Genomic DNA, 65,533 nt, shown 5'->3' with positions numbered 1-65,533 from the left:
CGACGGGTTGGGCCTTGAACATGCAGGCCGTGACACTAGGCTATATATATAATCATCAAATAACTTGGCTTTGGCAGTGAGTTCTAATTTTGGTGCTGTGAGACTAGGATTAGGATAATTTTTACACAATTCTTCCTTATGTGATTTGGGTGTAACTAATTACATTATGACTCACAATAAGGAAATGGCTAAATGACATAAATCATTCTTGTATGGTGGATCATAAATCAGTGGTACTATAATGATACCCATGTGGTTAGGCTCGCTACTGAATCTCAATCCAAATCAAACTTTTCATACTGAAATTTGGTCGAAAGTTATTATACTATCGTATTCATGATTAGGAGGGAACTGCTAATTTCTAGCCAGGATATGTTTCATAACCAATATTATCTTCAACATCTTCATGAACATTTTCCTCTATAATCTCATGAACCACACCGTGTTAATTAGTTTGAAACAAACTCAAGTAATCTCATGAATTCATCGATCAGATGCTGAAGACGAAAATGTGCAACACATGGATGGCTGGTGGTATTTGCCCATACGGACGTGCATACCAATTTGCTCATGGACCACTGGAGTTGCGTACTGTGATCCGGCACCCTCTCTACAAGACGAAACCATGTTTCTATTTCACAAGTGGAGGAGGATGCATGTATGGCAGTAGGTGTCAGTTCCACCATGATCGAGGCCAGTAAATCATGGTTGTGTTTGACCACTATGTTGATAGCAAGGTTCCCATAGTTGACTGCTGAGAAAAATGTTTCAACATAGTATCAACATAACGCTCAAACATTTTTCTCAGCAGTCAACTATGGAAACCTTGCTATCAACATAGTATCAACATAATGGTCAAACATTTTTCTCAGCAGTCAACTATGGGAACCTTGATATCAACATAGTGGTCAAACACAACCATGATTCACTGGCCTCGATCATGGCGGAACTGACACCTACTGCCATACATGCATCCTCCTCCACTTGTGAAATAGAAACATGGTTTCGTCTTGTAGAGAGGGTGTCGGATCACAGTACGCAACTCCAGTGGTCCATAAGCAAATTGGCATGCACGTCCGTAGGGGCAAATACCACCAGCCATCCATGTGTTGCACATTTCCGTCTTCGGCATTCCTTGTGTGCAGTACGGGAAAACCTGCAGCTGTTGATATGTAGAAGTTGGTTATTTGTACCAAATATCCATCTAGTGAATTAGCTTATTTCAAGATAAACTGATCAATGGGAAGAAAGGTTAGAAAAAAAGACAAAAAATGCACCTGTGGAAGGTGAGGGCGCAATGGAAGCTGAGGTGGAAGCTGAGGGCGCACTGGAAGCTGAGGGCGCAATGGAGCCACCTCAAGTGGAGCCATAGGCTGGCCAAGATTCACATCATGAGATCTCTGTCCAAAAATTCAGAAAACTTGGTTAGGTTATTTTAAACTGCGTCAAAATGTCAGGTACAACACTTATGTCATAGATGATGGATTTTCCTATTTTCAGGTACCCAAATGGCCCCCCAATCAAACACCCCACCCTCCAAGCAACCCTCTTAAGTTTTAACAACTGTTTCTGCCTCTGCAACATTCAATGCAAAAAAGGACTGGGATTGTCCAGAAACACCATTAAGGTGCTTTTTAACATGCATACACAACACTAAACTACATTATATTGTTGAGCTCTGATTTTATATTGTTCTGATTTATGTCCTTTGTGCTGCTAGACTACATTATATTTGCTGTTTCTTGGATGTTATATGTTTGACAGGCCAAGGCATTGGGATGATATTGTCTAGGAGCTTATTACTAGGTAATCACTCTCAACTTTGTCTTAACTAAACTCATTGGTTTCTTCAAAGCTAAAAAAAAAAAAGGAAGCTGTAATCTTCAAAGCTAAAAAAAGGATGTTGAAGTTTCTATTACACCTATTAAAAAAGGGCACTAAGAAACAAAATTTTATATCCAGTACTTACCATGTTGGCAGTATACTCAGCTATAAGGTATCTTGAATTTGAGACTGAATCTCTCAGCCTGTCATTTGGTACTCCATTACTTCCCTTTCACCCTTTGTAAGACTGACCGTAAATAAGAAATTTGCCTGACTTCTTGATTTGAGACTTAAAAGAAAATGGAGAAACAAGCAACAATAGAAGGATTTTTGATGATGGGCACGAAGAGGGTTACGACGCAGTTGTTGTGGGGTCTGGCTATGATGGTTCTATTGCTGCTTGTCGGTTGTCTATGGCAGGCATAAAGGTATGTCTAATTGAGAAAGGCCGGAGATGGGAATCTAAGGACTTTCCAACTGATAGCTCCAAAATCTTGTCTGCTATGAGGATGGAGAACCAGAACCTAGGCATTAGCTTTGGACTAAAAGATGCTTTGTTCCAAGTTATTCTCTCTTCCTCTGTTTCTTTTTCATGTTGTTATCTCATTGTGTTAGAGAGTGCAGTTCGGGCAATATCTCCACGCTATATTGTCCTTCCTTTTTTCAATTTAAATCCCACTAGTCATGGGGTCTTTATTTCCTTTAATTTCTGATGTTACTTGCTTACAATTGTGTATATACAGATGTTTTTACTACAACTTAGAAACATATACAGTTTTCCCAAAACCTTGCACCTTGCAACTCATATATTAAACGTAAAGACAACGTGACTATAGTGTTTTGTTTTGGGATTTGGGAGCTGTCAAACACCATGAACAACTCATATTCAGTGATTACTAGATCTTATAAGGGAATAATCATTTTATATGACCTTAGGCAGGTCATCTGGAAAAGATTCTAACTTTGTCACATGGAAGTTAAAACCTATGTGATTACTTAGAATGCATCTATTATGATGGAAGTGTAGGTATATGAGCAAAATGATTTTCTAGCAGCAGTTGCCTGTGGGCTTGGTGGAGGTTCACTAGTGAATGCAGGAGTTATGGTTCCAACACCAGTTCGTGCTAGACGGCATCCAAAGTGGCCAAAGGAATGGGAAAAAAATTGGGATAACTGTGAAGCTTCTGCTGCAGCCATGCTGAAAGCACAGAGTATTCCTGTCAAATTTCCTATTGCGAAAGTTATGGAAGAAGTTTCTAATGGAGACATTGGAGAAACTTTTGATACTTCAGTGAAGCTAAGTGTGAATTTTGACCTTGAAGAACCACTAGCCGATGCAATGGGTACCTGCTTAGCCTATGGAAGCTGTCTTTCTGGATGTCCTTATAATGCCAAAAGTTCTACCGATAAAAATTATCTACGTTCCGCAATCCAGGAATGTCTTATCTTATACTATATGTGGAGAAAATAATAATATCCACTAGGATGTAAGAGACGTTTTTGTTTAAGTTTTTTGGTCACCCTCTCCACTAAAACCAGTGTTTCTTGTGAAGCAGGCAAGATGCGTTGTTAAAACAGAATGCCAAGTGAAGTGTGTGGTTAGAAACCTACGTGAAAGCTTCCAATATGAAGGAAAAGTTGGAAGAAAAAATAGAAGATGGCTTGTTTACTTCAATGAGATTGACTATATTACCTCTGATTTCGTAATCCTATCAGGTAAGAAACAGTCAAAGTATGTATTTCTAGAAATTTTGATCACAGAGATTCTAACAATTTCCAGACTTGGTTTGATCAGCTGGATTTTTTGGCACAACTAAGATACTCTTCAAGTCACAAAGAGGACTAAAACTTTCAGAAGCACTCGAATCTGGATTCAGCTGTAACAGAAATACCGTGGCTTATCTTGCTGGGAGCCCAACACCACTGAATGGCTACGGATTAGACAAAAAGAAAGTGTTTAAGATGCCATTTCAAGAAAGGCCAGGGCCATCTATCTCTTCATCTTACAGGTTTTACAATCAAGGTTCCCTAAACTACAAGATTTTGCTAAATTTCTGATAAATTGGAAAAGAATTTCAAAAAGGATCTTGAAATTCTAGGTTTCATACAAGATTTTCAGCTTATATTTCCAAGTCCTATTTCTAGGTTTCATACAATAAAAACAAATCATCATAAATCTTTAATAATCTTGAAATCTGGAAGGTTAAGGAAAAGGTACTAGCGTTGCAATGCCTGATGACAGCATTTGCTGGAGCAATTCATTAGCGATTTCTTCCTCTGGATTCATCTTCTATGAGTTTCCTTGAGTTTCCTTGAGTTGTAGAGAAAGAGAGAACGTGTATTGCAGAGAGAGAGAGAGAGAGAATGAGTATGAGGAAGAAGAGGAAGAAGACTATAACAGTGAAGGAAGGAAATAACTGATTTTCCCTCCCAAATGTCAAGAGTCTTTAAATACAACGACAAGTCGTTTTTTACATCCCAAAAAAAATGACATTGCTTTTGACCCCCGGAATCAGATACGCCGGATACGATACACATCGCTCCGATACGCGTTGTATACGTATTGGAGTCCATGGAGCTAGAAGCCAAAGAGAGAGAAGGAAAGATTGAAGAGAGAGAAGAGAGGAGAGGAGAGGAGGAAGAAGAAGAAAATATAGGACGCGTGTGAGGAGGGAGGTAGAGAGAGAGATGAAGAAGAGAAGAGAGAAGGTGGAAAAAGAAAAACGAGCGGCGCCACATGAGGAAGAAGAAGACCTAAAATTCTAAAATGAACGAGGTCGTTGTTGTAAAAAACAGATATGTTGACCACACAGGTCAACCTGCAGCCCTTTCACAATAAAAAAGGTCCATGAGACTCCCTCCAAACAAAACCGAAGCAGACCAATCGTTAGTTTACATTTGTCAAAAAATTTGTGTTTTCTGAGCGGCCCAAATTTAACAACTATTATAGGTTATCTTTGTCGATTTTGAAATTTTATTTTAGGGTTAATTACTGTAGACGTCCGTGAACTATGGCCCCAGTTGCAATTCGGTCTGTGAACTAAATTTTGTGGCAATTTCGTACTTTAATTTGACAATAGGGTGCAATTAGGTCCTGCCGTCCAACTCTGTCAATTTGTCCGTCAAAATGAGGGGTAAAAACGTCCTTTCGAGTCTGAAGACTCTCCTTCGAATCTGAACACTCGCCTTAAACCCTTGGCTTCGACCCCCAAATGAAGACTGAAGAACTGAAGAACTAAGAAGGGGCTGTGAGGGAAGGAAAAATGTCGGAGAGTTCGACAGATTCAAATTGCAGGCGTCGTTACTGCGAGTGTGGGTCGGAAATCAAACGGCGGACTTCATGGACAGATCTGAATCCCGGAAGAAGATTTGAGGTATGTGGCAATAATCGGGTAAGTTTTTGTTTGAATTGCATAAGGGTTAATTGGTGTTTCGTTTTTTCGCATGGTTGGAGAATGAAATTGGTGGTTTTTTGGGTCTGAAATTGGTGTTTCGTTTTGTTTAAATTGCATAACAGTAAGAAGGGGTGGCATTTTTTCGAATGGGTGGAGAAAGAAACATGCGCACGAGGAAAGGAAATCTTGCCTGGGTTACTTAGAAGAGTAAGAGGAATGGAGGACGAATTGAGAGCAACGGCGGAGAATTTCAGAAAGATGGAAGAAGAGAAGAATATGTTGGCACTAAAACTGAACAGATAGAGATGAGTGCAACTTACAAGCGAGATGGACGATCGAGAGATCGATTGAGCGTTGGATGCCGATTCTTCCTGTCCTTGGATGCTGATCCTGAATAGAAAGAAGTCGAGACTCGTAAGGTCTATGGAACCGGTGTGGAACCAGCCTAAGACCCTCCGATGCCGAAGTAAGTTTGTTTTTTAAGAGCTCTTGCTGTTGATCATATAGAAGTATAAAAGTCAAGCTGAAAAGTCTTACCCCTGTATTGTAGTGGAGGGGCCTATTTATAGAGGGCATTTAGTATGCTCTTAGTGCTCATTTTCGATGTGGGACTCGTGGGAGGGCCTTCTGAGGTCGACACGAGTCCTTAGATATTTTGGGCGGGTACTTCGAGGTTGATTCTCTACAATCGGTAAGGGATGCCGATTGTAGACGAGTTGGGCTCGTAATGGCTGTTCGCAGCTTTGAGACAATGCCATCGGTGGCCGATGCCGATTGTCCGAGGCCTTGGGTACTTGGGCGAGTTTATGAGATCCACGTGTCGTTGTACGAGTGGAGGGTCAGATATGGTACAAACAGTAGTCCCCCAAGTTGCCGATTGAGAAGCTTCTCGGTTGGGGACTTGAATGTGTATTCGGCATTCTGACCCGGACACAATGGTCCCATAGTTGCCGATGGTGGTATGTAGTCCCCCAAGTGCCCAAGGGAGTGAGCTTCTCAATCGGCAACTTGGGGGACTACTGTTTGTACCATATCTGACCCTCCACTCGTACAACGACACGTGGATCTCATAAACTCGCCCAAGTACCCAAGGCCTCGGACAATCGGCATCGGCCACCGATGGCATTGTCTCAAAGCTGCGAACAGCCATTACGAGCCCAACTCGTCTACAATCGGCATCCCTTACCGATTGTAGAGAATCAACCTCGAAGTACCCGCCCAAAATATCTAAGGACTCGTGTCGACCTCAGAAGGCCCTCCCACGAGTCCCACATCGAAAATGAGCACTAAGAGCATACTAAATGCCCTCTATAAATAGGCCCCTCCACTACAATACAGGGGTAAGACTTTTCAGCTTGACTTTTATACTTCTATATGGTCAACAGCAAGAGCTCTTAAAACAACAAACTTACTTCGGCATCGGAGGGTCTTAGGCTGGTTCCACACCGGTTCCATAGACCTTACGAGTCTCGACTTCTTTCTATTCAGGATCAGCATCCAAGGACAGGAAGAATAGGCTGGTTCCCACAGACGGCGCCAATCTGTTGGCACTAAAACTGAACAGATAGAGATGAGTGCAACTTACAAGCGAGATGGACGATCGAGAGATCGATTGAGCGTTGGATGCCGATTCTTCCTGTCCTTGGATGCTGATCCTGAATAGAAATAAGTCGAGACTCGTAAGGTCTATGGAACCGGTGTGGAACCAGCCTAAGACCCTCCGATGCCGAAGTAAGTTTGTTGTTTTAAGAGCTCTTGCTGTTGACCATATAGAAGTATAAAAGTCAAGCTGAAAAGTCTTACCCCTGTATTGTAGTGGAGGGGCCTATTTATAGAGGGCATTTAGTATGCTCTTAGTGCTCATTTTCGATGTGGGACTCGTGGGAGGGCCTTCTGAGGTCGACACGAGTCCTTAGATATTTTGGGCGGGTACTTCGAGGTTGATTCTCTACAATCGGTAAGGGATGCCGATTGTAGACGAGTTGGGCTCGTAATGGCTGTTCGCAGCTTTGAGACAATGTCATCGGTGGCCGATGCCGATTGTCCGAGGCCTTGGGTACTTGGGCAAGTTTATGAGATCCACGTGTCGTTGTACGAGTGGAGGGTCAGATATGGTACAAACAGAATAAATTAGAGCAAAAACTGAGAGAAGAGGAAGAAGAACTCAAGATTTTGAAAAAACAGAATCTGGGAATGGGTCAACAAGTTGTTGTACTAGAAGGGGAAATTTTGAGTTATCGACAAAGACAAAGGTGGTTCTGGGTTGTTGTTCTGTTTTGTTTAATAATTGTGATATTGTTCATCAATATGGATGATTTGGTAGTGTAGAAATGGCAGAAAATGGGCATAATGTTGTATATACTCTTGAACAGCTTTTGATGGCATGGGCATAGTGTAGAAATGGGCAGGAATTGGTAGTGCAGAAATGGGCAGAAACCTGGGCTAAGGTTATTTTGTGCCTATTTGGCAATGTATCAGATTTTTGCTATATAAGATGATTTTGTGCTGAATTGGCAGTGTATACCAAATAAACAGGGGCACATTACATACAATCCAAAAGGCTTCAATTACCAATTAACATTAACCAACTGCACATTACATATAATCCAAAATACACCTGAACATTACATAGAATAGGCAAAAGAGCCTTCAAAATAACATTACCAAATAGCATACTTGAGTCTATAATTGTTCACCCAAAATACACATCCACATAGTAAGTACATAAGAGTCCAAAAATAGGTCTTAAAAGTCCACAAAATACGTCTTGACAGTCTATACTTGTCCTCCTCTTTTGACACTGTGCTTGAATCTTCCTCTATGGGTTGTGGAGTGTATACCAAGTGAAGAGGATGATGGTTGCAAGGGCACTTGTTGTGAGTATGTCATTGGCAGATTGGCCCTTCCTTGATTGATATCCCTTACCACCTAAGATAAAAACCACAAACAAAATATATTATTATATAGGCAAACATAAAAAATCTGAGTTGGGCAAGAATAATAGGCCACTAACTGGTTGTGAATATGACATCCTTGCAGCTGGATTCCATAAGCCTCTTCCTCTTCCTCCTCCTCTTCCTATGCGCCTAATAACTTCAATTTGGGCTGGGGCAGTGTCAGTTTGAGTTGGGGCAGCATTAGTTTCAGTTTGGGTTGGGGCAGTCTCAGTTTGGGCTGGGGCAATATCATTTTGGCCTGCATTTCCATTGTCAGCTGCTTGAACTTCATTTTGGCCAACATTCCCATTTTGGGCTGCCTCAGCCTGCACAACATACAAGCACAACTATACAAAATCACAACCACAGTGGACCACAGTACAAATAATTAAAATGCATAACAAAACCTTTTTTTATTAAACAACCTGTCTTCCACATCCTCTTCGATTGTGGCCTTCTTTTCCACATGCTCCACATCTAATTTTAATGAAGAGTCTTCTAAGTTTTGCTGCTGGAGCAGTGTAACCTGGAGGCAAAGGGTTTAGTGGATTTGGGGCTAGTAATTGAACCTCAGCAGCCTCATTTGTCCTCACTCTCTTGGGTCTTCCTGGTTGACGCTTATGAAATGGAGGTCCAATTGGAGGCAAGCCACCCTTAACCCACTGATCCATAGAAGGGATGGGGTGAACTATTGGTTGATATGACCTCATGTATGTCTCTGGCTTATAACACTCATGTACATATTCAACAGGGTTTTCATCTCTGTGGAATATAGCTGAAATCGCATGTGCACAGGGTATGCCACATAAATCCCATCTCCTACAACTACAAGACATTGCTGCAAGATCTATAACAAACTCCCCACCATACATGTGACTGACTTGATACATTTTATCCCCAGCCAATCTAGGAATGCATTGAGAAGCTCCCATCTTGTTCTTCTCAATTATTTTGAATATCCTTGGGCTAACAGGGTGTTTCCATTTACCACAAGCAGCCCTTCGAATAGTCATCCTAAGCATCACATACATTCGAATACTTTCCAAACATGTCAAAATGGAATTATCTCTGGCATCAATTATAGCTACATTAAAGCTCTCACAAAGGTTGTTCAGTAGAAGATCACACTTATACCTTGTATGAAAATGAGATCTGGTCCAATTATTGGGTGGTCTCTGCACCAACCATTTCCAAGCTTCCAACTCCTCTTCCTTCATCTTGTCCATTTCTGCTTCCCACCAAGGAATAGTAGTGGCTCTGGCAGCTGCCACAACATGTGTTTAAGAGTGAGACCAAGATGTGTTGCTCTAAAATTATTGTACAAGTGTCGGACGCACATCCTATGCTCTGCAGTTGGTAGTACATGTGCAATGGCAGGTATGAGCCCCTTTTGCTTATTACTTATGAAAGCCCAAGATAAACCATTTCTAATACCTAAATCTTCAATCAACAAAGACAGAAACCAAATCCAAGAGTCTTTGTTTTCAATCTTAGCCACAGCATATGCAATTGGGAAAAGACCATTATTACCATCAACTCCTACAGCAGTCAATATTTGGCCAGGATAAGGACCTTTCAAAGGGCAAGCATCAACCCCAATTACAGGCCTGCACCCTTCTAAAAACCCTTTTTTACAAGCAGCCAAACACACATAAATCCTTTGAAATATTGCTTCACCCCCAACCATATCACACTTAATTTTCACTTTACTACCTTTGTTGGTTTTCTTCAACTGCTCTGCATAGTCCCACAACCGTGCATATTGCTGTATGTAGTTTCCTTCAATTTGTGCTTTAGCCAATTTCTTTGCCCTATACACTTGAGTTTTGGACACCCTCACATGATAGGACTCCAAAACTTCTCCTTGAAAAGCTTTGAGATTCCAATATGTGTTTCTCTTAATCTTGCTAGAAAATATTTCACAAATCCATTTGGGATTAGCAGACTTCAGTTTCTCCACCCTTCCACATGTGTGTTCTAAGCTCAACTTCTTAATTACAAATGTTTGCACATTCTTTCCAATCTGTGAAGCATAAACCACAAATGGATATTTTAATCCTCCGTTGCAAATTGCCTTTACTCTCGTCTTGTCATTTTTTTCAAAGAACAGTTTCCTTCCATGAATAATGGAATATTCCCTGAGTGCCTCCTTAAGAACCTGTCTATTTTCAAATTGCATCCCAAGCCGAAACTCAGGATTCTTTAAGTCCACCGCCCTTCTATACTGCTTAAACCGAGGCAGTTTTTTTTTCCTTCTCACCTTACTTGTCCCTTCATTATCCCCTTCCATATCATCCCCATCACCCTCACTTTCAGTATCAAAATATGAGGTGTGCTCACCATCTGATGACACCTCTCCAGGAGCTTCAAAACCAGGCCTCCTATTGCTATCCCCTCCTTTGTCCTCTGCCCCTTCATGAACAAGCACTTCAACTGTCTTAAACCCAAATTCTTCTTCACTGAACTCGTAATCACTATCAACAAATTCTCCATCATCTTCTTCACTGTCTACAACCTCAGCTTCATCTTTATCTTCAACATCAACATTATCTTCCACCCCAGTTTCATCTTCCACCTGAACATTGTGTTGCACCTCTGCATAATTGTCTGCACCATCCAAACCTTGACTCCAAACTATATTAGAATTGCCCACTTCAGTATAGTACAACCCCACAATCCTATTACATGGCATTTGGCCCAGCATGTCAACCAGTTTAGCATCAGAGCTGATAAGTTCAAGCCCACCTACACCATGGGTTCCACCCTTCCTATACCATATTTCCATATTTGGTTTGGGGTTGGAAATGTCTACATTGTAACCAAGCCCTTTCCCTACCTTTCTTAAGTCCACCAATGACAGAAAATCCTGTATAACATTATCCAAGTAACAAACTTTTCCATTTTTATACTCCCCACTTTGCAACACACCCCCATGGTGAAGTTCTAAACTACAGTTTTCATGGTTACCTGTACAGTAAACAAAGGTCAAAACAATGCTAAAACACACACACACACCTGTTTTGGAATCATAAAATCTGACAAAACCATGTTTTAATTCAATGTTCTGCACCAAAACCAAAATATACAGTACACATTTCGTTCAGTTTTTAAATTGCTATGGAATAACTTCAGTCCATTTGGTGTGAGGCATAGATAGAAGACAAGAAGGGATAAAAAAAAAACCTTAAGTGTTGCAGTCAACGACAGTATAAAGCAACAAAGCGTGTAAGGAATCTTTAAAATCTATGGACCACACATATGAAAACAAAACCAACTCATACGTATTCAAACAGGCAGAATCACTTACTGTATTTAGGCGCAACACCACTCCAACGGAAGTCAAACTCTTCCATCACTATCAGCCAAAAGGACCAAAAACCCAACTACCCCCAAAATGAAACCCTAACCTTTAACTGTACCCCCGATGAACCCCAAATTTCGAAGCTTACACAGAAAATTTCTCACTCACTCAGTCACTGCTGCAGGAAATTTAACTCCAATGGCTGCCTCAGAAGGGATAGTTCAGGTCCTTTCCCCTTTCTTCAGCGCTATATTCGATTTGTTTCATTCGAAACGACGAAAAGTCACTTATACCCCGACCAACAAGACCACGTGACACTCACATGGTCAATTTTGACGGATTCAGTTACGGCAGGACCTAATTGCACCCTATTGTCAAATTAAAGTACGAAATTGCCACAAAATTTAGTTCACGGACCCAATTGCAACTGGGGCCATAGTTCAAGGACGTCTACAGTAATTAACCATTTTATTTTATTTTTTGGTAAAGAGGGGGGGCCAAACCCCAAAACAACAAAACCTTAGCCAGAAGCTAAACTAACCCAACGAGTTCTAGGAACTCCTAATAAGTCATCAACTAAAACAGAACCAAGCCAGCTTGGAGCAGCATCAAGCACACACAACCCAAGATCAAGGTTATGGCTCCATTTAGCTAAACAATCCGCCACAGCATTCCTTTCCCTGTATATGTGGCTCACAGAACAAACACCAATTTGTCTCACCATTGCACAACAGCTAGCAATCAAGGAAGCTAGAGGATGGGAGCCAAGCCTAGAATGCTGCTGAACTAGGAGGACAGCCGTAGCAGCATCCATTTCCACAGAAAGCCTACGAATGCCTTTAGCAATAGCAATTTGCAAGCCAAAAAACAAGCCCCAAACTTCAGCTTCCAGAATCTGCCCCTTACCAAGGTTCACAGCAAACCCACTGACCCAATCCCCTAAGGAATTACGAATCACTCCTCCAGCACCAATAGAGCCTGAAGCACACCTTCTAGACCCGTCCACATTAAGCTTAAACTGACCCAGCTCAGGAGGTTCCCAAATAAGCAAAAGTGGCATTTTTAACGTAGCTTAAACCTAGCCCAGGGAGCTGATCTAAGCATAGAAAACATGTCTAGACCTGAGGCATCACTTTAGTATAATTCACTATCATTCTTTATAAAACATGTGAAGCCTTGCTTATCCATTGCCAGCTTATCCATTTTTACCAAGTAATAAATTTCATGTGAAATTTTTGTGCAAAGTTTGTGGAAAGCATCTACTTATTGCAAAGTGTGTTGTGATTACGTGCAAGCATTTGTGTTCCATATGCATTATGCAGCACCTTATTTTATATCACAACACCTTTTTTTTTGTTCTTGCATTTTTTTACAGATACATAATAATGCACGTATGCATTTGTGTATGTGAATTTTGGTACACTTGGTGGTCTATTGCTGTAATTATGTTATGACATAAATGACTTCATTTATTTGCAATTTAATTATATGTTTCCTGTTACTCAGTTAAATTATCATATAAAGTGATGCTCGACATTCCAACAGAGAAAACATGTCTCACATATGCTGGAATCCACTTGGAGCATCTTTAATGCGAGATGTTATTTCTAGCCGTTAAACGTCTATGTGGCATTTTTGACATATCATTTGGAGATGCTCTTATCTCGCAAATCATAAATTGAACTTAATCATGGATGGTAATTCAATCCACTTTCTTAAGAGTCAATTTTGAAGTATTGTAGAATGTGTTGAGCAAATGTTTTTGGCCTTTTCTAAATTATAGTTTGGATGTGGAAACCACTTTCTTTTTTTGTGCGAATAGACATTCACCTTCCAAGTTTCCATCTCATAATCCCATATCCTTGGTGAAATGAAATGGTTCGTCAAAACATTTGTCCTTTTATCTTTCAGGGCAGTGGTTGAGTAAGATCAGAGAATTCAAGTAAAGCCAATTTAAGGGAAAATCTTATACTAAAAGGATTAAGAATTTTTTTAAACATGTTATTTCGTTAAGTGGCCAGAGAAAGATGGGAAGCATGGAAACAAAAGGGAGGAAAAGATGAACTATAGATTGAAATTCCATATTATACAACGAAGAGTTGGGTATTATGAGAGCAGGACACCATACCACATATTATTATACAAGTACAGAAAACTAACTTAATAAATGACATACAGAAAGAAACTAAACAACTTATCTTTAAGCAAACTAAAAGATTTTGTTCTACTTTCCACAACGAAAATCTGACCATCTCAATGCTCTCAATGCTGGGGAGTGAGAGACGGAAACGAAGGGATGGATTGTAAAATTAATTTCCTACCAGTCCTTCGACCAGGTGATGGCCCAAAGTCACTATTAGGAGGGCACACCCTCTTACTATTGGGAGAAGCAGTCTTGACGCCGGTGCTAGGAGATCCATCTCCTTGAAGAATCTCCGGCATTTCATCCTCTGGAACAGTTTGGCTATGTCTCTCAAACTTGGATTCGGGTCGCAGAATATTTGGTTTTCCGAGTTTCTGGCTTGTATACAATCCAGAAGAGGATCCTCCAATGCTAAAAACAGAAGAGCGCGGCGGTTTGTTCTTTGATGAAAATGGCAGTGAAACCATTTGTCTGGAACACAAATTGTATCATTAGAGTTGTAATAACAATGAAACATCAACTTCTCAACCCACAAATAGTTTAAGAATTAAACCTGGAAAGCCGTAAAGGCGTTGTGGGAAGAGCAGAATCCGGGCGCTGCTCTTCATTTTTCTGAATTTCAATTTTCTGTTGATGTTTCTCAGCCACACTCTTTTCACATGCTTCTGCTTCTTCCTCATCTAGCTCAGCTTCTGTTCCTATAAAAGATCCTGAATTCCAAAAGAATAAGGAGCAAATGTAAAGATAATCAGCAAGCACACTTGAAGAACTTCATAGGAACAAATGTAAAGATGATAAGAAATCAAAGGCATGCCAAGCATAGCACTTCACTCACCATCCTTTCTACCAAATGCGTTTTTACAGCCTTCACATCTGCAGCTAATAGAGCATCCAACACCGCCCTGTAAAAGAAAACCAAATGTTAATAAGATTGAATAGGATTTTATAAGCAAACAGAATATGCTGAGGGGAAAACCTGATAGCATTCACAGTATTTTTTCAGGCAGCTTGATTTCTTGCAGTTGCATCCTCTTTTATGTCGTGCAGAAGCTGGGGTCTTGCTGGATTCCTCCTGCTAGTGAAAACAACTTTTACAGGTTAGATTGCAGTTCAACTAGCAAAAAGAACAGAGAAGAGTTTACTTATTTTCTAACCCCAAGTTCAGGAACAGAATCAGAGCTCCTAATCACTTTCGGAGCAAATGCAAGTGGGTTGCGAGACTCAATCTGTTTACGAGTTGCAAGAACAGTATCTTCATGGATAGGCTTGTTGAAGCATTCTTGACATGAACATGGTTCTATGCAGTAGACACCAGCAGCAAAGCATTCGCAGTAACTACATGAATAGTATCACGAGTCAAATAATAAACTCAAGGACTTCTAATGGACTAATCAACCAGATGCATATATCTCAATGCAAGCGACGTAACAAAAATTTTAGGCTTCACTAAACGGGAGATGAACCTACAGTTTCAAACACTTCGATTTTTTACAGTTACAACGTTTGCAAGACTCGGTTTCTCCAGCATGTTCAAACCTGCGCCTGCAAATCCAATGAAAATTATGAGATGATAGATAAATATACAAAAAATCTAACCAATTACATGAAAAATGAAAATCAACATGACAACAATTTAATGGAGAATATCTAGTCAACAGCACATGCCTCTTCTTTTTGGGGCTATTCTGGTTGAACTCTTCATTAGCTAAAAATGCAGGTTCTTGGGAAGCATCGTGAGCCAGCTGAACCCCATTTTCAGCAACATCCATGTCTCTTTCTGAAGAAGCTGAAGAGAAAGATTCATGACCAGGTCCTTGACCACCGGTGGGGGAATGAATGTCGGCAGTGGAGTTGGGCAAACTTAGTTGCCTGCCATAAGCCAGACTTTCACACTTGATGATTTTGTAGTCTTTTGAGGTTTTTGCAAGAGCATTTAAGTGCAAACCAATTCCAGGTAAGATGCACCGTGAGGATTCACCACCGGGTTTCATAGGAACTAGTTGCTTATCATTTGTGGTGATTTTTTCATCAGATTGAGATAGCATATTAGAACTACTGTTTGAAACATTATCTAAACTCTTCCTGCGAGCTCCTGCCATCTCAAAATCTAGACAGCGCCTTCGCAAGCCACGTTGCAAATTTAAAACAGCAGGCTGATACACAAACAGAGAAAACACTATTAGTACAACCAAAGAAGTAAAATAAAAAGGTAATGAAAACGATATAAAAAAAAAGTCACAACTCTTTAGAATCAACAAGAGAAAATAGATATTAAAGAGGACTATCAAGATGGCATAAATGTTCCGCAGGAGGGTAACCAGAAAATACACATAAAATTAGAACAAACAACGTACAACTCTTACCATACAACCTACAGGAGTAGGCTACCTTTTTTTTTTTTTTTTTTTTTTTGGGTCAGAACAGGAGTAGGCTACTTATTCATTATATCTATGCAAATGTTACTGAAATGTGGGTGATGGAACCTTGTTGCATACTATACCTTACAATTGAACTGCATGGGTGTTTCCACTTTATTATCTTCTTTCTCACTTTGACTGCTAACCATACAATGATTTAAATGGCCCTCCATCTGTTCTGTTCTTTCCAGCTGACTAGCTTCTCCATATTGAGAGGAAGGATCTTCAGTTTCAAGTTGTCCGCCAGAACCAACTATATCAAGGACTTGCACATTTTGCTCATCATTAACATCATTTTGCGTGAGCTGCGGCGCAAGAGAAGTACAAAATCTTGTTACAGGGTCCAGAGAATTCTGCATTAGCCCCTTGAAAGCCTCTGTGCCATGGGGGGAATCAAAAATTAACAGGTCAGCAGCATCAGAAATCAAACTCTCCCAATCACAGCCTGTCACTTCTTTTCTTTGCACAGTCTGGCATATAATCTGTAGATGTCCTTCATCATTGGATGAACCTTCTTCAGAGGTCTTTTGAACATATGGAACAAGTGGAGCGGACAAGTCGGCCACTTCCAACTCACAATGTGCCTCAGTACCACAACGAGTTGGGTCACAGTCAGGGCTACCACAATCATATTTCAAATTCCGTGGTAGCTCAATTACAAACTTTGAGTGTTCACTAGATGGCTCTACAGAATCTTCTCCTGTAGAAACCCCTGGAACACAATCTTCGCGTAGCTCTTCTGAGTTAATATAAAGTTGAGCTGCATCTTCATTTGCAGAGACTTTATTTCCACTTGCCAGAGTGGACTCAGGTTTTGACGGATCTGAAGTGTTATGCCTGAAAACAAAAAAAAGTATAATTTACTCAAAGAATAAGGTAAAAAAGAAAGGTGCAAAGAAATACAGCAGTGAATTACCTCCTGAGGAATCTGGATTCCTTGTGAGCACTGACATGGGGCGAAGTGAAAACAGATGGAAGGGATGCAAAACTGAGGGAGCTGAACGTCTGAGTAATATGTACAGACTTAACTGGCTTGATAGGAGAAAGACTATTGATGTAGTTAAAGACAGGAGAATCCTGCACATGAGGAACACAATTCTTCTTAATGAAAAGAATTACATACACACAGCAATAGGAACATAATATCTTGACTAAATAGAAACTAAAATGAGACGGGTTTTCAATACAAAATTAATATATAAACTCTATTGCACCACCAAGAAAGTAAAAGAACCATCCGCATATCCTCAAGCATCAACAATAGGAGAGGAAAAACAAACATACACCTATCAAGCAAATAGTTGACCACAAAATCTGGCAAAAATGAATGCTCTACAATCATTATCTTCAAATTTCATGAAGATGCATTTATCAGATCTGTTAATAACTTTTCTGAGTCTGGTTGACCAAATTATGGCTTCTTGTAACATAGAATGAAGTAATAAATGGCTAAAAAATCTTTTTTTTTTTATAAAAAAAGTGGCTCTAAAAGAAATCGTGTTAGCAATATATTGAATCTTACATAAAAGAAAAACATTTCAAAATAAATTCCATTACTTCTGTTTACAAGCAAAAAAGGTAAAATTTATAAAAATTAGGCCTGAACAACAATCTCAAGTCTCAAAATAAGCTTTCTAAACAAATCATATTACAAGAGACTTGCCGAAGCCAATTAGTGACAATTAAACTCAATTTGAGATCTAAATCACAAGATACCAAAACCCACATAAAGCAAACCAATTTTCCAAAACAAAATTAAAAGAGGGAAAGAGGACAACAAATTATCTAAAACGAATTATCACTGTAATCTTTCTAAGGACATCCAATTGACCACCTAAAAAATATATATGAGTCCTGATCCAGCTGAAAATGAAAGATTAAACCACATGCAGTGATGCAGAGCAACACCCCATGAACCAAAAAGAAGGAAGGGAAAAAAAAAATGCCTCAACCTTCTCAAAAATGCACAAGCTTGAGAAACACCAAGGCAAAAAAACTCAAAAACAAAACAAACCCATTTCAGCGACAACCTTAAAATTTTGTTTTGAAAAAATGCCTAGGTCAACCTTGTCAAAAATGCACAAGCTTGAGAAACACCAAGGCAAAAAACTCGAAAACAAAACAAACCCAATTCAGCAACAACCTTAAAAAAAAAATATATATATAAAAATGCCTAGAACCTTCTCAAACCTGCACAAGATTGAGAAATACCAAGGCAAAAACTTCAGAAACAAAACAAAACCCAATTCAGCAACAACCTTAAATTTGAAAGAAAAATAAAACAAGAAGAAGAAGAATAAGGAATTGACCAAAAAAAAGAAGAAGAATAAGGAGAACAAGAAAATGGGCACAAAGGCTGACCTCAAATTTGGCTTTGGGAGTGCCGATCTGGTTCCTCTCTGGGGTGTCCATTTCCAGAGAGGCAGCTCCACCACAAGCCCTCTACCTCTACTACTTCATCCGCCACTACCACTACCACTACCACTACCACTACTTTCTCTCTCTACTTTTTGGCAGTGAATATTTGTTCTTCTCTCTAGATTGTAAAAAGGAAAGACATGGTGAGGTGGGTCACTTGACTGGGTCTGCTCTGCTGCAAATAGGTTGAGATTCAAGTAGAAGTGAAGGCGGGAGAGTTAGAAAGGAGTAGCTATGGATTTTCTCGTGGGGATAACCTTGACCCTACCACCAAAGCCCCACAGTCTCCACAGCTGTCCGTATGTATATATGTTTGCGTTTTCTCACACCCACCCAACTTTAAAAAAAGGTAACGTACATTTTACTGTGTATGGATTTTCTCAATCTTTCTCTTTCTTTCTCAGTTTCTCTCTCTCTCTCTCTCTCTCTCTCTCTCTCTCTGTGTTTTTTTCCTCACAGGGTAGACTCTGTACCCTCACTCATTCACCTCCGCTTCCCTCCTCCTCTGGTCTTTGGTCTTTGGCCTTTTGGGTTTTTATCCTTTTTATATTAATTGCTTTGGTTTGCATTCTTTTCTTTTCTTTTTACTGCTTGACTTTGTAAAGTGTAATACTTGTCCCTTGAGTCTTTGACTATTTTGCCTATGTTGAAGTAAATTGGCAAATCTAAGTGGTTTTGGCCTTCGGTTGCAGTCTATGCCAATAGAATTACTTTAACTTGTTACATCCTTAAGAGAATAACCAACCATTTTGTTTTCACAAGGTTAAACCCAACAATATATTTCCATTTTTTGTGCAAATTGCATGCTCATTAAGGGTTAAAATCGTTATTTCAACATCTGACACGTGGTTAAAATTGTCTATTTATAAAAGTCAGTGAATGTGAACTTAATTTCTCATATATTGCTATTAATTACTCAAATATTTGCCGTATCTTAAAGTGATTTGTTTGGATTGTAACGGCCGGTTCTCATAATTTCATATCCTAAGACGATTTAGTAAAATGGGCCCCTATTCTCTAATACGTAACGGCCGGTTCTCATAATTTAATATCCTAAGGCGATTTGTAATGGGTACACATCATTGTTTTAAGACCATAAGGAAATGATGTATACCCCTTACAAAAACAATTGGATGATAACCATGACTAATAACCCTTAATATAAAACAAATAACAGCAAGGCAAAGCAGCATTAATCTTGAACCGATGCAACATTTATAAGGTAAACAGTGACTATGAAAAATCCCGTGAATTTTATTAATGAGACTTATTATTGGTCCCTATTTACGTTTTGTCATTATGTTCTCATCATGTTAGTCGATATTACTTTCTTACCACCTATGGATAACACTGGAGCCAAATCTTTGTCGTATATATGCAAAAGGGCTTTTTGGAGAATGTACAAGTAATTTAATATTTCTTAGCATTTACTCTACCGTTAGTTTTGGTGCCTGGCGTAACGACAGCGAGAGGCAATGTAGTTTTGGCGCGCGGAGATTTCGAAAGGTAGGTGATTCGCTAGGTTTGAGCTCCATCACACTCCATGGATCCTACCCTAGAAACTTTCCTACGGTTTTTAGTTGAAATATTTATGCCGATATTCCCCAAACACAAAGGAACATCAACATGAGACATTGCATTGTTCGTTGGCCCTTCACATCGAAGGGGAAAATCAAACCTTCTCCGGGTCCCACGAAGCAAATCGATATCGATCGGTGAGACATGAGGACACGTGTACGGTGCGATCAAGGTCCCTGTCATGACTTTTTACATTAATGTCACACTTGCAAGTAAGGTAGCTAAACTAAAATGTATATTTATAAGATTAGAGGAGCCTCATAATGTGTTCACCTTTGGACTTTACCACTTTTACAAAGTTTGGTATGCAATAGGGTGGACCTTTATTAGGAAGCATGTGGTCCCATGAACAATAAAGGGGCAATGTCACGTGACACCTCACCCCACTAATTTTGGGTTTTTTTTTATAACCTTTTCTCTTTTTCTTTTTTTTAAATTAAAATTATTTATTTATTTTAGGGTTTGGCCCTTTGCAGAAAACCTAGCAGCTGGTTAAGCACATAATGACACAATCTGCTCTTTCCCAACTCCCCACATTCTCTGAAAGAGGAAGTTCATGCGAAATCATAGTGTCTACTACATGCGTACTTTGTGGCACACATTCTGCATCCATCTGGCGATAAGGAAGGAGGCTTCTTTTTCTTTTTTTCTTTGGGTTTTATTATTTCTTATTATTTGTTGATTAATTATTGACTGACACATGCAAATAGTAATTAGGTGGTGATTAATTATTTCAAGTATGATGATGACTTGTTGTGATTTGGAGGATTCGAGTAAAGTCTTTGGAGAGCCCTTTGGTTCAGGCCTTAGTGAATTGTCAGATTGTGGGTTATTAGAATAAAGCTGGGTTGACCCAAATACTTAGGATTTTAATTCTTAATTATTGACCTGGATGCTCTTGTAACTGGCAAGTGACCAGGAGAAGATTCAGAAAATTAAACTAATTATATAATTACTCCATTTTATTTTATGTGAGGTTAATTTTTTTCTTATTTTTTTGGTGCAGAACGCAGATCAGATCTTGTGGAGTGAGCTTTTGGCAGGAAGTGTTTGTTAATTAATTAATTTTATCCTGGGACGGGAAGGAAGAAGGCTCTCTCAGTTGAGCTGGGATATCCTTGTAGCTTTTATGGATTCTGGATGCCTTTTGTTTTTCTCTGTGTTATGTAGCACAAACAAGTTTTCTGCTGACAAACGTGTAACACCATTTCCCCATCTATTTTTTTACTCTCTCTCTCTCTCTCTCTCTCTGCCAAATAAGCATTCCAAGAAAAAAATTACTAGGTATATTGGAGTTTGGGTATGGGAGGACAGATTTGCACGTTACCCTCCTACCATATCAATGGGTTGTGGTCATCCTTCTTTTTAGCTCAAAGTGTGGATGGATTTCATTTGACCTTTGTGACGCCCTTTGTATGTAGTGTAGCCATGCATTCATCACTTGTGTTCTTCATTCGATGAGTTTCGGTTTTTACTTTGGTTCAGCTGAGAGGCCGAAGTTTAGACGTAATTGTAGGAGTACATGCTCTACCCTTAAAATTGTACGGGAGTTCATAGCTCAAATGACTAAGAGGATTCATCAATTTATCCGAGATTCTATGTACAATTTCCAGTTTTTGTACCGAAAGAAGGTAAATAAATAAAGTTCATAGGATTTGGACCTATACTAAGTCGGGTTAAGCTAGGCCCAAATAATAACATCAAACTTTGGTAGAAAATAAACAAAAAGAGCCCCAAAAACAAAGAGATATTTAGTCATATATCCATTATTAGAACTAATAATATAGATAAATCCTACACCATTTAATTTCTATAAACAAACAAAAAAAAAAACCCAAAAAATGACAGTTGGCCATATTGAATTTAATTTTGATTATTAAATTACTTTGATACCCTATTGAGTGTTTTGGGGTTGGGTTTGTTTTAAGAAATCAATACCAGTTTTGTAATTTAAAAGAAGCTAAAAGTCTTTTGTTATGTTGTAAATGGGTTTTAGGTGTTTCTAAAGTCTATTTTATATAGTGTTTTTTTTTATAAATAATTTGGGCTTCCATATTGGGTATAATAGTGAATCTCCCAAAAACAAAGACTTTGAGCTAAAAAAGCCAATTTAGGAGGCCCAACATAAGTTTTTTTTTTTTTTTTTTTTTATAAAGGAAAACAAAATAAACTACAACCGGAAGCCACGCGGGCACGCAGGCCCCACCAAGTCAAAGTAAAACGGAACCAAACAACTTAGAGGAAGCCCACGATCCCACAGCCGGGAAGGGGCAAGATTATGGCCTAAACTAGCAACTGCATCTGCAGTAAAATTAGCCTCCCGAAAGATGTGCTGAAAAGAAATCTTCTCGCAATAAAAACTCAGCACCGGAATGTCTTGCACAAGGAGACTAATGCTCCAAGGAACCGAAACCACATTGTTGACACAATCAATGATTAGCTTTGAATCACCTTCCACCAGGATCTTCCTCCATCCATTATGAATAGCATGAGCCAGGCCATCCCGAAGAGCCAAACACTCCGCAACTGTAATTGCCAACAATCCTAACATCTTTGGATTTTCTTATGATATGTTTAACAAATTATGTTCATAAAATAGTTGTTGTCCAATGATTTAAGATTCAACGACTCTTTTCTATGTTTAGAATATCTTGGTCTAATAATCATGCTCTGATTAACTATCAATTATTGTTGTGTTCTGACTTCTGTGTTTGCTTCCCAAGCTCTCATCGAATTGTCATATTCCTTGGAGGCTATTGAAGGAAACTGCAAAATGCCTTACACCCAAAACAGACATGAGCCAGGCGAATGTTTTCATGAATCCATCCAATGCACCATGTAACTTAGCTTAGCTACTTTGTTTAGTCGGATCAATTAGGTTGGCAGGCTGCTTCCTGTTTCACTTCAAATATGTTTGTAGTTGTTGTCGGATGTTAACACCATTGCACAGTTGGACTACATGTTTGTCATCACTTGGCAAAGATTGCCAAACATGCATTACTTTGCTCCAAATATTAATCTACTTTACGATGTAAATTCATAATTCAAACATTTCAATTTTTAGGTCCATATTCAAAGATCATTTCTAGAAAAATGCCGTATTCGTCTATTTATTAAGTCACATATAGATAACTAAACGTTCTTCGATTTAAGCAAATTTTTGTAGAAATACTCTTTCAATGGTAACCTGACAAATGAGCGAATAAAATATGTCATTCTTCTAGGAAAGCACTCCATTTCATTGTTGTAATCACTGAATTTTCATTTGAGGGGCTTTGTAACACAATGTGGAATTAAAATGCCAAAAAAGATTAATACAGTTTTCTCTTTTACCGGCCACAAATTTTGATGACACATTAAAACTATGATTTTGTAACCACATCCACATCACATGTCCATTTGCGCTGCACACAATGCAAATTGTATTGTATGCCTTTTTTGGATTCGGCCCCCATATTAACAAATAAAGAAAATTGTCCTCTATGCAATGCCGAGATGGAAAGTGTCTACACACATTCACCTAATCAGAAAATCAACTTTATAATTTTAAATTAATTATGGAAAGGTTAGCTATTTTCCTCGTGTACCTTCCTTTTCAACTGTTTTCCATTCTATTATTTCTCATTATGGATGTTTTATGATAATGGAAACCCTTAATTTTCGAGGACGTCCTTAAAAAATGATTCATGCACAATGCAGGATGAATAAGGAATAGAAGAAGGTGGAGAAAGACACAAATGAGTAAGGTAGATCTTACTATTTTCTTTTAGAAATGATTCTCTTTTGTTTTCTTTCAGATTCTAGAATCTGATTGCCCCTCTAAATAAATAATGTTAAGATACTGTGCAAGGACAAGGACAATAAATTACAAACCAGCAGGAAACATCTCATACCTGAGTTGAAAACCAAACAGTTGATGTTACATAAAGAATAGATGGCGCAACAATACTTTTATAAGATTCCATTTCAATACATTTCACTACATCTAAAAAGAAGGAAAAAGGAAAGAAAGAAAAGTAAATTATGACCCATTTTGAGATATTACAAGCCTTTCATGATTTGATCAAAATATTTCCAGTATGTAGCCCTATTATATTTATCTTTCTCAAGCACCGGTTCTTGTAAAGATCCGTTTATCACATAATAAAACTATATGTTAGTCACAAATCAACTTATTGACACAATTAATTTTCTTTATACCTCTCACAAAGTTCATGTTGAATGTAAAGATGGGTAACATCAAAGTGTTTAAGTCAACTCCCACAAAAAATCCCAAAATAAGGTGGCTCCACCTATGTCTAAAATTCAGAAGAAAAAATAATTTAATAGATATATGTAGTGGAAACACCTAAGTTTGGGATTTCTCAAGGAAGTTCTTCACTTAAACACCTTAATGTTCCCCATCTATACATTCAACAGGAACTTTGTGACAGTCATAAATAAAATTAGTTGTTGTGTCAATAAGTTGATTTGTAATTTTAACATATAGTTTTATTATGTGGCAAACAAATCTTTAGAAAAACTGTTGCGTGAGAAAGATAGATTGAATAAATACTGGAAAATTTTCGATAAAATCATGAAAGGCTTGAACATCTCAATGGAAAAGGATTCGATGGTGATTTATTGATTTCACCCCCCTAATTTTGGGTTTGGCCATTTGCAGAAAACCTAGCAGCTGGTTAAGCACATAATGACACAATTTGCTCTTTCCCAACTCCCCACATTCTCTAAAAGAGAAAGTACATGCGAAATCACAGTGTCTACTTACTACATGCGTACTTTGTGGCACACCAGCACGCATTCTGCATCCATCTGCAATAAGGAATGAGGCTTCTTTGGGTTTATTTATTTTAATATTTCTTTTGTATTATTATTTTTGGTGAATTTTTTATTATTAATTATTGACTACACATGCAAACAGTATTAGGTAAAGAGAGCATACATGTGATTAATTATTTCAAGCAGGATGACTTGGTGCGATTTGGATTTCAGTAAAGTCTTTGGAGCCCTTGGGTTTCAGCTTTAGGAATTGTTTCTTAATTAATTAATTAATTTTATCCTGAGAGGGATGGGATGGAAAGGAAGAAGGCTCTCAGCTGAGCTGGGATATCCTTGTAGCCTTTATGGGTTCTGGAGGCCTTTTGTTTTTCTCTGTCTAATGTTGCACAAACAAGTTTTCTTGCCGACAAACACGTAACACCATTTGCCTCTCTCTCTCTCTCTCTCTCTCTCTCCCCCTCTCTCTCTCTGTACCAAATCAGCATTCCAATAAAAAATTACCAGGTATATTGGAGTTTGGGTATGAGAGGATATATTTGCATGTTATCCTACCATAATCAATGGGTTGTGGTCATCCTTCTTTTTAGCTCAGATTGTGGATGGATTTCATTTGACCTCTATGATGCCCTTGTATGTAGTAGTGCAGCCATGCATTCATCACTTGCGTTCTCCATCCCATGAGTTTCGTCTTTTTACTTTGGTTCAACTAAGTGCCCCGTTTGGTAAGCTATGATAAAATCATTTATTGTTAAAAAATTGTTGTAAGAGAAAGCTATTGAGAAAGCAAACTAATGAGATGATTTCATTTTCTGATTACGCGGGAATCAGATTCGAAGAAGCGCTGAGTTTAATGATTATGCATGAATTAGTACCAACAACACTTTTAACAAAAAATTTACCAAACACCAAACTGCTTTATCTCACAGCTGATTTCTCTCCCAGCAAATCTGACAACGATTATTTTCACAACACATCAATGCCAAATTGGCCCTAAGTGGAAGGCCAAAGTTTAGACATAATTGTAGGAGTAAATGCTCTACCATTAAAATTGCAAAGGAGTTCATTGCTCAAAAATGATTAAGAGTACATGTTCATTCACCCGATATTCTAATTTCTATGTAGGATTTGAACCTATACTCGGTAAGGTTAGGCTAGGCCCAAATAAGAACAGCAAACTTGGGTAGAAAATAAACAAAGTGGAGCCTAACAAACAAGACTTTGAGCTGAAAAAGCCCATTTGGAAGGGCCAATAATCCTAACATCTTTGGATATTTTATGATATGTTAATTATGTTTATATAATATTTTGGTCCAATGATTTAGGAGTCAATGACTTTTTTCTATGTTTAGAATATCTTGGTCTAATAATCATGTTCTGATTAACTATTTCCCCAGTGTTAACTTATTGTTGTGTTCTGACTTCTGTTCTGTGTGTGCTTCCCAAGCTCTCAAATTGTCATATGCCTCACCTAAAACAGACATGGAGCCAGGCAAATGTTTTCATGAATCCAATGCACCATGAAGCTTAGCTTAGCTACTTTTTTAGTTGGATTCATTTAGGTTGACAGGCTGTGGGATGTCAACACCATTGCACAGCTCGCTGGATTACCTGTTTGTCGTCACTTGGCCCTTTTGAGTTTCGAGTGTCGACAAAGATTGCTAAACATGCATTACTTTGTTCTCCACTCTATTAGTTCATCATTCAAAGATCATTTTTGAAAAATATAATCATAATAAAAAATAGTTAGTCACTTAATTATTTTTTATGAACATTTCCTTATTTGCTAAAAATACCGTGTTCATCTATTTATTAGGCCACACATAGATAACTAAACGTTCTTTGATTTGAATGAATTTTTTGCAAAAATGCTCTTTCAATGATAACCTAACAAGTAAACAAATATATATAAATATGTCATTCTTCTTGGTAAGCACTCCATTTCATTGTTGTAATCACCGAATCTTTGCGTTTGGGGAGCTTTGAAACACAATGTGGAATTAAAATGCCAAAGAAGATTAATTAAGACAGTTCTCTCTTTTGCCGGCCACAAAGTTTGATGACACATTGAAACTATGATTTTGTAACCACATCGCATGTCCATTTGTGCCGCACAAAATGCTGATTGTATAAGAAAAACATAGTGATGGGGAAGGACACAAATGAGCACGCATCTGATGATTTTCTATTAGAAATGATTCTGTTTTGTTTTTTTGGTAAGAAAGACAAATGATTATGTTTAACCGAATGTTGGGGATATACCAATATGTATCTAGCTGCTTCCCATATCGACCATCACTATTTAAAATAAAAGCATGGAAAGTGTTGCTATTTATAAGAAAAAAAGAAGAAGTAAAAAAAACAGTGTGGCCAAATAATTTGTCCCTTGCCTTTTCAGATACCAGAATCCATCCTGCACCTAAATAATGTTAAGATATTAGCCCAACAAATAGTCGAGTTGAAAACCAAACAGTTGTTGTCACATAAACAATAGATGGCCCAAAAAATAGTTTAATAAGACTTGATTTTCAATACATTTCAATCCTTTTTTTTTTAAATCACAAAGAATAGCATTTGATTGCCTCGATTTTGTTCATTCTGTTCCAATGTTAGATAGATGCCTTGTTCTTGCTTTTACATCAAAAACAACATTTTGGCCCATAGAAATTCATGGTCTAATCATAGTTGTAAACAACATTCTCTTTTTTACTTTCAATTTGGACATAAACACTAGAGTCCTATGCTTAAGAATTTTTTTTAGCACTAGAGTCCTATTTTTGTCATCCATAATAATTTAGTACCCAAACTATTTACAATGCATCAAAGTGACATTCCACATCACATCTACACACAAAAAAAGGGAAAAAGGAAAGAAAGAAAAGTAAATGATCGCCAATTTTGAGTTTCTAGAACTAGACTTGTAGTTTGAAAAAGAGAAGAAGACCTAGACTTGTAGTTGTGAGTTTTGTTTTGAACTTTAAATCTTGATATTTATTAAGAAAAGTATGCTTGTCTTGTCAAGTTTGATGGCATTTGGTTGATGGAGTAATCTCATGTTCGAATTCCATGATATCTTGATAGTGTGTAAAAAAAAAAAAATCCCCCTCTCTTTTCTAACTTTTCCAAAAACAAAAAATTGATGGCATTTGATGCATGTGACCTACTCTTATTTTTATCTGACTCGAAATACCCTAAGAGCATTTCCACTCATGGCCTTTTACCATGGGAAAAGGCCCCTTGGGCAGAAAAAACCTCTCCACCAATGAATTCTAACCCGATAGGATGTGGACTCCACCAAGTTTGGATAGGCTCGAAGGCTATATCAGCATGAGATGTTGCCTGAGGACGTTGATGTCAACGAATAAATTTAAAAAATAATCGGAAAAAATTATAAAAAAAGTAAGCATTTTTTTTATACACATATCTAGCAATTTTTTATTTATTAATCTCATACATATAATTCAAATTAATCCCAAGTGAAAAATAATTGTCCTTGGGTTGCCATGACAATGGCAAAAAAGAAAAATTGCTACGGCAGATAGCATTGCCCTTTGTCATAACAAATGAGTGAAAGTGCTCTAATAACCCTAAAAAACATATTCATCTCTTCCCTAATTTGAGCACGTACGAAGCTATAATTTGAGTACCAAATCGATCTATTTAAAAGTTTAGATATAAAAATTAATTTGAATTAAGGATACTTAAAAAGTTGGAAAAGTTTCAAGTACCCAACAATTTTCAAAGTACCAAATTGAGATGGGTTAATAATTAGTGACAAAAATTCCCACTTTTTATTATTATATAGACTTGACTTGGGTTGGGTCCGTCTAAACAAGTACACGTAAGCTAGGTAAACAGACAAGGGTTTGGGTCCTCCCGCGCCGTGGAACAGATTTGTTTGTTTATTTTTTAATTTTTATCAGAGAGAATTGTTGTTTTTCTGTTACGAATTCTTTTTTGGGTCAATTGTTACGAAATTTATATTATCTCCTGGCCACCTTTCTCGTATGTACCTGTCGATTGTACCTCTCTTCTGGTTTTTTCCTTGAGTTTTGAAACAGTCTCTCTCCTTCAAAGCCGTACATTAGGCAAACCCGCGCATCTCTCTCGCCTCTCTCTCTATCTCTCCTCTCCCTCTCTCTCTCTAAAACTCTCATTCATTCGCCTCTGCCTTCTGGGCTGTGGTTTCCTGCTCTGGTTTTTTGGTTAATCCTCTTCGAAATCTTATCCACAAAGGAAAAACCAAATGGAAAACAAAAAACCCATAAGCCCCAAACTGCCCAACACCCCAAAAACGTTGTCTTCTGCTCATTATTGTTGTTAAAGTTTGTTCCATTCTCCGTTTTTTCATTGCCCTCCAACGACTTTGTCTTTCTTCGATTCTCTGGTGTTCAAAGTCAACCTTTTCGTCTCCCTATAATATATTCCAGTTTCGGGATTTATTGGGATTTTTTGAACGCGTGATTCTTCTGGTACTTCTCCGTGGGTTTGTTTTTTGGGCTTGTGTTTGAATTTTCTATCTTTTGAGGGTCATTGGTCTTTGGTCACACAGTTGTGGAAATTGTGTCGTTTTCTTAGAGTTTACTTTCATTCTTTTGTTTTATTATTTATAGAAAAGAAATTCAAAGAAAAGTGGTTGGTGATGAAATACTTGGGATTTTGAAGGTTGTTTTGTTTTCATTTATTTCATTTGGAATATAAAAGAAAGGAAAGTCGCTCTTGTTATTTTTATTGGTGCATATTAACAGAAATTGTTTTTTGGGTTATGAGGTCAACATTGGAGACATTTGGGGTGGTGTGATTGGTTTTCAATTAGATCATATATTCCTTTTTCATCTTCCATCTTATTTCATTTGTTAAATTTAAGGAAAGCTTTGTTGGTGAGTTCTATTGTTAACCAAAGAAGGGTTTTCCAAATCTATCTGTTTTGAGCTTTATCATTGATGGGTTGCTGCATGCATATCTGGCAAAGATGATGATGATGATGAAAAATTGAAGTCTTTTGTTGATCATGTTTTCTAAGACAACAGCTTAACAGATTGTTTCTGGGTTTAGCTTCGTTTCATTTCTTTTTGCTGTTCCCATTACCGTTGGTAGTTTGGATTTTCTCTGTCGATTTTTCTGTATTGATTGTCAGCAATGGATTCAAGGACAAGTGAGAATTTTGAAGGTGACATTGTATCAAAGCAGGTGGATCACCAGGAAGGCGATATGAAGTTTAACATTAAGGGTACAGGTACAGGAAGCATTAGTTTCAAAGATATGGATCCAAAAATTAAGGGTACAGGAAGCATTAGTAACAAACAGATGGATCCAAAAATTAAGGGTACAGGAAATATTAGTAGCAAAGAGATGATCTTCAGAGCTGATAAAATTGATTTGAAGAACATAGATATACAGCTTGAGAAGCACTTGAGCAGGGTTTGGTCCAAAAACATTGAGAGAACCAGGCCTAAGGAAGAGTGGGAGATTGATTTATCTAAATTGGATATAAGATATGTTGTAGCTAGAGGGACCTATGGTATTGTATACAGGGGTACCTACGATGAACGAGACGTTGCAGGTAATCACTAATAATCCCATTTCCATTGTGATTTTGATTTTTTCTGTCTGTGTAGGACATGATGGAATGAAAAAAAAAAAAGGAAGGAGCTTTCTTTACATATTGTATTGAATACATCTATCTTCTCTATGTATCTCTTATGTTAATTTGGCATGTAATAACTAGTTTTTTTGGCAGTTAGTTCTAAGAACTGCCACTCTGAATCCCTTTCAGCCATTTCTGGTGTTGAATTGGGATTTATATGAATAAAAATAACAATATGTTTTTAGCATTTCCTTTTGCTTTTGGTGAGTCATGTTAAAACACTAATTTGGCATATATCAAGTCTGTAGGTGAAACTGAATTATGTGTTCCACTTCAACGTTGAAGGCATGATATTGAAGTGTTACATATAATTTATCTTTATATTCTGTATTATTGGTGTAAGAGTGTTGTGATTGACAAGTCCTGTCATACTTTCAGGCCTTAGTAGAATTTTGATCAAGACATTAAAACCGTTCATAATCCTGATAGAAAACCATAGCCAGTCTTAATTTATATGAATTTTTAAAACTTCTGTACTGATGTTGTTTATGGCACTTTCCATCATGTGATTATATTACTCCAATCGCTTTGTTTCACTCTGTTTCCAATCAATCATTAGTAGCCATAAAAGTCGGTGCTTAACCTCATATCATATGTACTCTCTTTGATAATTCTGAAATTCTTTGGATTTACGCAATATAAATTGGAGCTACCACTTCGTATTATGAATGATCTTATTTGAGTTACATTATAATGTTGAAGCAAATCTATTATAGAATATATATTAGTCAAAGTTAAAGAAAAACACTTGAGGAGCCATGATGCCAGTTAATTAATAATGGATATTTTATTTTGGATTATTATTCTAGAGCTTAATTTCTGTGAAATGAAAAAGGAAACGTCATACTTCTGAGATTATTTATAGTAGTATGATAACTTTGCATATAGTTCTAGAACCCTGCAAATGATGTCGATTTAGTATATTTTGTTGTATTAGTATTGTCTTGTCAGGAACCTGGTGGAGTTTGAATTGAAGCATGACTGTTTAATCTGTTCTAACACTAGTCTTTTCATTTCTAGAGTACCAGAAAAAAAAAAACTGATGTTAAATGAGATCGATAGCAATTGTTTGCAGTGGTGGCACAGTAGTGCTCTGCCACTTTGTTGGCATGCATATCAAATTCTCATTGCAATCTCGTGCTGAATTTTATAGTTAAGGTGTTGGACTGGGGGGAGGATGGTTATGCCACAGCTAATGACACTTATGCTGCGAGGGAATCTTTTCAAAAAGAAGTTGCTGTCTGGCACAAGCTTGACCACCCTAATGTTACAAAGGTACAGACCAGTTTTCTTTTGATTTTTTATATTCAGTTTATTGCAATCTCCATTATTAATGTAAAAGTGACAGTTGTAGAGATTATCACTCAACAATTCTTCCACCCCTCCTCTTTATCTCAGTTCATTGGAGCTTCAATGGGAACTTCAGATCTTAAGATTCCTTCAAAAAGCTCTTCAAGTGATGGTCTAGATTCTAATCCTGCAAGAGCATGTTGTGTTGTTGTGGAGTATCTCGCTGGTGGGACACTAAAGCAATACTTGATAAGAAACAGGCAAAAGAAACTTGCCTTTAAGGTTGTGATCCAACTTGCTTTGGACCTGGCTAGAGGGTGAGTTCGATTGTTCTATACATTTCTCAGCTACATACTTTTCTATTAAAATTCTTATTGATCTGGGATTTTTACCCTTCCTCTTGCAGTCTTAGCTATCTGCATTCTCAAAAAATTGTACACCGTGATGTCAAAACAGAAAATATGTTGCTTGATATTCGCAGAAACCTTAAAATAGCTGATTTTGGTGTCGCTCGTGTTGAAGCTCAGAATCCAAGGGACATGACTGGTGAAACTGGTACCCTTGGATACATGGCCCCAGAGGTATTTATGCCTAGTTAAAACCTGTTATGTGTTTTTGTGTAGCTGGAATATTATTTCACACTAAAAAAGTAACTGTCTGGTGCTCTATGAGCTTGAAATAAATCAATATAAAAAAAGCGGGGGATATAAGGTTAAATCTCCCCTACACTTCTAATTTCATCAGTTCACACCTTAATTGTGCATGCATCTTTTTTTTAGCCTTGGACTTTAGAATGGATGGAAATGACACACAACCTTCACATGTGAATAAGCGTGTGCCCTTCATGTGAGAAAGCCTAAACTACCTGCCAAAACCACACTAACATATTTAAAAACAACAAAAATCGCATAATGCTGTTGTGAGCATGTGCAAAGGCATCTGGGCTTGGTAAAAATGCTCTCACAGGGTTCTTAACATCCATGTTGAAACCAGAGCAACATATAACAAAGCCACCTTCCTCTTGCTTCTCCCCAAAAAATACCAACACAACACTTATTTTACAAACTATTTCTCAGTCCCCGGCTTCTGATTCTTTACTCTAACCACCGAATTCGCTTGTAAAGGTGATGAAGACAGGGACCCAAATGAGGATGTTGTTTTGAGCCTTTAAAGTTGGTTATGAAATCAATATTCTGCGCACCACCTTGCTCGGAATTCTGTCTGTTCCCAGGCATCGAGAGAAGTAATTCATTGAGGTCAAGTATGATAACCTCTTAGTCGACACACATCAACAACACTAAGCATTTAAGAACTATTCCTTTGACCTTTTCGTGTTACTGGGAATCTGCTTGATCAATATGTTAAATTGAGCTTTAGATGAAAAAATGAGACGGCAAAGGTGAGAGGGTTTAGTTCAAGAATTGAGGATTGCAGGATAGTAATTGTGGATCATGTTATCAAAGCATTTATCGCCGATGATAAAGATTTAGGAGTCCAGGTCATTGGCTGGAGCTGATACTTAGAGCATGAAGGGCCAACCTTTGAGAAGGGTTTTAGAGCGAGTTGGCTAGAGAGGGAGAAGGGCTTATGGCTATGATAAAAGAAAAGAAGAACGTGCGGCAGTTGACGACAATGTTGGTTTTGCCACCAACATAGCAAACGACCTGTTATGTGGGTGTGGGATGATGCGGCCACCGTAGTTGCCCATGTGGTGACCTGCCTTACGGTGCTCGTTGGAAGGAGAGGCACGTCACATGAGTCTGTATTGAGAGCTTTCCTTAATGCCATGTGAAAGGCACATGAGATGTCCCTCCATTTTAACGTGTGTTAATTGATAGAATTAGAAGTTTAGGGGAACATTGGGACTGGCCTAAAGTTTATGGGGGTTAATTATATATTCCAAAAAAAGGAAAGAAGCAACAAGGAGATACTATTGAGTTGAATTATGTTTTCCATCTTGCATATGGTGCTAAAGATGGTTCTTCTTTATGGAGTTTGAGGTTGGTTTTGTCTGGGACTCTGATATTGTGTTCCCCTTGTGATATGGTAAAACTATCATTTGTGCTGTTAGCTTGTTACAAATACCTACATAAAAGAGAAGAAAAAAAATTTATGTACATTATTGGGCGTGAAAAGAAAAACCTCTCTTATTCTCTCCTCTCTGTAGTTCTCTTAATTCGTGTGATAGCATGTGTGGTTTTAAGTGGTAAATCATTAAGCTGACAAGATATATATGTAGGTTCTGGATGGTAAGCCTTATAATAGAAGATGCGATGTCTACAGCTTTGGCATATGCTTATGGGAAGTTTATTGCTGCGATATGCCTTACCCGGACCTTAGCTTTGCTGATGTATCATCTGCAGTTGTTCGACAGGTCAGTTTTTTCAAGAAATAAATAAATATCTCTTTACATTATATAAATACAAGGAAAACTGGCATGATCTAGAGTTTGACTTGTCCATGTTTAACTTTAAAGGCCCTTTTGAAATGTGGGATTTCAAATCTAGGGATTTTGGCTTATGTTTTATATGTAAAAAGTTGCATGATACATGAATTTTCGTATTTGCATTGTGCATATATATATTTCTGATGATTCATTGTATCTGATAATTTCAAATTCAAAATGTTCCATAGTTGCCTTTCGAAATAAATTGAATTCAATATTTTTGTTGCTTTTCCAATAAAATGTAGCTTCATTGTCAAAATCCAAATCTCTAAGTTAGGTCACCCAGTTTAAAGTTATCTGCCTTTATAAGACTGCTTACTGTTCATTTAATGAGCAACGTTTATTTATTTTTCTTCTCTGCTGACAATGACCAAAATAAGAAAAATCTGAAATGATTTAGCTCATATCTTGTACTTTTCTGCCTGTTGGTTGGGTCTAAGACTCCAAAGATCGAGGCTTAGTTAGTTGAGTTACCAGGGTCTTAATGAATGGACTTTTGTGGCGGTCTTTGTAAAGATTGAAGTTGTAAACCTAGTCGAAGATTTGACATCTAACTCTTCATGGGCGTTTCATTGTACGTACTATATGGTTTGTTAACAGAACTTACGGCCAGAAATCCCCAGATGCTGTCCGAGTTCTTTTTCAAACATCATGCGCAAGTGCTGGGACGCAAATGCAGATAAACGTCCTGAAATGGGTGAGGTGGTGAGAATGTTGGAAGCAATTGATACAAGTAAAGGAGGTGGGATGATACCTGAAGACCGTTCTCCGGGCTGTTTCTGTTTTGCCCCTACTCGTGGTCCCTGAGCTTTTTATCTTGATTTGTTCCTGTTGCCGAAGGAAATTGATCGGCTATTTTCTTGCCAGAAAGATGATTGAAAAGAAAAAGAAAGGAAAAGAAAAGGATGGTAAAGTTCTTTCCAGATATCCTTGCAGTTGCAGCCTTGCCTCTTAGTTTCAAAGTTGTTTCTTTAGTGAATGAACAAAGAAAGGTTTATGAATTGTGCATCAATCTGATTTTCCAGCTTGTATTTGTGATGTGGGTCTGTTTCGATAGTGAGCTTCGAAAGTTGGGATTGAATGCGTTGTTGCACATGACAAAGAGCCGAGGGAATCGTCGCCTAGGAACAAACAAGCAGTGACTGGATGGAAACAAGTTGAGCAGCTTATTGAAACGTATTTAGGGGCTGTATTATATATGGTTTTGTAGCATTTGCTATGTTCCTATATATTTGATTGGCCTTTTGTATGTTGTTGATTTTTAAACGACAAGATTTGCATTTGTTTGTTGGGCCTTTTGTCCTTTCATTTAATACATATACTAATTAGCAACGAAACTTAAAAACTAATCTGGACACAATAAGTATGCTAAGGACTGTTATGTGGGCAAGAATGTAATTCTACGGCATTGAGCAACACACAAGCAAAGCAAATGTTTGGCTCACATCCCTTTCATTTAGAGGTGGAGAGGGTGACAGGAAAGGATAGAAAACAATTCAAGCGCAAACAGAAGGAAAAAGAGAGAAAAAGATGAAGAGATGCACCAGCTTGGTGGGATTCTAGTATTATCAATTTGAACACCAATTAAAAAGAGCTTGTTTGTATGATCATCATCTCACAGGTGACAGCATATATTCTTCTCATGTCATGCGCTTGCCATATAACACAAGTGGAATTGTAGTCGGATTAATTTGGTGATGGATGAGGATGAACCTACCTTCATTTGTCGTCTGTGGTTGCTTATGTGTTCCTATGTAGTGGTGGAAGTGGAACCAATGCCAATTATTATGAACAGAAGCTAACCGGTATATTTTATAAGGGAGTTGTTGTTTACACTCTAAAAATACACATCTTTATTATGAAAATATAAGGGAAAAGTTTCACTTGAAAGAGTGTATGTATGACTGATAGTTAGTGATTACGACTCCTAAGTGCGACAGTTAGTGATTTTGAGGTGGAGTGCATCGAACGGAATCATGTTTGCTCCTATTTATCAAAGTTATTCATCAAATTTATTTACCAAATCAATGATGTATCAATAATACCAACAAACTATTTGTTTATTAATATTTTTCTACTTTTTAAAGGAGGTTTCAAGTTCAAATCCTCATTTTCTCTTCGTGTGATAAGTAACGTGGTGAGAGAAATAAATGCGTACCTAATTGAATTTACTCATACGATAGCACAGAAAACAGTCCCTATATTTTTCTGTACTAACTTCTCATTTGGTAAACAAATCATCCTTTATCTTCATGTTGTGAATGCTACTATCTAAAAACATGATAAGAAGATTTGTCCTTGCTGCCGATACGACGTCCTGTTATTTACCTAATCGAATAATATTTGTTTGTTTTCACCGTACCCTTTTGGAAGTGGTGGGTGTCTCCACTTGCACTAGTTAAATAATTGTCATTCTCCATATTCGCACCCTCTACCACTTCACCTTATCTTAATCTAAGATCCTTGAGGTAGGGCACCTTATTCATAAAAAGAAAACCCCCATGAAATATAACTATATTTTTCTAAATAAAGCACCACAATGAACCCAGACTCTATCTTCTATTGGATTCCATGCGACAGTGCAAAAGCAAACAGCAGCAGGAGAATTGTTCCTTATTCTATGCTGTCAAGAATGTGGACGTCAAATCGACCATGTGCATATTCTCAGAACACTCCCCTCCCCAGAAAAAAAAAACATAATAGATTTTTTTATAATTTTTTATACAAGCGACATTTTTCTTTGATATAATATAAACTATGTGGAATTCGAACTTAAATGCATAATGAAAAGCATATTTGCTTTAGCCAACCTAACTAAAACCATGTCTTCATTGAGAATTTTATTTTGATTGAATCTTTATCGGTGGATTAAAGAAGATAATGATTTCCAATTTGTTTGTGTCCAGATTTTAGAGATAATATATATATGTTCACAGGTGACTCCAAAATCCCAAGTTCATGCATGTGTCAATTCATAAATAAGATCTTTGAATCTAGTGGACTATATAGACACATTAGTCATACCCTCAAGCTCGTTAGTGGGAAAATAATATGCTGAAGAAGGGGGCACTTTCAATTCCGTCGAGAATTATAAAAAAGGGAGCTCCACAACAATTCTAAAACAAACCCACCAAGAACACAACAATTCCTTCGAGAAAAGTTAATATATCATTTGATAAAAAGCATGCAATTAAAAAAATTTGTCCACTCTAATCATACAAGGCCCCATTATCGATCACACTTTGTGTTCAGTCCAATCAAAACATGTTAACTTGCAATTAGATAGATGTTTGAAAATGTAAGACAGGAACGTGAGGATAGTGCTTCTTTATATTGATCAGAAAGAATTTTCAACACGAAATGTTGTGTCAAGTGGTGATAAGAACAAATGTCGATATCCTTTGCCAACAAACTTCATTTTCGTTTTGTTTTCCTGGTTGTCCTTTAGTACCCCCATACGCTATGGTGCTGCCTAATCCTCCAAGTGTACGATTGGAGTTGATTAGTGTATTAGTTGGAACGCTTAGCGTATATATCTTGATCCTTCAATGTAATTAAGCTCTTGCTTAATTATGTTGCGGTAATTTATTTGAATATGCGATTCAAATTCACAGTTTAACAATAAAATTTTAATTTTAATTTTATATTTTTAGCCTTGTTTCTTTTTATTTATTTAACAAATCTACTCATATCCCACATTACGTAATATCAACTCTAATCTTTATGTCACGTTTCCTTGATCCTAGACCCTTTATTATGGGAATATCACAGAGTCACGGTTGTAAAGTCAGACCCAAAAAAGAAAAATACGATCAAGATTAGATTAGAAAGAATATCATAAATTTGGTTAAACAACTTGGGGAGGTGGGGGGCATATTAGTAATTCCACTTCATTGTATTCCCTCTACAAAACGCTTCAAGAAGGTGGCCGCATTCATTAGTTACAAAAAAAGATTCATAAAGAACTTCGGCTGCCCCTTCAAGTTCAGCTACAACGCAAAGCAGCCAAAAGTGCTTCTCTGTTCCGCTTTTACTCCTTGTACCATGGGCTTAGGAGGAGGACAGGAAACGTCGTCGTTTGTGAGTGATTTTCTGGAAAAGTGTGGTGGCTATGCTGTTCTTGACGGTGGGTTTGCCACTGAGCTTGAACGACATGGAGCTGACCTCAACGACCCTCTCTGGAGCGCCAAATGCCTTATCAGTTCTCCTCACCTCGTCAGAAGGGTACTTCTTTTTTTCTTTTTTCTTTTTTGGGGTGAAGAAAGGGTACTTCTTCAGTTGCCCTATTCTCCACTTTTTTATTTTTATATTTGGTTAAATCTTTTCTCTGCTCTTTTGCTTGCTTATTTTTTTTCTTTCTAGAATCCCGTAAAGGGAAAAACTTAAAAAGAAATGCGAATAAAGGCGCAATAATATCCTCTACTTTATGTATATTGTATTGCATTCATGACATGTTTACTTACTTGGAAGGGAAATAAATAGTATGTTTATTTACTCCGAGGAAGGAGAGTGGGATTTATGCATTTTTTGATGTGAGTAAACGTGGGGAAATTAAGAACTGAAATAATTTTAACTCTTTTTAATACTCCTTTCTGATAAGTAAACGTCACGCATGTTTACTTAATCTGCTGCTAAAAGACCATCATTTTTTCTTCAAAATGCAGAATAATTTCTTTCTATTTTCCTCTTTTTCCATTTTGTGGATAAGGTAAATTAATCTGCTGCTATTTCAAAATAATAAAATAAATCATATTCTAAAACTAAAAGTATATTTTTTTCTGTCTTGAGATGTATTTTAATGCATATATATATATATATATATATATATATATATATCTTTAGTGGGTGTCTGTATTATAATCTCGATTAAAGATGAGAGCCGAGTCATTCTAGGTTGTATTATAGTAAGTGAAGCACGTCAGCTTCTGACAGCAACGTGGCAAAGCACAAATATCCAACTCAGATCTGACACCTGTCTTTTCATGCAACAATTAATAAAAAAAATATTAATGACGGTCTAAAATATTGGGCCATCTTAAAGTCTAATCCCATTTCATATCCTTATGGGCACGGCAAAGCTTAGGCCCATCAAATATTTATTCTTTTTTTAAGATATTAAAAGAGGGGAATGTGAATATTTTTTTTTTCTGAAAATTCTTTTAACTATTTGAGCTACAAATCCTTGCAAATATTCATTTTCGTGCCGTGTTTTAGAAGAATATTTTTTCGTTTTTCTTCTATTAACTTTAGTGAAAAAAAACCCAAAACCACACAGGTACACTTGGACTACCTTGATGCTGGCGCAAACGTCATAATAACCGCGTCTTATCAGGTAATTAATTTTGTTTATCCCACCTCATTACTTTATAATTGTTTTTTAATAACAAAGTTAATTATGTTGTTATATTTTCTGTGATACAGGCCACCATTCAGGGTTTTGAGGCCAAAGGTTTCTCTAAAGAAGAAGCCAAAGCCTTGCTTAGGAAAAGTGTAGAAATTGCAATTGAGGCAAGGGAAATTTATTATGACAAATTGCAATCAAGACGTCCAGTTCTAGTTGCAGCATCTGTGGGCAGCTATGGGGCATACTTGGCTGATGGCTCTGAGTATAGGTCAGTGAACTCAGTGATCCATAAAACTTTCACTCATTGAACCCAAATTAATTTACAAAGCAATAGCTAGATTTCTGAGCAATGGTAATTTATAGGACCCTAAAAAATTCCTGAATGTTTCAGCATATGATTTTGTAGTTGGAACAAGAAAATGGAAGCACCCCTGCATGTGTTATTTTCTTGTGCATTGTTTTATATGGTTTGTGGTTCATTTTTTTTGGCCTGGTTGTGTTCCTATGTTCCTAGATGATTAGCTGAACTCCTACACTGAATTTGCTGTTTTCGTTTTGCAGTGGGAACTACGGTGATGCAGTTACTGTAGAGACGTTGAAGGATTTCCACAGGGAAAGGGTACAGATTCTGGCCAACTCGGGTGCTGATCTTATTGCATTCGAGACAACTCCGAATAAGATAGAAGCAAAGGTAGATGCCATTTCTTCCCTTAGTTGTGCCTATGTGAAACATAATATGTTTAAGGCATATCATGCCCCATTGTTGTCCAAATGCCACATGCATCTTGAATTAGGCTCATGCCCTGTTTATTGATGGGAAAAATATAACTCATGAGGGTGTTTCAGTCATGTTTAGACAAGAACATGGAAAATTCCAGTCTGGTTTGGGCTAAATTCCTTGCTTGAATGTGATGCAGGCATATGCTGAGTTGCTTGAGGAAGAAGGAATAGACATTCCAGCCTGGTTTTCCTTCAATTCTAAGGATGGAATCAATGTGGTCAGTGGCGATTCGATCTCAGAGTGCGCCTCTATTGCAGATTCATGCAAGCAAGTTGTTGCCGTTGGAATCAACTGCACACCTCCTAGATTCATCCATGGACTGGTTTCATCGATTCGGAAGGTCTGATTTTTGGTCAATTTATTAATTTATGTACTCAATTAGCCCCTTGAACTTCTGAAAAAATTCTTCTGTTCCCATCTAATTTGCAGGTTACAAGCAAACCAATAGTCATATACCCCAACAGTGGTGAGACTTATGATGGTCTGACCAAGCAATGGGTGGTGAGTCTCCCTACTTTTTACAGAAAATACTTGTGTTGCAAGACTCTGAATCTGCACCATTGATCATGTTGATTGTTGTTGAAAATACTCACCATAGAAAGAGTAGCAAGTTCTTGTCAAGCGTATGAAATCTGGTCTGAAATTGTTCCATGGTCTTGAAAAATTCTGAATGCATGTTAATTTTCGATTGCAGCAATCAAGCGGGGCGGTCGATGAAGAGTTTGCAGACATAGTGATAGGCAAGTGGCGTGAGGCGGGGGCTTCTCTATTCGGAGGCTGCTGCAGGACAACTCCAAACACCATAAGGGCCATATCTAGAGTTCTCTCCAACAAGTCTTCTGCAATTAACGAGGATGCTTAAATGAGTTCCAAAACTGAGATGTAAATATTTCTCTAATTCGCTAAGAATAAAAGCTTTATATCCCTTCCTTTCCTTGTTTTGTAACTCAGAGGAAGCAGTGAAAATGTCACCGTGGTGAGCCTGTTCCAGAATAAAAGTGTTAATTTCAAGGGTAAAATTTTCTGGCACTTTTTGAGGTTTAGGTTTATTCTGTTGCATTCTTACATGTAGCCAAATAAACAAGGGAATCATGAAAAAAAATGACTCATTTTAAAAGGGCCTTCAAATCCTTTTTCCAATTTTTGTAGAAATAATTAAAAAATGACTCATTTTGATAATTTTCTCGCGTGATGGGAGAGATAGAAGAAGAGGTAAGGCCATCTCCAACGGAGGGCAAAACGTAAAATTTTGAGTTTTAGCCCCAAATTTATTCTCCAATACAAATATAGGCCAGGTCATAATTTCTGCCCAGGCACTAATCCAGGTCGAATTCCGCTCAGCTTTTGAGTCGGACCTAAATTTTCGAACATGTTGCTTATTTGCTTATTTTTGTTTTTTTTCCTTCTTAAATCAGAGCTTAAACGTTTACCTCCCATCAAATGCCCATGATTTTTTCTGATTAAATATAACCTTATAAAAAAGATCCAACGGCCCAAAACGATATCCAGGCCAAAATGTTAATTAAATAATCTAACCTTAATATCATCCTAAAGTATATAAATACACACTTGTTTGTTGATAGTATGTGTGTTTGTCCTTTATCATTTATGAATTAAATTTTTGTTTTCAAAATTAGATTTTTCTTTTTGATGTTAAAATGTTCAGATTAATAAATCACGATGGTATAAACCAAAATTAACTTAAGAAAAATTAAACACAAAATATTTTTTTTGAGTTAAACGATTCTTAAATAATTAATAAAGTTACAGACTCAAATTTTGAGTCTTGTTGGGTTGGAGGAAAAAAAATGTTTGAGTCCGGATAATACATGAACAGTTGTATTTTGAAGGGGAAATTTGGGTTTAGCCTCATTTGAGTTGGAGATGGTCTCACATATACGCATGCAACCCGTATTGAGCAAAAAAGCCACCCTCAAGCGAAATACCTAAATACTGAGATCTCCACTTTGCAATTGTTACCATTATCTCCACTATCTCAATTTAAGTAGAGGTATTTGGTGTATTTTGTTCTTTCAACTTAAAAATCAATCATTTGTTTTTCTAAATGTTTGAAGAAATTGTCAACTTTTTTTTTGGGTTCAAAAACTACTAAATGACGGATATTTTAGATGTCATTCCCTTCACAGGAAAACAGAGGAAAAGAGGTAATTCAAAATTTCTAAAAGAGAAAGAAAGAAAATAAAAAAAGTTCTGAACTTTGAACAGTCGGCGTACCAAGTTTGAAGTAATTCAGTATCGTTCAAGCCAACCGCAATGCAAAAGGAAGCATTTCAGTTAAGTTAGTTGACAGTTGGTGCAAAACCCCAAACAGGCAAAACAGATGCATCCCAAAATGGCTGCAACGCTTCAACTAAGTCCTCTGGTCTCAGCCACCCCAAGCTTCGTAGCTCCCACAAACCAAAGGGAACCCAAAACCATGGCCAAGGACACTTCCCCAACTGGGTCACTCAGAAACTGTAAAACCATGAACGAAGTCAAGCAACTTCACTGTCAAATAACTAAAAAGGGCCTCAGAAACAGACCCTCTACTGTTACCAAGCTAATTACTACATGTGCCGAAATGGGCACCCTTGAAAGCTTAGATTATGCCCGGAAAGCCTTCAACTTGTTCCTTGAAGACGAAGAAACAAAGGGTAATATATTGTTCATGTACAATTCTTTGATAAGGGGTTACTCTAGTGCTGGACTTAGTGATGAGGCTGTTTTGTTTTATGTTCAGATGGTGGTGAAGGGTATTTTGCCCGATAAGTTCACATTTCCGTTTGTGCTGAGCGCTTGCTCCAAGGTTGTGGCTTTCAGTGAAGGGGTTCAGCTCCATGGAGCACTTGTTAAGATGGGTTTGGAGGAAGATGCATTTATTGAGAATTCTTTGATCCATTTCTATGCTGAATGTGGGGAGTTGGATTATAGCCGAAAGGTGTTCGATGGAATGGCCGAGAGAAATATCGTGTCGTGGACTAGTTTGATTTGTGGTTATGCTAGGAGGCAGTTTCCAAAGGAGGCTGTTTCTTTGTTTTTTGAGATGGTGGCAGCTGGTATTAAACCAAATTCGGTAACCATGGTGTGTGTCATTTCTGCTTGTGCAAAGTTGAAGGATCTTGAATTGAGTGAGAGGGTGTGTGCTTACATTGGGGAGTCGGGAGTGAAGGTTAATACGCTTGTGGTAAATGCACTTGTTGATATGTATATGAAATGTGGAGCTACTGATGCTGCAAAGCGGCTTTTTGACGAATGTGGGGAAAAAAACTTGGTTCTTTACAATACAATTTTGTCCAATTATGTGCGTCAGGGACTGGCTAGGGAGGCACTTGCTGTATTGGATGAAATGCTTAGACAAGGTCCAAGACCAGACAAGGTTACACTGCTGTCTGCAATCTCTGTTTGTGCACAACTAGGCGATTCTCTGTCTGGAAAGTGCTGCCATGGTTATGTGATCAGAAATAGACTCGAAGGTTGGGATGCTATTTGTAATGCCATGATTGACATGTACATGAAGTGTGGAAAACAAGAGATGGCCTGCAGAATTTTCGATAATATGTCGAACAGGACTGTAGTGTCATGGAACTCATTGATTGCTGGTTTTATCAGAAGTGGTGATGTGAAATCAGCTTGGCAGATGTTCAATGAGATGCCGAAGAGTGATCTTGTCTCTTGGAACACCATGATTGGTGCTTTAGTCCAAGAGAGTATGTTTGTGGAAGCAATTGAGCTTTTTCGGGTGATGCAGGCTGACGGAATAAAAGGAGATAGGGTGACCATGGTGGAAGTGGCATCTGCCTGCGGATATCTAGGAGCTCTTGATCTTGCAAAGTGGACCCATGCTTATATTGAGAAAAATAAAATTGACTGTGATATGCGGCTTGGCACAGCCTTAGTTGACATGTTTGCTAGATGTGGAGATCCTCAAAGTGCAATGAAAGTGTTCAGTAGCATGGCGAGAAGAGACGTTTCTGCTTGGACTGCAGCCATTGGAGCAATGGCCATGGAGGGAAATGGGGAACGGGCTCTAGAGCTTTTTGATGAAATGATTAGGCAAGGGGTGAAACCAGATGAAGTAGTCTTTGTGGCTGTATTAACAGCATGCAGCCATGTTGGGTTTGTGAAACAAGGGTGGAACATTTTCAGGTCAATGAAGTCAGTCCATGGAATTTCCCCTCATATTATTCACTATGGTTGCATGGTTGATCTACTAGGCCGAGCCGGGCTCTTGGGAGAAGCTTTTGATCTGGTAAAGACCATGCCAATGGAGCCTAATGACGTCATTTGGGGGACTCTCTTGGCCGCTTGTCGAACCTACAAAAATGTCGAAATTGCATCATACGCAGCCGAATGGTTATCCAAGTTGCCTACTCAGAGGACTGGGATTCATGTGCTTCTATCAAACATATATGCATCTGCTGAGAAATGGGCTGATGTTGCAAAAGTGAGGCTACATTTGAAGGAGAAAGGGATACACAAGGTGCCCGGATCAAGCTCCATAGAGGTCAATGGAATGATCCATGAGTTTATTTCTGGTGGTGATACAAACACAGAGAAGAGCCAGCTTACATTGATGCTACAAGAAATAAACTGCAGACTGAGAGAAGCCGGCCATGTTCCTGATTTGGACAATGTCTTGCTTGATGTTGATGAGAAGGAAAAAGAGTACTTGCTCAGTCGGCATAGCGAGAAACTTGCCATAGCTTTTGGGCTGATCGGTACAGGGCGAGGCGTGCCGATTCGTGTGGTTAAGAATCTCAGAATGTGCTCTGACTGTCACTCCTTTGCCAAGTTAGTGTCAAGATTATACAACCGGGAAATTATAGTTCGGGATAACAACAGGTTTCATTTTTTCAATCAGGGGCTTTGCTCTTGTAGTGATTACTGGTAATAAAATTATAATTCAAGGCTCGCATTTGTACGTAAGACATTCTTATCTTCATCTTCATGTTAGGACCCTATCACTAGTCTATCACCTATATTTTCCATTAAGAATAAAGGCTAGCAGTGTTCCTTATTTGTAGGGAATTAGTTGTCATCTAGCTGGCCTGTGGCCATCTGGCATTTGAGAGTCTGTATATATCCTTCTCGTGGTTTCTGAGGAAGGCATGAAATGAAAAAGTTGTTTTCTTCCTTTTATTTCCAATTGCTATTTCCTTACCTTTTCCAAATTAGGTTTTGGATCCCAACACTTCAGGTCTTGTAGATTACAAAAAAGGAATATAAAAGTATAAATTCAGTATATAAAAAAACAGTGAAAGACCAGCTGTCGACTTGGTTCAGTCATGTGAACGCGTCAGTGACAAAGGAATATCAAACCGAAGGTTCCTCACTTTTGACTTTACATTCATTTTTGCAGGCAGCAGGAAGCTGCTTCCTATATGTGATAAAGCACAAGGCCTTAATATAACAAGAGATAGTTTCTGACATGAATATGGTTTCTATGGCCAATCAAGCAGCCTCTTCTTCCTCTTCTTCTTTCTCCAATTCATGCACGTATGATGTGTTTCTTAGTTTCAGAGGTGAAGATACACGCCATAATTTTACAGATCATTTGTACAGTGCTTTGGTTCAGAAGGGAATCAATACCTTCATAGATGATAAGCTCAAAAGAGGAGGAGAAATATCAGCATCACTTCTCAAAGCAATTGAAAAGTCAAGGATTTCTATAATCGTATTCTCTTCAAAATATGCAGCGTCCAAGTGGTGCCTGGATGAACTCGATAAGATCCTTGAGTGTAAAAAATTGAGGCAACAGAAAGTGTGGCCCATTTTTTACAAGGTGGAGCCCTCGGATGTAAGGCACCAAAGAGGATCTTTTGGTGAAGCGCTTGGTAAACATGAATGCAAATTCAAGAATAATATTCACAAAGTGCACAGATGGAGGAAAGCTCTTTCAGAAGCAGCCAATTTGTCTGGGTGGACTTTTTCAGATGGGTATGTATATTTCTGACGACTATAGTGCATTTTTTGTGTGTGTGTATATTTCAGGGCTATTTTCCTTTTTAAGCCTTTTCTTTTTGTTAAATTGGTTAACATATAATGGGATATTGATTTGTTAAATCTTTAAGAACACATATCGTATGAAGGACAAGTTTTGACACATTCTAATTGGAAGGTATTAACATAAGTGAGGTAAAAAGAGTCAAAACTAAGGTTGAGGCTGACTAAAACAGTTGGGTCGATTGGTTGACTAAGTTTTGAGGTAAAATATTCTCTCTTTTAAAGTGTCGTGTTGGTTTATGAAATCTTTTGTATTGTTTTAAAGTGACAGGCATGAATCTCAGTTTATCCGTAAGATTGTTGAAGATGTCTCAGCTGAAGTATCATACCATGCATATTTAGATGTGGGTGCACATCCAGTTGGAATAGAGTCTTATGTAGGAGAAATCGATAAAATTTTAGAAGTTGGGGAAAAAAGTATTCGCATGGTAGGGATATGGGGAACTGGTGGAATTGGTAAGACAACAATTGCTAAAGCTGTTTATAATTCAATTGCCCATAAGTTTGGTGGTAGTTGTTTCTTGGCAAATGTTAGAGAAAACTCAATGCCACATGGAGGCCTAGTCCAATTGCAAGAGACTCTTCTAATTGATATTCTGAGGGTTAAAAAGTTGAAGCTGACTAATGTTGATAAAGGAGTCGATATGATAAAGAAGATGTTGAGCAATAAAAAGGTTCTCTTGATTCTTGACGATGTGAATCAATTGGAACAGTTACACAGCTTAGCTCGAGGGTCTGATTGGTTTGGATCAGGCAGTAGAATTATCATAACGACAAGAGATAAACATTTGCTAACTGCTCATGAAGTATATTTTATATACAAGGTCAAAGAATTAGATTATCATGAAGCTCTTGAGTTGTTCAGTTGGAATGCATTCAAAAGAAATGTACCTCCGAGCGATTATGTGAAAGTTGCTAGACGTGCAGTACACTATGTTCAAGGCCTTCCACTAGCTCTGACAGTTTTAGGTTCTCATCTATGTGGTAGAAGCATAGATCAATGGCAAGCGTCATTAAATAGTTACATGAGAGTTCCTAACAAAGAGATACAAGAGATTCTCAAAATAAGTTTCGATGCATTGGAAGATCCAGTGAAAGAAATTTTCCTTCACATTGCATGTTTCTTTAAAGGTAAGTATGTAGACTACGTGACACAAATGCTAGAATGCTGTGACCTCAACCCTATGATTGGTATTGAACTACTTGTAGAAAAGGCTCTCATAACTACAGATGGATGTCGGGTTTTGATGCATGACTTGCTAGAAGAAATGGGTAAAGAAATAGTTCGTCAAGAATCGCCCAATAATCCAGGAAAGCGTAGCAGATTGTGGTTTCACGAGGATATTTATCACGTGCTAACAGAAAATACAGTAAGTATAACTTCTGTTGTGTTATTCAGCTTGAGAAGCAAGCCCAAATGATTATAGTTTTCTTCTTGTCAAAATTCTGAAGCAAAATATTTATAATTTGGAAACACGTGTAACCAATTTACACTAATGGTTTTTCTTTTGTTCTTTTGTTCTGTTTCTACTATAGGGAACAGATACAATTAAAGGCATTATGATAAAGGTGCCCGAATCATATAATCAGATATGCTTGAATGCTAAAAGCTTCTCAAAGATGAAAAGTCTTAATTTATTTGTGAACTATGATGCGCACTTTTCTGGGAACATTGATTATCTCTCTAACGAGTTGAGGTGGCTTGACTGGCCTGGATGTTCTTTACAGTCTCTGCCATCTAATTTTCATCCAAAGAAGCTTGCTGTGCTCAATATGCCTCAAAGCTGCATCACCAGACTACCGGACGGATTCAAGGTACTTTAAAGTATTCATCCATTATTTTTCTCAAACATTTATGCTGAAGATTTCTTTGAAGCTTCATTTGATTCTCTTTCTTGTTTCACAGAATTTGCCAAAGTTGACATCTGTAGATTTTGAAGGCTGTAAGTTCTTAGAGAAAATCCCAGACTTCACTGGAGTCACAAACTTAGAGAACTTGAATCTAGATTACTGTACAAGTTTAGTTGAGGTTCATCCTTCCGTTGGATTCCTTGATAAACTTGTTGTGTTGAGTCTCAGGGGCTGCTCTAACCTCATGAAGTTTCCAACACAAATAAGCTTGAAATCTTTAGAAGTTATGGAGCTGGGCAATTGCTTTAGGCTTGAGAATTTTCCAGTAATTGTAGAAAAGATGGAATCCTTAAGATATATGAATCTACAAGGCACTGCCATTAAAGAATTGCACTCATCAATTGGATATCTCATTGGGCTTGAAGAGTTGTACTTATCAAATTGTGAAGATCTTACAACTCTGCCGTGCAGCATTTATGAGTTGCAAGATCTAAAGGTTCTTGACTTGCATTGCTGCAAGAGCCTTCGAGAAATTCCAGAGCTTCCACCAAAGATACGTTGGTTAGTTGCGAGTGATTGCGAATCATTGGAAAGGTTTTCAAAATTGTCAAAGATATTCAAACACAAAGAAGAATCACGAGGGATTTATTGGATGAACTTGTCTAATTGTTATAGATTGCGTTCTAATCTGGGCTATGGCGTGGCAAAAATTGAAAATGTTTTTCTGAATCAGGTCTCTATATCCTCTCTCACTCTCTCTACACAAATATATATGTGTACACATGTGCGAGCACACACACACATGTAGTTAACATTGTTATTCTTGTGTTACAGGCATCTTCTGATCATGACTCTGCATTTGACGTTGTACTTCCTGGATATGAGGTTCCGAAGTGGTTCCCCTATCGTAAATGTGAACTTCTTATTGAAGCCCCTCGATATAGGTGTGGTATATGTGAATTTTCTTTTGAAATTCCTGCAACAGTCCAATTGGAGAGCATAAGATTGGCTTTCTGTGCTGTTTTCAAAGTCGTACAAAATAGTTCTGGTTGGCATTTTGGAGCTACAATTTCCATCAGTGATGTATGCTTAGAGCGTGATTATAAGTTTTTTTCTTGTTCAAGAAAGACAGCGTCTGCTCATGTGTGGCTCAAGTATATTCCATTAAGGACTTGGAAGAAGTCACAGATATTTGAAACACAGCCTCGGTTTCATCCTCATAGATGTCGAGTTAGATTTTACTTTGAGAGCGGCGCACGACCAGTTTTCTTGAAAAGCTCAAGTGTTGACCTACTCCTAGTATGCGACCAGGATGATTTAAACTACGGCACGGCAGTCAATCATCAGCAAGAGGAGTTGCTTTCTGAGTCTTTGAAACCATTGAATCCTCAAAAGCGGAACCTGCAACAAAGAGCCTCAGTTCTCATGAAAATCGATGATGCTAACATCAAACATCATCAAGAGCAACCGCTTAACTTGTCTTTGGAACCAACGAATCCTCGAAAACGGAAGCATAATGAGGAAAGAAGGCATCATAGAAAACAGAGGGATGTTGAGGAGCAACCATCCACTTCAACTTCACCAATGATTTAGTGGCTTGGTCTCTTATCATGGGCAACCAATCGTTGGTAGTTTGTCACTGTCAGAAATGAAAGCCTATTCCATCAGAATGATCTTATTTTTGTGTGTGCTGAGGATCTTCTTACAAAGTGGCACGCTATAGCCTGTGTTTTGAATTCATTGATAATCTTTTGTTCTTTTTGGGTTAGTGTTCAACAATTTTGTGCTAAGAGTAGACACGTAACATTAAAGTAGGAAGAGAAGGGTGGAAAACAAAATATGCCTTTTATTTCATCAGGAACTACACACACAAAATAAAAAATAAAAAAGAACAGACCAAATCTACGAATTTATTGACCCAAAAAAAAATCTACGAATTTAACAAACATTTTACATGACAAAATTAACAAGCAGAATGTAACAGTTGTTAAAACCAAAGGCCTTTCATGATTTGCTTCTTAACTGCGGAAAGATGGAATCCACAAAGGCATGGTGCATCGGATCTGATAGCCAGAGATTGGCTATATGATAATGAGATGAGGTGTGCCGGTGGACTTCTTCCATGAGCCAGATGGTGGCTTCGGCTTTACACGGATGAATTATGGTATCCAAGGGCCTGTACTCTTCCTCACTGCCCATCCTCAATTGGTCCCACTGTTTTAGGAGAATATTGGTAAGGTAATGCAAAGGTTGTCCATATAACTGCTTAATGGATTTGCCTAACCCCATCCATGAGGTAAATGGAATAACAGAGCCGCGGTGCGCTGGGATCGGGATCTGCTTCATGTACTCCTGATACATCTCTGCCCTTCGCGCCAAAGCACCTATAGTTTAAAGCATGTTCAGAGGACTTAAGGAGACCAAAAAAGCAAACCACCCTAACAGCATTGGAGTCATCAAGGCTACTAAGGTACCAGGAAAGAAATATGGTAAAGTGCCATAGTGGATATAAACAGCAACCTATTAGCCACTCATTTTCCTAAAGAGGTTATCACATATCGAGATTACTATATTCAGCGAAAAAAAGCTCAAACAACCCCAACTATGACATTTACGAGTACACATGTTCTTCATCTTAGTTAATAGCATTGTCACTGACAAGTTTAAGAATGGCCAATTATGTACCCATTACAGTGCAAAATAAGGAAAAATAAAACTTGTTGGACTATTAATCTTAGCAAATAAGCATTTTGGTAAAAACTGGTAATTCATTTACTGGAACAAACAGTATTGCATCACTTGGATCAGAGATTTTCACAGATTCATAATTTCTCGATGACATTAATGTAGTCTAAACATGATAGAGCGTGCATAAGTTTACACAACTATTAAGTTTCTCGAACTTGAAATATACCATTTCAGTTGGACTACATTTTTGTTAATATCTTATTTTAGAAAAAGAAAAAGAAAACATAAAATTTGCTCTACAACATTATAAATAAATCTTAATTGACACTATAATTTCAACATACATTAGTTCACCAGTTTCAGTAAAACAAGGCTCTATATCTTGATTGTGCAATTACCTTCAGATGTTCTTTCTTTGGCAGGTTGATCAGATGTGGTATTATTGGTTAACTGCTTGCTATCAGACTCAATATTGGTTTCCATCTCCATGTCTGAGGAAGAAGAGTCATCTGATGATATAACATCAACCTGCTCATCCCATGGAAATGCCCTCTTCATGGTATATGGACTGTAACCTGCATAGGATAACTCATTCAGCATTCATATGAATTAAAACCACAGAGAGCCGATATAAAATAGATGAAAAACTTAAAGCTCCCAAAAGAACCATAAGTTACTCATTTTGTGCAGCATACACACCACCCACCCACCATAAAGCATTAGTGCGATAAATTAGCTACTGGAGAGGTTCTTAGAGAAAATTTCAGAATCTGGTGGCATTTGGAACACGAAACATCCTATCACCAATTCTGTCACTAATCTTTAAATACAAAGACAATAATGTTCGGATAAAATCAGATTCGAGACAATGTCTGCAGGCTGTTCAATTCCAAAACATGGCTGACCACAGGGGAACAATTGCTAAAATAATGTTTGCCTACTATTAATTCATAAATGAATCCATAGGCAAGAACTAAGGCCAACCAGATATTAGACATATGAATAACAGATAAAAGGCATGCAATAAACTGCACACCTAGATAAGGCATGCTGGACTGCTAATCTCTTAATTATAAATCACAGGTCACTCAATTCTCATGATACACGCTATTTAGGGTACAAATCGGTTCTCCTAGAAGCAAACCAAACATGAACTTTCAATATGATTTCATGCAAACAGATCTTTTGATTTCATCAACTCTGTCCTTTTTACCACTGAATTCTACCAATTTTGTCAAGTCTGCACAGCATGCTTCCAGTGAATTTTCAATGACCCATTTGCCTGACTTGCTTGCATTATATGTTAAACAATTAAAAAACACAAAACAAACACATTTCTATTTACATTCTTGACTCTTCATACTTTTCCAGAAATGGCAGAACCATATCACCCAACTGCTTAATTAGAAAAAGAAAAGAACAGAAATTTAGTTCCTTCCTCGGGAACAATTAACTTTAGAAATTAGAAGGCCCAAAGAAGAAGAACGAAAGAAATGAATTGCAGAAAGATCACTAAAGAGAGCAACGGGACTGACCTTTAAACAGCAAACGGAAAACGATTATTATTAGAAGATGTAATTCTGCTGCTGTCGAAGTTTCTTCAGTTAGTTTTACCAATTCGGGTCGTATTTGTACAAGACAAAGTGGAGAGAGAGAATTCCGTTGCGGGCTCCACCTGAGACCCGTCCACTCAATGTTTTAACTCTACAACTCATAGGTCGACCCGACCCGACCCTAATATGTAGAGGACCGTCTCTACCTTTGACCATAAATAAGAGGCTTCTGTTTAGTAAGACTGAAAAGAGAGTTAAAGAATTGTACAACTCAGAAACTAAACACTTCGATTTGCATTGAGTAATGCTATTTGGACACACAATATTGACACACTTAGTGACACCCGCTAATGTGTCAATGTATTATTCGCTGAACAGAAAACGAGGAGAAAAGAAGAGCAAATGATACATTGACACATCAGCGGGTGTCACTAAGTGTGTCAATATTGTGTGTCCAAATAGCATTACTCATCATTTTAGGGCTCAAATGATTCCTGAAGTAACGAGGATTCAGAATATCACACATACATTGATGAATCAAAGAGAGATTCAATAATTAAAAGAAAGATCGATTATTTGGGATCCTTCTTTTCTTCAAACAGTATGAATAGAGATAGAATCAGACCGATTCTCTAAATGCCTTTATGGATATTCCTCAATGTCCCGGCTATTCACGGAATATGGTGTTCCATGTTGGTTCTTCAACTAAATTATTTGTTCTAATGGTTGTTCAACTCTTGCAAACTAGTCCTATCGTCTAACTCCGTCAATATTGCTATTACTTTGAGGATAAAATCGTCAATTTACACTAAAATATTAATAAATTAATTAAACATATAAAGAAAAATACTATAAAAATCAGAATTTAAATTTTTTTAAATAAAAAACTAAAAACTGAAATGCGCTAGAGTGAAAAAAAAATCCAAATATTCAATCTAATTGAATACACACACAAGAAAGAGGAAAAAATTGGCTCACCATTAGAGGCCGATCGCTTGCCGTGGTTGCTCCGCTGCGTGTCCATGAACATATTCATCCTCTGCACCTCCAAATCATTGGCGAATTGCATCCTCTGCTTCTCCAACTCCACCATCTGCCTCAACTTCTCGGCCTCCACTCTCTGATACACCTCCCCGAACCTCTCAATCGCTCTCGCCAATCTCTTCAACCCTTCTTCTCCTCCTCCGCTATCCCTCTCCCTCTCCCTCTCCATCTCAACCTCATACTTCTCCTCGTCGTCCTCTCCATCTCAACCTCTCATCTAGAATTGGAATAACTGTCAAAAGTCCTATTTACCCCTAAAAAGGTTGCATGTACTGCTCACAATGATTTAATTTGACAGAAAATGTTACATTGATTGGCAGTCTTTCCCTGTCTCTCGCCCAAAAATGCTTCCAAGGTTCCAAAATCCCAACCTCTCTTCCATTTCTAAAACCAACATCAAACTGCTGCGTCACTTGTTCTGCAATCCTCTGTGCACCTTGACTGAGCCAACCCCAGTCAGTGAAGTCACCGAGTCTCCCGAGCTTCCAAACTGGGTCAAATTCTTCGACACTAAACGCCCAGAAAAGGCAGATCTTGATGAGGATTTTCTTATCCCTTCTCTTGCCGATTGGGTCGAGGCTCAGAAGCTCAGAGACCCCAGAAAAGCTCTCAAGCGCCCGCTCAGCGAGACCGCTGATACCGACGACATCCATAAAGTCTGTAGAATCTTGAAAAATGGGTATCCATCACCGGAAAATGCTGCTCAAGCTCTGGATGGGTGTGTTTTGGATTTATCAAACAGTTTGGTGGAACGGGTTTTGAGGAGGTTTAGCAATGAATGGGTTCCTGCTTTTGGATTCTTCATTTGGGCAAAAGCACAAACAGGTTATAGGCATCCGCCGGAGGCATATAACTCAATGGTTGACATTTTAGGCAAGTCCGAGAATTTTGAGCTTATGTGGGAGATGGTTGAAGAAATGGTCCAAATTGGAGGAGGGTATGTTACTTTGGACACAATGAGTAAGGTGATGAGGAGACTTGCAAGGGCTGGTCGGTACAAGGAGGCAATAGATGCATTTCGGGGGATCGAGCGATTCGGCGTAAGCAAAGACGTGCTGTCCTTGAACACTCTCATGGGTGCATTGGTGAAGGAAAGAAGTGTTGAGCATGCCCATGAAGTTTTCTTGGAGTTTAAGGAATCCATACCTTTGAATTCTCAAACTTTCAATGTTCTGATACATGGGTGGTGTAAACCCAGGAAGCTAGACATTGCTAGAAACACAATGGAGGAGATGGAGAAGCACGGTTTTCGTCCCGATGTTTTCTCTTATACCTGTTTCATAGAAGCATATTGTCATGACAAGGATTTTCGCAAAGTTGATGAAGTTCTTGGTGAAATGAAGGACAAGGCTTGTGAGCCAAATACCGTGACATATACTATAATAATGCATGCTTTAGGGAAGGCAAGGGAGATAACTAAAGCTTTGGAGGTTTATGAGAAGATGAAAATGAGTGGTTGTGTTCCTGATACTTCGTTTTATAACTCTTTGATTTTCCTTCTTGGTAAAGCTGGTAGGCTCAAGGATGTTCAGGAAGTAGTTGAGGACATGACAAATCAAGGTGTAAAGCCGGACACTTTGACGCATAATACCCTGATTTCTTCTGCTTGTGCACATTCGCAGGAAGAGGCTGCTCTCAAGTTGCTCAAGAAAATGGAGGAGGAATCGTGCAAGCCGGATCTTAAGACTTATGCCCCGTTGTTGAAGTTGTTTTGCAGAAAGAAGAGGATGAGGGTGCTCTGCTTTTTGTTAGACCACATGTTTAAGAACGACGTGAGCATTGAAGGTGGAACTTATGCACTCTTGGTACGTGGGCTTTGTAGCAATGGTAAGCTTGAAAATGCTTGCTCATTCTTTGAGAAAATGGTGTCGAAGGGATTCGCTCCAAAGGACAGCACATACAACATGTTGATAAAGGAATTGGAGGGGAAGAGTATGGAGAAAGAGAAGAAACATGTTGAAAAGTTGATGTTGCAGGCAAAAGAGCAAGAGATATAGGCGACTCTTTCTGCCACTGAATGCCCAATGTTCAAGATGAGTAATGCATCAGAGTCATGCGGATTTGTACCCTTGGACCATTATCAAATTATAGCATCTCTTTTTCACCATTATCAAATTATTGCGCCGAGACACAACTGGTAATCTTGACCATTCCCAGAGAATTCCCAAGACATTGCTGTTAACAGAGATGCATGTCTTCGATGTAAGCAAATAGAGATAATTTAAGATCAATTTTGTTTTGAAATGTTGGTCTCTTTATTTTGTACTCAGTTCATCCAAAAAACATGTTTGGTGAGAATCAGGACATATTTTGCCGTGTAAGTTTTAACTTAACCCTAAAACAAAAAAAGGAAAATAAAATAGTAGCGAGAACTCCAGTGTGAACTTGTAAGGAGAATGGGGAAAGAAGAAAACTCTTCCATCAACCATTATTGTCATGATGTCATCCAATGTTGCATACATACAAAGAATAATACAATGCTTTCCATAATTACAAATTTAAACTACTTTTTTGTGAAAGAATATAAACTACTTTTCAGTTTGGGAGCTTAATGCTCTTTCTGAGAAGTTGATGTGTGGACAGATAACACACTGAAGGTGAAGAGAAGATTCCAAAGGTTTCTCCTGGCCTCTGAGCGATCCAACTGAGCATAGAAGAGAGGGAATAGACATGCTGAAGGAACGATAAATATCTCACAAGAACTGTCTTGTTTTACGGAATAACGAAGTTAAGGGAGTACGTGGGGCTAATCTCTTGGACCTCGGCTTCTGCCATCCTAATCTCTCCAGAAAGTCTTCAATCAACCTACAATTTCAAAGCAGAACAAATTAGAGATACAAAGAAAACAGAAACCAAAAAACCAATGTCAGTTGCAAGTGAACTCACATGCTGCACATTGACTTCTGCGAAGATGCCAGCTCACGGTCTGGGAATGATTCCTCTAACCGGAAACTCAACCAAACATAAAGATCCAAAACCTTCAATTTTGGCACCAACAGAGAGATCTTATCAGAGGCTGACCTCACAGAGTAGTTTCAAATGAAAAGACATTACTTTTAAGAAGCTCAAGTCAAAGAAACCATTTATCTTATCGTTCTGAATACATAGTACGGTACCGAGTACTTTCAGGTAAAGTGCAAGTACATATTTATACAGGAAGCTGATGGATTTTGTCTTTTGGCATCTGCCATTCTGGAAATCATTTCCAAAACTAATTCGTACGAGGTAGAATTTAGTGATTTCCATCAATTGGGTTTGGGAGTGAAACATTCCATGGTGAAATTTGGAAGTTAGAACCCCACATTCCTTCTCAGGAAATATCTAAAGAAACAATATTACCTTGTGAATGGATTCAAGCTCCTTGAGTGCAGCTTCTGTTTGTGGTACCTTAAGTGTCCCTGGTGTGAATATTTCTCGAAGCCGAACAATGCCGGTATTTGCATAACTTTGAGCAAACTGTACCAGGACAGTCGTGTTATAATGGCTTCCCATTAAGATTAAACAGTACACACTCAAGGACAGTATATTAATTTTACCTGTGTAAGACCCTGGGATGAAATTTCATCATCCATGTCAACTGGGCTGCAGATCACAATGATTAATGAATCTAATTCTGAACAAGTTAAAAAGCTTACCCAACATGATTGTTAACTAAATTTTCTAAATCAAAGAGAAGACCTATTGAAAAGGTAAATTTCATTCTAAAACTTAAAAAGACAAACTCAGGTAGAAGTCTCTCCTTTATTTACCTTATACAGAAACGGTACTTATCTTGCAACCCAAGAGGCAACTCATCAATAACAGCTGCAACTTTCTGATCAAAGTGAAGGTGGAAGTAACCAACAAAAAAAGTTGTCAAAATCAATTGTTAACAAGAAATACCATGTTGAGTTCCCTGACTCATTTAAAATTAACCAAAAAGCACAAACATACCAATACTTCTTCACAGTTAGCAATGAAATAATTGTCTGATAATTTGGCATTCTCTACAAAATGTGCCTGCCAACACGTAGGGGAAGGAAATGATATATAAATACATAATATATCTCATTAAACAGGAGGCTTAAACTTCAATAAAATAGAATGTCAACAATCAAATTAATTTTTGGTTAGCTGATAATTTTCATTTTGTTTAAAGTTTTCAAAGCAAACACGAAATGACCAATCTTGGATTCATCTCTTACTATTGTTCAAGATGTGTAAATCATCTAAAAAGTTCAAATCCACTTATAGATTGACCCTGCTATTGTGAAATCCATTATATGTTTGGTTTCAACCAGCAACAAGATCGAAATCGCTGTCCGTGTGAAGTACAAGTGAAATGTAATCAGCCGGAATAATTTCCCATGTTTTAATTTAGAAGTAGCTTCAACTGTCAACAAGCTTCACCTATGCCCTAGATGATACTTATTTTTTACACTTTCTTTTATTTGATAAAGTATTCCATGACACACTAATTTAGTTGAATTGATCACCCTGAGCACATCTTTGTAGTGTTCCTCTCTAATACACACATGTACACACAAACATATGTAAGCTCGTATGCATGCGTTCAAAGATACAGAGCCCATGAATAAACACATACACGGGAATAGATACAAGTTATAAAGAATATAGAGATAATAATGAAACCAACCAGTATTTGGTAGAGACCACATTCTGGGTGTAAACGTGAATACATATACATAAGATCAAAGGTAGGAAATAATCCAGCACTCTGCATTATAACAATTGCACCCGGTTAGAGGACAAGAGACACATCAATGTGAACTGAGATCTAGAAGTAGATGCATCATAAGAATCAAATAAATGTTCTTTGCAATAGATAATAGCATAATCACCTCAAGAGTTGGAGATGGGGATTCTAGTGATGAATGAAGCAAGGGCAGATCATCTGCATTTAAACAAGTCACTTCACCAACAGGAAACTTTGATCCATACCTGCCAGCTCTTCCTGTAAGAAAAACCAGTATGTTCATCCAAACATACAGAACCCATCATTTCAAGGTAAGAGTATAAAAGGTTACTATTTACACAAAACAATTATAAGTTAGTGGAAATTACGAAATTTTCAACATAACACACCACAGCACCTTCATGCACTATAGATACATCACAAGGATATGGGAACCTATAATTTTAGCTCTTATCATTATGGTAAAGTATCCACCATTTATGAAGTATTTCTTGCAGTAACTAGAGGCTATGAGAATGCACGGTAATGACACATTAATGCCTTAGAGCAAATCAGGGATTCTTAAAAGCAGGGAGTATGAATGATGCACACACCTCATAGGTTTTAATATGACGATTACATAGAGCACTAACAGATACCATGAAATTGTGGTCAAAGTAATAAAAGATTTAAGACGAAACAAGCTCTTAACAGACTTGTTCATTTTTAGACGAGGAAGATGTTTTCATGATGCCTTTTCTGGCACTTGTGGTTGGAGAGTAGTAGAGCGTTTGAAGGAGCTTAAAAACCTCATAACATACCAAATCCAAAAATTGGTTCGTTAAAAATTTCAAGAAATCACCAACAGAAAGATAAGAGAGAAGGGGAAGAGTGAAGGAGAGCTACAAACAATAGCTCGGAACTTTAGAGTAGATCAGAAATTGTCGCTGTGTAAGTTGATGAAGATTCATGGGGTGGGGGAGGAATAGACTAAGGATTTACACCATGAAATAGACTTAGGTTGTGCTTCTTGGTTAGGAAAATGCCTCACAGAACTGGCATAGACTAGAGTGTATGAAAGGTATTATATAGGTTTATATAAAACCAGGGTTTTAGGATTGATGTTCGGAGGCCTAGATTTTGGGAAGATTTATTTGGGCTGCCTTGATAAAATTCTGAAGAAATTAAATACAGATAAAGTTACAAATAGGCTACTAGCATTAGCATCAAACTAAATTATGAACCTCACCTATATGGACTTACAAGTTTAAACTTTAAAGTATATGCTATTAACCCAAAGAAGGAGTACCTGCAATTTGTTTGACCTCAGCTACAGTGAGGTCCCGGTTCTCAAAACCATCAAATTTCTTCATTGTTGAAAATATGATCCGTGAAATGTTCAGATTAAGACCCATCCCAATTGCATCACTTGCCACAAGAACATCAAACTCGCTGCTTGCATCATTGAACTTTGTTGCCTGCAGTCCTAAAGGGTATATTAACTGAGAAATTGTGGTGATCATAGAAGGTTTAAACTAGAAAGTCAATCATTACAACCAAAAACATCCACAATTGAATTGGAATCTGCATTTTATTCTTTTACATTCAAAACAGTTTAGCAAGACAGTAAGCTTGAACTAATACCTGTCTTGTTCGAGTCTCTGGTGGGAGTGAACCATAAACAACAGAACAAAGATGCTTTCCCCCATTTTCAATTTCTTTCTAGCAATACAATAAACGATACAAATGCACTTTGACAAGTTAGTACAACGGTAATACCGTAAATGAATAGAATCAAGAAAGACAAAGAACATCAACAGAAGTTCAAACAGCATCAGCAATAAAAAGTTTGTAAAAAAAAAAAAAAAGGTCCTTTTTGAGCCCAGAAACAAAAGTAAATATTAGTATAGCAGGGAAACATTTTCTACTGAGACTTGAGAGAATAGAATGAAGCTTTCTCAACCAATGACCATTTTTAGACTCAAAATTTTCCTTTAACACCCAAATTCCTTTCTAGTGTCTCTTTTCCAAGTCTCATCTCATATGTACCTCAAAGTAGAATATATTATCACTATCAAGACTCAGAGAAGCTATCTCAATTATTCCCATCCAGCCAACAAAGGGAAGTCACGCATCTCATACAAGATACACACAGTCAGTTCAGTCTTTATAGAAACTTGGATGCCATTTCTCATCTTCATTTCTTTTCCCTCCAGAGAAGAGCTTATAACTAATAAAAGTTCTAGAAACTCTTCTTCTTTGGGACATAAAGCATACCTAACTAAATAAATAAAAGTTCATACCGTACAAGATAAGCTTGAGTTTCAAACATAAACACATCAGGAAACTAATCTAAGAAGATGTAACTAGGAAAAATATTGAAAGTAGGTCTTGCGTTAAACATAAACTGCACACACGGGCACCTACATATTTCATGACATACAAAAACAAATACAAGATTGTCTATCACTACCTTCAATTTGTATATTTTATGACGTGAAAAGGTTACAATGCAGTCGCCTGTCCTTATATTAGAAAAGGAACCGAGAGGAACCTTCATTGGAACAAGAGGTGATAGTCTCTCATAGAAGTTAACCTAATCAAAACCAAAAACAAGAACACATTGAGAGGAACAAAGATAAAAACAAGTGACAGAAGGAAATCGGAAGAGCATTACTGAATACACACATCATACGCTCATAAAAGCACTTAACCAATACAATCAATCTAAGGAGATACAAATCATGAGCTTCTGGTTTATTGAAGTTGATGGGAAATTTTCATTCAAATGTCAAACCGTTGTATCCTCAAAATTTTAGACAAATCAATGATGTCCCGAATACATACTTTGTCAAACGATCCAAGGAAAGCATGTGGACACTCTCAAAATTTATCAAAATAAAATTCAGAATATATATCCCTCCCTCTCACTCATATAGCAAACTTTCATAAGTGGAAACCAGAATAAATACAAAGGAAAATCCTCTAACATCTAGTTTCTGGCTGAAAATACAGTAAACATATTATTGAAATTGCAGTAGGCTTCTCATTATTGTCTTTCTGAAACAATCAAAGTGAAATGAACTTACAGCATGGACATTACAGTTTGGGATCTTTATTAATAGTTCAAATGAGTAAAATACATCCACAGAGAAAAATACCTAACAAATAATTATGTAGAATCCTTATCCCTCTGGTCCAATGCAAACTACTTTACTAAAACAAGAAAGACTTTAGCAAAGCTGGCTCCAAAAAACCCTATTACCTCAATATGATCACCGGTCACTTTCAGTATTTTCTGAATAAGAGGAACAACAGCTGGATCTCCACAAAGGTGAAGTTCGTCAGCAGAAATTCCTAATAGAGCACGTGTGAATGAAAAACCCCTTGTCTTACAACCCAACATCTGACCAAGGAGAAAAAGAAAAAAAAAATTAATCCAGAAAACAGAGAAAAGTTTTCAACCAACTCTTGAGTTAACTTGTGAAGGAAAAATGTTCTTGGGCGGTCTGACCGAAAACTCTAAACAAAATTTCTGACTCATACTTGGATACAAACAAGTACTTAGATCATTTCCTTGAACGTGCACTAGTCCATATGCCTCAATAATTTTCCATTTCCACCAAACACCACAATCTCAATTAAAACAACACAGACTGATCTTTAAAAGTTTTCTAAAAGGTAGGAAGCAAATCTCTAGAGTCCACATAAATAAAATCAACTTGCCTGAATTTCGTCAATAATGGCACAATGGTAGTGGGAGGTTACATCAGCCATCTCAACTGTCACAGCCGTATGTTTTGCACCATCAATCTCCTCTCTTTCTTGTCCTGTAATTAGATCACAAGGAACATTTGCCTTGTTCAACCGTTTGGCAACCTCCCAAGCCAACAATCTCAGGGGACCACAATATATGCCTGCAGAGAAGGGAAAAAAAATACCAAACTATATTCAAGGCATTATTATAACAGCTTGTCATTAATTACCTGAGTAAACTGAATAATCGAAACCACTGCAACTCACAACATACCAGATGGACTTGATTCGAGTCGCTTCAGAGCATTGTGCGTTTTACCACTGTTTGTGGGACCCATGTGCAGGATAACCTTGCGTTGCTTACTTCGAGCTTTTGGATACCATGTATGAGGAGAACTGAAATTTGACCACATTCAATCACGAGGATAAAACTAAAGGATGCTAAATGCTCTTCATGGAAAAAAAGAATATAACAATCCAAAGAGGAATGTAAAAGGAAAATGACACATTGTTGGATCCTAAGTCCTAAGCTTTGAGCCTCTAGTAACAGCTGTATGTAAACTCCAAGCTTGGCTCCATTTATCCACTTGAAGTACAATATGAGTGACCAAAATTAGAAAGATACAGTAAGAAGTTGAGAAATCACATTATATCGAATCGTAAAATTATCATACCACATATTACATATGATTTTTTTTTTATAAAATGACTGTTTAAATATCTAAATTGAACCTACAAAGCAAAAGAATAAAATCATTTTCGAAAGCGGGAACAAAAGAAAATACAAAAAAGAACAAACTCATCCAGAATGCTATGCAAGACAATAGGAAACTGGTAGTTATACTTTGCTTCCAAACAAGTCTTACATAATTTACAATTGCATATCCAAGGCAATAAATAGCTACGAGCAACAAATTTCTTACGTCAGGTCTGTAAAATCAAACTTTGTGGCACCACTGGAGCTACTATACTGCTTTGTCTTATCAAAAACATCAACCAAAGTTGCGACCTTCAATTCCAAGTGCAGGCAAAAGGGCCCCATATTACCTGCTAAGCCTGTGGAAATGTAACAATAAGAAACAACATGAAAACAGAAAACGAGTTATAGCAACACTTGGATTATGAAATTACACATGAATCAATCTAGAAATTCTGAATTAGCAAATCCCAAAAGCTCATAACATCCTTTACAGACTAATTACAAGTATAAACATGTCGGCTTATGAAGCCGGCGACATCTACAAATTTTAATGAATATATTTTTGGTATATTAAAAAGGTAAACAATACCGATCTAATTTTTCTCTTCATATCTATCCACTTTTTTGGAGAGAAAGAAAAGTAGGCCAAGAGAGGAAGTCAGGCCACATTTCTCTCAAAACAAGCATGCAGTGCACGCATGCTCTTGATGGTAAAAAGATAAAAGTGGACTAAAGAACAATACTCAACCTACTACATTAGAATTAGCCGTATAATTGATCTTCATTTCGCGTTTCCCTTTCCCTCATTACCCAACAAAGTTGGGGAAATAAATCTGCTAAAATTTCTGATAAGTAAGCACATGAGAATTGGAAAATGGAAAAACTATACTTGTTCCAGTTTTCACAATGAGTTCCAAACATGTTGTAAGTACTAATATTTGAAACAAATTAAAAATGGCAAATAGCAGAACCCTCCTATTGGATAATATTATATTTAACATGATCAAATCAAATCACGTAAGTCAGATGATTGCATTAGACTCACGAATGCACTGGTGATTTCTCAAGTTACAGGAATGATACATAACGAACACTCCTGCAGTTTCTAGGCTAGCAATTCTCAACTGATATTTCAACAGTTCAATACTTACGCTCAGTTTAATCTCACTAAAATCAAATTTCTAAACTTGGGTTGACTTTATTCATCCTAAAAGAAGAACATTCCGTAACCAAATAAAAAGCAACATAAAGCTTGCTCTTTTCTCCACCGTTTTCTCATCAACCAAACACCTTATAACTACAAAAGCAACTAAATGAAAGGAAAAAAAATGTGGGTTTGAAGGAACGAACCGTGGAGAGTGCGAGAAACGCCCACAGATGAAACTCTTCGGGAAAGTATTAACGATGCCGCCATTGTTACGGGTTTAAATTTTCCAAAACAAAAAAGAAAATTATGGCAAAAACGTTACTGCTATTGTTGTTGTTGCTGCGTTTATGAGGATTAAAGTGTTAAAGAAGAAAAGAAAAAAAAAATCTGTGTGAGTTATGAGACATGTTATAGGAAAAAGGTTTGGTTCTTCTCTCTCAAAACACTCAAAAGTGCCGAACTCATTCTTCGGGTTCCCTTGGGTACTTGGTGGGCTTCAATTCTCTTCCACCGTTGCTCACTCAACTTTCAGTTTAGGTCCTAAAAGTAGAAAATTGGATACCTGGTTGTTAAAATATAATACAAACCCTCATTGCCAATTTGTCATTCATGATTGAGATTTGAAGGTCAACGTACCCAATGAAAAGGGTTTGACGACCTCTAATCTTATATACAAACCCTATAAATACCCCTCTATTTAAAGCTTTCCTTTCGGGCGTCCTCAAGCTTTCAGTCCAAGCTCCACTGCCATTCTGTGTTGGGTTGGGTTCAGTTTCACACTGGGCAAAGCCCTAACGTCATACCTATAGAACCCACAGACCCAAATGAAAAGGGCATGATGCAGTTTGCTTTGGTTTCGGCCCAATATTGATGTGCCGGTTTGGTTTCAGACCAACATTTATGTGTATGATGATACGGTTTGGTTCGGTTTCAGCCTGACATTGAATCATCGCAGTTTTGATTTGTTCGGGTTAGTCTCAAATTAGTAATGTAACCGAATCAAACCAAATAAATTCATTTAAAGATCGATTTGGTTCGATCATTCTAATCAAGTAAAAATCTTATGTTCTTTTTACATATATCAAAAACTTAACTTTTGATATTATTATTTTTAAATTATCTGGTTATATACTAATGGGAAAGTTTATAAAAGGATGATGGCTAGCCGATAATGCTTACGGGAAAGTAGAAAATAACAAATTGAGGATAAGTGTATTGATTAATTAGTTGAAGAGGCTAAAATGAGGAGGTTGAGTGAGGAGGTTATTTGAGGAGGTGAAATCTCACCATCAACAACTAAAAACAAAGTACATGGGGGGGTGCATTGGGGGGTCCACATCCCTTTTGATGGTGAGATGGGCCTCCTCAAATAGCCTCCTCACTATAAATCCTCATTATAGAAGCTCCCTTAGTTAGTCGGGTGCACTATGAAGCCCATCTTCTTAGATGTATGGGCTATGAACCGATCCCATGCTTAATCCCAATCACCATTGGGCTGGAGAGACTTAGATTGTCCCTTGGAAATGCACATAATCAGGACATGAGGGATCTGGTTTCATAATTTGATTGCTCTAAGTCTGATTGTTGGGAAAAGCTTTGTCTCATGTGTTGACTCACAATTACAGGACCATCCTAATGGAGCAAATTTAATTTCATAAGCCTTGAGATATATCCTCCACACAATCGAAATGTATCTATTTAGCCGGCCCTAGTCATATTGAATGCTGTGTTAGGGAGCTTCATGAGTGACAAGACTATTGAAATGGCCAGAACCTCATGATATTTGGTAGAAAATATAAAAGGTGATATAATGCAAGGTG

At 37.7% G+C, this 65,533-nt stretch overlaps 9 protein-coding genes and 1 pseudogene across 15 annotated transcripts; 6 read left to right on the top strand and 4 right to left on the bottom strand.

Annotated features, from left to right (window-relative positions):
• Positions 1-13,495: 13,495 nt before the first annotated feature.
• TCX2 (TESMIN/TSO1-like CXC 2) lies at positions 13,496-18,856 on the bottom strand. 2 transcript variants are annotated; one of them, XM_021972490.2, is made up of 10 exons: positions 18,378-18,856; positions 16,933-17,093; positions 16,100-16,853; positions 15,265-15,752; positions 15,067-15,141; positions 14,754-14,934; positions 14,576-14,674; positions 14,435-14,501; positions 14,153-14,309; positions 13,496-14,070 (listed from the first exon to the last, which is right to left on the bottom strand). In XM_021972490.2, exons 1-10 carry the CDS (start codon positions 18,426-18,428, stop codon positions 13,719-13,721), a joined length of 2,385 nt encoding a protein of 794 aa, XP_021828182.2. In that variant the 5' UTR covers positions 18,429-18,856; the 3' UTR covers positions 13,496-13,718. The 2 variants fall into 2 exon arrangements, with proteins under 2 accessions (XP_021828182.2, XP_021828183.2); XM_021972491.2 differs by having other exon boundaries at positions 14,576-14,671; positions 18,378-18,852.
• A 3,326-nt stretch (positions 18,857-22,182) lies between these two features.
• On the bottom strand, positions 22,183-22,563 carry LOC148297119 (uncharacterized). Its single transcript, XM_088246963.1, has one exon. It carries the CDS (start codon positions 22,561-22,563, stop codon positions 22,183-22,185), a length of 381 nt encoding a protein of 126 aa, XP_088103089.1.
• Positions 22,564-28,673: 6,110 nt separating this feature from the next.
• Positions 28,674-35,453, top strand: LOC110768658 (serine/threonine-protein kinase 52). Its single transcript, XM_021972480.2, has 6 exons — positions 28,674-30,351; positions 31,589-31,710; positions 31,834-32,042; positions 32,132-32,306; positions 33,965-34,099; positions 34,772-35,453. Exons 1-6 carry the CDS (start codon positions 29,928-29,930, stop codon positions 34,976-34,978), a joined length of 1,272 nt encoding a protein of 423 aa, XP_021828172.2. The 5' UTR covers positions 28,674-29,927; the 3' UTR covers positions 34,979-35,453.
• A 2,648-nt stretch (positions 35,454-38,101) lies between these two features.
• HMT3 (homocysteine S-methyltransferase 3) lies at positions 38,102-41,325 on the top strand. The gene is made up of 7 exons (XM_021972488.2): positions 38,102-38,395; positions 39,447-39,503; positions 39,593-39,783; positions 40,077-40,206; positions 40,433-40,636; positions 40,726-40,797; positions 40,991-41,325. The coding sequence occupies exons 1-7, from the start codon at positions 38,216-38,218 to the stop codon at positions 41,156-41,158; spliced, it is 1,002 nt and encodes a 333-aa protein (XP_021828180.2). The 5' UTR covers positions 38,102-38,215; the 3' UTR covers positions 41,159-41,325.
• A 1,026-nt stretch (positions 41,326-42,351) lies between these two features.
• Positions 42,352-45,435, top strand: LOC110768672 (LOW protein: PPR containing-like protein). 2 transcript variants are annotated; one of them, XM_021972503.2, is made up of 2 exons: positions 42,353-42,950; positions 43,037-45,435. In XM_021972503.2, the coding sequence occupies exons 1-2, from the start codon at positions 42,903-42,905 to the stop codon at positions 45,185-45,187; spliced, it is 2,199 nt and encodes a 732-aa protein (XP_021828195.2). In that variant the 5' UTR covers positions 42,353-42,902; the 3' UTR covers positions 45,188-45,435. The 2 variants fall into 2 exon arrangements, with proteins under 2 accessions (XP_021828193.1, XP_021828195.2); XM_021972501.2 differs by having other exon boundaries at positions 42,352-45,435.
• A 129-nt stretch (positions 45,436-45,564) lies between these two features.
• Positions 45,565-48,622, top strand: LOC110768671 (disease resistance protein RPV1-like; annotated as a pseudogene). Its single transcript, XR_015826249.1, has 4 exons — positions 45,565-46,233; positions 46,565-47,669; positions 47,836-48,114; positions 48,206-48,622. The product of XR_015826249.1 is annotated as a disease resistance protein RPV1-like (transcript).
• On the top strand, positions 48,491-49,911 carry LOC148297118 (inactive disease resistance protein RPS4-like). Its single transcript, XM_088246958.1, has 2 exons — positions 48,491-48,744; positions 48,864-49,911. The coding sequence occupies exons 1-2, from the start codon at positions 48,491-48,493 to the stop codon at positions 49,741-49,743; spliced, it is 1,134 nt and encodes a 377-aa protein (XP_088103084.1). The 3' UTR covers positions 49,744-49,911.
• A 67-nt stretch (positions 49,912-49,978) lies between these two features.
• RDM1 (RNA-DIRECTED DNA METHYLATION 1) lies at positions 49,979-53,604 on the bottom strand. Of its 3 annotated transcripts, XM_088245358.1 has the most exons (4): positions 53,370-53,508; positions 52,374-52,597; positions 51,237-51,413; positions 49,979-50,534 (listed from the first exon to the last, which is right to left on the bottom strand). In XM_088245358.1, exons 3-4 carry the CDS (start codon positions 51,394-51,396, stop codon positions 50,155-50,157), a joined length of 540 nt encoding a protein of 179 aa, XP_088101484.1. In that variant the 5' UTR covers positions 51,397-51,413; positions 52,374-52,597; positions 53,370-53,508; the 3' UTR covers positions 49,979-50,154. The 3 variants fall into 3 exon arrangements, with proteins under 3 accessions (XP_088101484.1, XP_021828199.1, XP_088101485.1); XM_021972507.2 differs by lacking the exon at positions 52,374-52,597 and having other exon boundaries at positions 53,370-53,604; XM_088245359.1 differs by lacking the exon at positions 53,370-53,508 and having other exon boundaries at positions 52,374-52,600.
• A 175-nt stretch (positions 53,605-53,779) lies between these two features.
• Positions 53,780-55,704, top strand: LOC110768674 (Pentatricopeptide repeat (PPR) superfamily protein). Its single transcript, XM_021972506.2, has one exon. It carries the CDS (start codon positions 53,780-53,782, stop codon positions 55,430-55,432), a length of 1,653 nt encoding a protein of 550 aa, XP_021828198.1. The 3' UTR covers positions 55,433-55,704.
• Positions 55,705-55,815: 111 nt separating this feature from the next.
• On the bottom strand, positions 55,816-64,359 carry ATSUV3 (ATP-dependent RNA helicase). Of its 2 annotated transcripts, XM_021972504.2 has the most exons (16): positions 63,917-64,358; positions 62,790-62,922; positions 62,141-62,262; positions 61,837-62,027; positions 61,376-61,516; positions 60,584-60,706; positions 59,755-59,832; positions 59,420-59,588; positions 58,277-58,389; positions 58,072-58,152; positions 57,369-57,434; positions 57,185-57,249; positions 56,972-57,017; positions 56,775-56,891; positions 56,322-56,413; positions 55,816-56,240 (listed from the first exon to the last, which is right to left on the bottom strand). In XM_021972504.2, the coding sequence occupies exons 1-16, from the start codon at positions 63,978-63,980 to the stop codon at positions 56,129-56,131; spliced, it is 1,713 nt and encodes a 570-aa protein (XP_021828196.1). In that variant the 5' UTR covers positions 63,981-64,358; the 3' UTR covers positions 55,816-56,128. The 2 variants fall into 2 exon arrangements, with proteins under 2 accessions (XP_021828196.1, XP_021828197.1); XM_021972505.2 differs by lacking the exon at positions 60,584-60,706 and having other exon boundaries at positions 63,917-64,359.
• Between the last annotated feature and the right edge of the window lie 1,174 nt (positions 64,360-65,533).

Source organism: Prunus avium, chromosome 1, assembly GCF_965620075.1.
Source record: "Prunus avium chromosome 1, drPruAviu1.hap1.1, whole genome shotgun sequence".
NCBI classification, from domain to species: Eukaryota; Viridiplantae; Streptophyta; class Magnoliopsida; order Rosales; family Rosaceae; genus Prunus; species Prunus avium.
This window is presented reverse-complemented; position numbering and strand designations above follow the sequence as displayed.

What these genes read in the sequence shown, in the direction of transcription:
- TCX2 (XM_021972490.2), bottom strand. Translation starts at nt 18,428, where the DNA reads ATGGACACCCCAGAGAGGAACCAGATCGGCACTCCCAAAGCCAAATTT. An exon ending in ATTCTGTTCCTGAACTTGGG is followed by an intron (nt 14,675 to 14,753) that starts GTTAGAAAATAA and finishes TGTTTTCACTAG; the next exon opens with CAGGAGGAATCCAGCAAGAC. An exon ending in ACGCCTTTACGGCTTTCCAG is followed by an intron (nt 14,071 to 14,152) that starts GTTTAATTCTTA and finishes TTTGTGTTCCAG; the next exon opens with ACAAATGGTTTCACTGCCAT.
- LOC148297119 (XM_088246963.1), bottom strand. Translation starts at nt 22,563, where the DNA reads ATGTTAGGATTGTTGGCAATTACAGTTGCGGAGTGTTTGGCTCTTCGG.
- LOC110768658 (XM_021972480.2), top strand. Translation starts at nt 29,928, where the DNA reads ATGGATTCAAGGACAAGTGAGAATTTTGAAGGTGACATTGTATCAAAG. An exon ending in ACCACCCTAATGTTACAAAG is followed by an intron (nt 31,711 to 31,833) that starts GTACAGACCAGT and finishes TCTTTATCTCAG; the next exon opens with TTCATTGGAGCTTCAATGGG. An exon ending in GCTTTGGACCTGGCTAGAGG is followed by an intron (nt 32,043 to 32,131) that starts GTGAGTTCGATT and finishes TTCCTCTTGCAG; the next exon opens with TCTTAGCTATCTGCATTCTC.
- HMT3 (XM_021972488.2), top strand. Translation starts at nt 38,216, where the DNA reads ATGGGCTTAGGAGGAGGACAGGAAACGTCGTCGTTTGTGAGTGATTTT. An exon ending in CGAATAAGATAGAAGCAAAG is followed by an intron (nt 40,207 to 40,432) that starts GTAGATGCCATT and finishes AATGTGATGCAG; the next exon opens with GCATATGCTGAGTTGCTTGA. An exon ending in TGGTTTCATCGATTCGGAAG is followed by an intron (nt 40,637 to 40,725) that starts GTCTGATTTTTG and finishes TCTAATTTGCAG; the next exon opens with GTTACAAGCAAACCAATAGT.
- LOC110768672 (XM_021972501.2), top strand. Translation starts at nt 42,638, where the DNA reads ATGCATCCCAAAATGGCTGCAACGCTTCAACTAAGTCCTCTGGTCTCA.
- LOC148297118 (XM_088246958.1), top strand. Translation starts at nt 48,491, where the DNA reads ATGGAATCCTTAAGATATATGAATCTACAAGGCACTGCCATTAAAGAA. An exon ending in GATTGCGAATCATTGGAAAG is followed by an intron (nt 48,745 to 48,863) that starts GTTTTCAAAATT and finishes TGGCAAAAATTG; the next exon opens with AAAATGTTTTTCTGAATCAG.
- RDM1 (XM_021972507.2), bottom strand. Translation starts at nt 53,604, where the DNA reads ATGGAGAGGGAGAGGGAGAGGGATAGCGGAGGAGGAGAAGAAGGGTTG. An exon ending in CAAGCGATCGGCCTCTAATG is followed by an intron (nt 51,414 to 53,369) that starts GTGAGCCAATTT and finishes TATCCTATGCAG; the next exon opens with GTTACAGTCCATATACCATG. An exon ending in CAAAGAAAGAACATCTGAAG is followed by an intron (nt 50,535 to 51,236) that starts GTAATTGCACAA and finishes TTTAAACTATAG; the next exon opens with GTGCTTTGGCGCGAAGGGCA.
- LOC110768674 (XM_021972506.2), top strand. Translation starts at nt 53,780, where the DNA reads ATGCTTCCAAGGTTCCAAAATCCCAACCTCTCTTCCATTTCTAAAACC.
- ATSUV3 (XM_021972504.2), bottom strand. Translation starts at nt 63,980, where the DNA reads ATGGCGGCATCGTTAATACTTTCCCGAAGAGTTTCATCTGTGGGCGTT. An exon ending in TGAGGTCAAACAAATTGCAG is followed by an intron (nt 58,390 to 59,419) that starts GTACTCCTTCTT and finishes TTTTTCTTACAG; the next exon opens with GAAGAGCTGGCAGGTATGGA. An exon ending in AGCTTGAATCCATTCACAAG is followed by an intron (nt 56,414 to 56,774) that starts GTAATATTGTTT and finishes CCAAAATTGAAG; the next exon opens with GTTTTGGATCTTTATGTTTG.